Here is a 60,948-nt window from a genome sequence, read left to right on the forward strand (position 1 = left end):
ACAACTTCAATCCTTTCTGCAGTTATCTGAGCTTTACCATCTCTGCAATTAAGGCAGAATCTATCTCTTATGTTCTGCAGTAAGAAGATGCTTTTCAGCTTGTTTGGGGGTTATTTTACTTTTTGGAATGCCTGGCATCTTTCTCTTTCACTCCTACTCCAGCTGAAATTTGGATTTTTTTTCTCCTTTCTAGCAGGCAAACCTCTAGAGAGCAAGTAAAATGAGGATGAAAAATTCTTCTTGCTCAACTCTAATTTAAAGATTTTTGTGCTCTCATTTTCTCTTTTTCTTCTAATTCTTTGAAATCTTACGGTCAGTAGAAAATGCACCATTTAACTGCCTTTTTTTTCCTGAAACCATAGCAGAAACTCTTCATCCTTTTGGGACAAACAAGCCAAGATAAGTCTCTCCTTTGTTCCCTTTACCATGGCTGAAGAAAAATTGCTTGCACCACTGGATTATAACTTCATTTTAAAGGGATTTTCTTAATAAGTGGAAAGTAGGAGTCAGACTATAGAAAGACATAGAGGGGCCAAAACAGAGAAGAGATCCACAAGCAGAATAAACTTCAAAAGACTTTTTTCCTATTTTGCAGATATCATATTCTAAATCTGATGTATACCTCCTCCTTGTAGACTGCAAACTTGTTCATATCAGCTATGTTGAGTTTAGGGACGTTTTTGACATAATAGGTCATCTTGTGCATTCCATTGCCTTACAAGTGGCCCTACTGTTTTCTCAGGATGCATTCCTGTCATTTTATTAAACACCCTGAGGACAGTATTAGTTGCAACAAAGTTAGGTATGGAAGAGGATGTGAAATGGAGGCTTAATTCTGAATTCCCTGGCCAACCTTATTGTTCAAATAGAAATAAAGAGTGTGGAAGAAAACCAAACAGGAGAAAGAGAACGCAGTTTCCTTTGCTTATTCAAAGCATAACAATATCCTAAGGGAAGTAATATAAGAAAATGAAATTGTACACAGGACACCTCTAGTACATCTAGTAAATCTTGTACGAAAAACAACAACAAAAACCGGTAACAAAAAACTATTCACAAGGAAGATAAATAAGAATGCTAGGAATAAGTCAAGCTTGCTAAAAACAACACTTTTGAAATGCATATATCGTTTGCTGGGTTCTAAAACTTGAAAATTACTATTCATAATCCAGGTTAAATGCAATAAAGATGTTTACCCAGGGTTCACCTCTTCTTTTATATAACCTGATCTCATATAAATTACCAAGGAAAGAGAAAACATAGCAAATCTCTTCAGCATAGTACACAGCAGGTACAGATTCTGCCCAAAACAGGAGTTTTTGCATTTTGCCCAGAGCTGTATGCATGTTAAAAAAGCTAGTCCACATGTTATTCTGCTCCCTTTGCATAGGTGGTAACTTCTCTTAAAGTTACTTGATTTAAAGGTTGGCTGATTTTTGTGCAAGAGGAACAGCAAAACAAAAGCATGGGTTCGCATCAAAAAAGTAGCATGCTGCACCCACTTCACAAACATACTAGCAACTGCACAAGGTGTGAAAGAAAAAAAGTACTCCACCTTTCAGCAAGCCTGCCGGTTCTACAGAGCAGACGTAACACAATGTATGTAACAGCAATGAATAATGGCAGGGTTTTATAATCTGTTCATTTAAAAAGGGGTAGTCAAATCTGCTTCAAATCAGCCCCACAACTACCTCTTTCTGTTGCAACTATGCATAGTAAAAATAGAGTCCAAATGAGATCTGACTAACTTCTGAAACAGAAAAAATCCAGTCACCGAATGAATTCAAATGACATTCAGCTGGAATGACAGGAATTCATCTTCAGATATGCTATACAGTACATGTATATAAAATCAGAAACCACACATAATACCAGTCCAAAACTGATGCATATAAATTAACTTATATTTGTTACTGCTGACAATATGCCTCTAATTCTTATATTACATGTATTTAAGTCTGTTTTAAGGGACAAATTCCTATATACTTGACAAGTCCTTCAACCTTTGCAAAGCTTTTGAATTGGGAACGAGACCTGGATGCTTGAGCAGTACTTAAATTTGCAGGTTAGCCAATGTTCCAAGAGTCATCATACGTAAACAACTGGTATCTCAAGTGGCCATCTCTCAATTTGTCAAATGATGCATGTTAAAAATAACAGGAAAGTCTGTTTTTTGGTATATTTAAGGACTAGTCATGTATTCAAGTATATCAGCATCAGCAAAGCCTGGCAAACAGGAAGACTGTAGTTGAAATTCATATTAATACAGCACGAGATCCTCCAAAAGACTATCTCTCATTAAATGTTTCGTTAAAGATTTAAATAGAAAAAAGTTCACAATATCGCAAGGCTTCTCTGCACTAGGCCCACATTTACCCTAGAAGAGTTTCCTGCACATCGTCACATTTATTAAAAATACACAAAAACATAGAACATACATCAAAAACTCCTTTTTCAGTACTCCAATAAACACAACATCTATTTCTCGTGAACTGCTGAATGATGACTGTGCTAATTCTGAAATGATTTACTGCAGTCAAACTTCATGCCACTAGTACGTCCCTTTTATTTTAAAATATGCAACACTAAAGTAAAGAACAAGTCATGAGCAAGGGAAAAAGCACTAGGTACTGATTCTTATTACGTCATATTTTATAACTTAAAGACTTAGCTGTGTCAAAGTTTTAAAACATTTAATGCTTACACTTCCACCTTCTATTTTTCTGCTAAGGTGTACTTCATCAAACTGTTACACAACTAATAGAGACGGCCTGACTGACCTCTCCCTTCTCTCAGAAGTCCAAGATGAATTCCCACTTACGATAAATGACCAGTTTTATGGACTAATGATTGGTTAAAATACTCATTTTTTTCAGTTTTACTTCAATACTGTCATTAAGACTAACAATCTGAAGTAGCTAAGGGAATGAGTAAGCAAGATGATTTACACAGATGATAGCGCAATGGAAAGAAGTAGGGCAAGATTCTTTGAAATTTTTTGTTGCTAAACCATTACAAAGATTTACACCAAGGTCTTTAAGTTAAAAGAGAGCATTGCCAAAGAAGTCTGGCAAGCTCTCCTTATCAATAAAATACTCTGCCACATAAATTTAGCCAAACTCTCAGGTTAAAACCTGATTAAAAGCTAGAAGAAACTTGCTTTGTCACAAGAAATAGTCCACCAACCCAGTAAGCAAAGAGACTGCCTACAAAATCAGTCAGCGAAGTGGTACTTTTATAAAAATTTCCACCACCACTGCATCTTCTGCATTTTTCCATGAGGCAATACTGTGAAAATTTGGAAAGCACTTAGCATGAGAGAGGTAGAGCAAAGGTTTGAAACCAGGATAAGGCTATGCTGAAATTATTTAGGATTAGGCATAGCATTAAAACTATGTTTTTGTAATGGGTTAATCTATATTTTATATTACAAAAATAGGATCAAATCTGGATTCAGGTGTAAGACAAGTACAGTGGCAAGGTTTGATTTTATGACTGCAACAGAACATAAATTTGGAATGTGAAAGCAATCATATTTGACAAAGTTTTCAACAAAATTTCAAGACAAAACCACCGAAAGAAACCAGGAAGTTTTCTGCTGCTCAGTATACCAGAACACTGTTACTTGTTTAGTGCCAAAAACGGGCTTAAGGCTTCAAAACACAAGTGTTTTGACAGTCTTTGCTTCAGGATCAGCTGTTCATAACATTTCCATCAACTTGGACTGCAGCCGATCCATATCCAGAAAACAGGTGCCTTCTAGTTTTGGACTTCACTCAAATTCAAAACAGTAGGAATAGATACTCAGATGCCTTCACCCCCACCCTGAAAGCCTTAATAAAGACATTAGCTTTATACTGTACGACCCAACAGTCAACAAAATCTAGCACGAAGAGAAGTAAGGAGCCAAGGTGATGCCCTAACAAGGAAAAGGGCCTGTTGCCTGCTTGGTCCTTTTATGCAATAGGAGTTGAACCATCTGTGCTGTCTAAGCACCAACCCCAAAACCAACAAGCCCCTTGTCAAGTCATTGCTGCTGTTTGGCAGTCTATAGGCAGGCAGAAACATCAAGAGATTTTAACCACCCGGCAGTGGTTACAAACAGCTCCAACAGCACGTGCACGCATGCCCAAGGAACGAGGTAGACCCAGCTCCTCTTTCCTCTCAGGCTTTCTTCAATTGACCTTTCAGTAGTTCGGACTCCAGCTTCCAGTTCTCCAGCTTTGCCCAGATCTTAGGCTACATACTGAACAGCATTAACAGGCAGCTGTAACTTAGGTGTCACAAAATCCAGCTATCAGCGTAGTAAAATAATACAAAAATTCATAGGAAGCCAACACTGCATCAAAGGAAAGTCAGCCTACAAATTTCATTGTCTATCTCTTATCTATTTCAAGGAATAAATTCTTCTATCCAAACACAAATATTATCTACTGCTACCTTGAACATATTTAGCATTTCTGGTAGTAGGTAGTATTCTGAATGAGACAGGAAATAAACCCTGAAGATTGCTTTGATATTGAAAATGTCAATTTTTTCCCCTCACTTTTTGGTCAGAATATTTTAGCAAAAAAATCTTCATATTTTGAATACTAATAAAATCACTTGTCCCAACATTACATGTGTTCATTCAAAACCATGCATTCACATAGACAAAAGGAGTACTCTGTGGACAGAGATGTCCTATAAATAAGAAACAGGATAAAATGTGAGCCTAACAATGACAAAGCTTTAACTAAACACAGAGATTTTAAACAGTGTTTTAGAAAGGAGGAAAATGCTTGGCTCACAGTCATGAAAGAGGATCCTGAAAGAGACAAAGCTGGGAAATGTGAGAAGGTGACTGGGAACAAGAGGAAGAGGTGTTTGGGAAGACACGGTGGGAAAGAAGTGGAGGCACAGTTTGTACATTTTCAGCTAGATGTGCTCTCAGCAGTGGGAATAAGGGCTCATATAAGGGCTGCTTATGCTGTTTCACTCTGAGTGTCGCTACTTGTTTCAAAATCTAAGAGACTATAGACATTTCTGCAGTTTTGGGAGGAATGCCTCTTCTGCAAATGCAAATATGTTAGATCACTAATTGCAGAAGATAAGCTTGGTCATAAACAGAATAATTTTGCTCTCCAGTCAACTTCCAGACATATGATCAAGTTGTCAGGATTTTGATACAGGTTCCTTCTTCACATGGATGAAGAAAGAGCTGCATGTTATAGTCATTTATACTGAAATTTCACAAGTAACTCACAGAAAAACAATGTCTTTTTTTTTTTTTCCTTAGCATGTTGTATAGCAATCTGGGAAACCAAGCCAATCATGCATTCAAAAACTGTTTTCAAAGTGATTTATTAAAAGCACTGGAGAATGCTTTTTGCTTACATATTCTCCCCAGATGATGTGTTGACTGCATATATACAAAGCCCCCATTCCTTACAGACCTGGTTCTAGAGATTGTGCAAGAGAGTTAAAAGTGACAAGAAACATTACTCATCCAAGTATGTGAAGTTAGATAGGTTCAGAGGGGACTACAAATGTGATTTTTTCCACTGAATCTCCTTCATGCTAAGTACTGCTTACTGCTTATGTTCACACAATATTCCCCTTCGGCTGCAAAATCATTAGCTCCTAGATTTGCAGAACCGTTTCAATCTTGATTATCTTACTTGAGGAAAATACTGCATATTTCTCCTGTTTTCAGTGTGTTGACAAATAAATGAAACTGATTCATAAAGAAATGAATTATTTTATTCCACATTTCCTCTCTAATGTGAAATACAATTTTTATGTACTGCATATTGATGACTTGTATGCTATTGTGATTTATAGCACTCATTTCACTCATTTTCATTGCAGCTTTTGATTCTGCTCAAATATATATGCTTTTTTGATTGACTTTGTCTTTCAATCACTGAGCCGTCTTTTACAGTGCACCAACAGAAAAAAAATGAAACAAATTTTATAGTATTTGCTAATACTTGTTCAAGAGTACCTAGTATGCCTTTTACCAGGAGATGGCAGCATATTGCTGCTTAGCTCGCAAGGGCTATGAGCAAAGGGAAACAAACTTTCATACAGACACCATTGTTTTTCTAAACCTACATTCCTGTATATTCTCTCACAACAAAATATTGTAATCATGCCTCTTACAACACCTTCAGGGGCTGAATGAAAGAATGAAGTTTTTCTTCTTTCCTTTTTTTAAACTAATGTTTCACAGAAATTAAAAGATTTCTGGAAACCAGAGATAAGCTACACAAAGTCTCTTGGTTCAGATACTCTGAAAGGTTTGTAAATTTTAAATTCCAGTCCTATATGCAGTCCAAGACTTCATTACTTCATTTGTCTCAAAAAAAAAAAAAAAAAAAAAAAAAAACTCTTCAGAGTTCTTGACCACACAAATATTTTCCTGCTATAAAATAAATACACACAGGTAACATTTTTTCCCCATTCTTACCAGTGTAACTGGTAACAGTGGTGTATCCATAAATACAAACCAAACAAATGTAAAATAAAATAAACAACTCTGAAATTTTACTACTCCCTTGTTAAATGTTTTCCATATTATTGTCTTAAAACAAAATGCGAAACAGTAGGATACACAGATTTTAATCATTCTAAATTCCTAATTTGCTGAACTTTCAAAAGCAAAATAGGCTGTAAATGAAGTGAGCACTGCTATTTTCACTTGCAATCCACAGTTCATTCCAATATGTAAACTCTTAAAATAAATGTTGTGGCCAATATGACAAAAAATAAATTTTCCCTCCGGTGTGTGCAAGGGTTATTTCAACTCAAAGTTGTGGTTCTTTCAGGTTAGAGGTTTAGGGCGTACCTACACTAAGTTTTCATCTTGTAAAGGAGGCCTTCTCTTGCGTCTTCTTTTAATATTAATGAAGCCTTTCATTTGTGCTAATATAGCAACTGAAAAGTTGAGTGACTGGTAGGTAGTCTTACAACAGCAAAAATAAATGGGCCAGCTCACATATCTCACATGTCATGTTTGCTACGGCTGGAATGACTTGGCCATTTCAAAATACGTATTAAGGAACCAAAAATTTGGATTGTCAGGATTTTTTTCTTACCTGTCGTGATCTTGTTAACCTTTCTCTGTCTCTCAAAAGTGACTAAAATTCCATATTTTCCATGAAGCAAGTAGCAGCTCCTTGAAAGCCTCTATGAAACAATATAGTGCTTTTACGTTATAATATATCACACACTAGGTAACAATAAAGCAGGATCTCAGGAGGGCCTTCCCACATGTAAAAACTTAAAGCATTTTTAAGGGAGCAAGTCCATTGGTTTGGACTCAGAAGGGTAGTTTAGATGTTGGACGGCTCCAGCATCTAAAGCAGCCCCTTGGTGTGGAAAGCCCACTGCTGAAGCCACAGCTCTCACGTGCATGCTGCACCTCCAAGGTCTCAGCTCAGCACTGGGGCCTCACTGTGCAACGCGCTGACATCTCACCGCCTGGCAAAAGAAGCGTTCATTCCCTCAGGCTTCTCTTTGCAGCTCATCGGATTATTTCATCTCTAGAAGTCCATCTGTCAAGGAGCAGAAGTTGAAACCAGCTGCTCATTCATCGAGAGCAACAACAAACTACAACACAGAATCACCACGCAATTATTGGCATAGACTATCTCAAAGAGTCCAAATTGCAACATGCCTTTGAAATTCAGTATGCTTTGAGCTGAAATAAATGAACTGAAAAGGTCTGAAGATGTGAAAAGACTTTGTACTCCAAAGCAATATTAATGGAGTAAAATGATGATGGGATTTAAAGACTCCCAAGGTAATGACAGTTTAAACAGTAACAATTACAGTGATGAACAGCAGTAAAAGGTTTGCATCAAGCTAAGACTGTAAACAGAGGCAAACAGATTTCCAGTTCTCCAACTTCTTACTCGGCCCTAATATATCCTATTTTCAAGTACTGCTTCTCATTTTCCAAATAAACCTTATATTCAGCATGACAACTGATGACAGTTCTTTGTCTCTTTGATAAATACACCTCTCATCCTCTGACTCCTTTTTCAGATTCTCTTTATTTCCCCCTTTCTACTGTATTTTCTCCCTGACTTCTCTTTCACTATATCTCAGTGTTTCCTCTCCTATTTCTTCAGGTCTTAATAAATTTAATGTATCCTAATACTAAGAGGGGGAAAAGGAAATCTTCTTTAAAGCAGCATTTAAAAGGGAGAAGGTTAAAGGAGGGGCAACAGAATCTAATGTCATTATATATTTAAATACTACTAATAGTACAGGAGCAGACATGCCAGAAGCCACCAGCTGTTCCTGAAGGTACAAGCCAGCTTTCTGTCTCCTTGCATTATAGCCCTGTTTAACCTCTGTTAAACTGTTTCTCAGGACAAAAGTTGTAAATGCTGCTCCATTAAGAACTCTAATTTATCTAGGCTTTTCAAATATAAGATTTTTTCCCTGGAAACAGTTAGAAAAATAAAAATTACATTTAGTTTTGTACATAGCTAAAATTGCAGAAGTTTAATGGTATTTGTTACCGCAAAGTGTTTCAGTTTGCATAACAGGATAAGATTGTGCAGAACCACTATATATGTGTGTGTGTGTATATATAGTGTATATATAGTGTATGTGTATATATATATATGTGTATATATATTTATATGAATGTATGCATGTGTGTGTGTGCATATGTATATATATACACACACACACAACACACACATATATACATATATATGCAGGAACTATGATATCTCAAAAAAAAAAAAGATCAGCAGACTTTGGCTTAACTAAGTCATGTATGAGAAACAGTTCTGGACATAGAAAAATGCAAGAAATTAAACCACGGTTTAGCAAATGTAAGAAGATAATTGTTCTGTCTCCAGCTAATAGAACAGCCATTGAGCTGCAGCTAATAATATCTGATCTAGACAATTTCAAATGTTAGGTTAATTGGGGCCTAAATGCAGTTAGAAAACAAACAGACAGAAATTTATGAGGAGTCAACTCCTCCCACCCTGCCCCTACTATTAAGAAGCAAAAATAGGGCCTCCAAATTAGAAGCAGAATGAATTTCTAGAAGAATATGTAGATACAACAAATACGGATATTTAATTTTGGCTATCTTCATCCGGATGTGCAACTTCTAGTGTTTTGCCTACAGCTTCTCCAGGCCATGGCACACACCATTGCTCTTGATGTGATTCTGTATCTAAAAGGATTTAGACTGGCCAGGGACATCCACCTGGGACAGAAAGCTCCCTGGTAGCCGCTGGGTCTATGGCTACCAGCCTTGCTCCACACCTTCAGCAAAAGCAGTTCTATGAAACACCTTATATCTCCCCTGTTGTTATGCTTTGCTTAGGTAATAACATATACGTGTACAACACCTTCAGCAAGCTTCTCCACCCATGCCAAATGCCCTCAATGGAAGATTATGGCCATAAAGTAGGCTTCAATTCAGCAGTCCAACCAGCTTTGATGACTGAGGTTATGATGGAGCCTCTCTGTTACAAAAAAGTGTCCACAGCAAGTGTGGGAAGTTATTGGAAACTTTGTTTATGTGACAAGCTGCTGGAGGTAAATACATATTTCACACATTATGCAATATATAACCAACATCACCACAGCTAAAAATTTAGAACTGCTCCACATTAACAAAAAATTATTCATTCTGTTTAATCTTTCATACTTTACTGATAAATAAAAGGCCTTAGATTCCATCTAGTATTTCTCAGTATATTTTCCAGTATTACCTGCATTGTGACCCTTGTTCTTATGCTGTGTAGGTTCCTGCACCTCCAAAATAACTCCACTTAATTGTTTATAAAACTTTATTTTCCAGTTTTCCTGACACTGCCACGGATGTTTCAGATAAAGTATCTGTCTCTCTTATTCTTGCCTTCTATTCACCAAATGCTTTGGAAATGAGGCCAAGTCACAAAAATCAGATCTAGATTCCAGAGACAGTATAGCTACAAAAGCCACCTGTGATACATGAGTAAAGGTCTGACTGGTGAAATTACAGTCTAATTCCTTTAGTCTTTTGAAAGGTCTGAAGATGTTTTTAATAACTTGGCCTCATTCTGAAAGAGAATTAGGAATTTGAAAGCAGAAAGACATGCGCATGGAATCCAGGATTGTGGAATGATAACTGAGGATTTAAGTCATGCACAGGCATGATTTGATGCAGTTTCCTCCATCAAGTTCTTGGATATCTAATTCTCCCTTTCTGTATCTCTTTGGGCAACATTTTGCCAGGTGCAGAGACCCTGCAAGTAGGAAGTACACCACATAAAAGTACATAGCAATCATTTATTGCCAAATACACAAAACGAATTGCTGGGACAAACGAGCTTCCAGGCTAACCAGTAAGTAGCTCACCACTCCTGAGAAGACATCCAAAAACCCATACTTGGTTTGCCAGTCCAGCAAATCGTGTGTCCCATTTCTCCCTGGAACAGGCTGATCCTCAATTTTGCAGAGCTGCCACCTTGCAACTCCTTGGATCCCTGGCAGCCTAAGCCCTTATGAGGAGGGTTACAGATATAACAGGCTATTTTGAAAGATCCTATCAACATTACCTTGTGAAGAGCTGTGTCTTTCACTGACAAATCATGCTGCTATGGGGAAGCACAGAACAACAACACACACTTAATAAAATAAAAAGACCTTTACTTAATACAATAAACCTTTTTGTATCTCACTCAATCCTGACACAACAACGATAGCAGCGGACACCTCTTATAGTTTGAGGGCACTGATTGCACAAAAGCAGATAGAAGTATGTAACAGAGCTCTTCATTTGCCCAAAGTTAGGCAGTAATACATTTACTTATGCTAGCAGATGGCTCACTGCCTGTGCTTGGCTTGAATTTTAACACAGAAATACCAGAAGCTTTTAGTGGCCATACTGAATGACCTCCTGCCTACAGTCACTGGTTTTCTTTTAATGCTGAATACAGACCACAGGAAGCACCTGGAGAGACAGGTCATATGGCAAGTCTCAGTAGGCAGTCACAAACGGAAGGAAAGCAGGCACTAGATAACTACTTCTTCCCCAAGCAGTAATTGCAGGATAAACCACAGTCAATCCCAGGGAACGCATAAGACCCTGCATACTCTGGGAATGCATAAGGAGAGGAAGTGTCTGTGCACTTCCAGCCTAGGTAACATGTGGCCAGTGTGACACTGCAGGAAATACACACAAAGAAACAAAAAGACGTAACGGAGCAACACAGGTGACACTCTGTCCCTCTTCTGAGATGAACAAGCTTCTACACGCTATTGTGTAATCACATTAATTGTACAAAACTGACACTTTATTAAGCTGAATAGCTAAATCAGTGTTTTCTACCTTTTCTCAACTGGCCTGGAGCACTTAAAAGTGTTCTAGTGAAGAAACAGATTTTTATGCTGTAAATTTACATCTGCTGATAATTGGCATATTTTTTCCCCAGTTATTCCTCTTGACCCTTAAAAGAAATTCATTAACCTCAGGAAAACAGGTCAACAGCCACTCAATCATTTGGCGTAGGCACAGGTTTGCACTTATCACATGCAGCTGCTAAAACAAGCTTCCAGAAAAAGTAGTTAAGCCTTTTTCAAAGCCTCTCCAGCTGTTGTGAAGAGAAGCAAAATAATACATTAGACACAATCCACCTCACTATTATGCTTTTTTGTTTCTTCAAGGCCAAGCACTTTCCTATTCCTTACAGTAAGGTTAGTTTTGCCAAACATACTGTATTAAGCACTGAGAGCAACAGACTTCTGCTTGAATATTGGTTATCCCAGAAAATTAATTATGGTAGTTACCTGTAGGAAGCAAATAGTAGTTCTTCTAGGCTTCAATTTTTTTCTAGAAAGCAGTTACAAATGCCTTAAGATTGTGGAAATTGCAATTAGTCAACAAAACTCATGATAACTTAAAAGGTCTACAAGGTAACTGTGAGTCTACCAATGCCAGATTACACATGCCATTTAGGAAGGAATGTTCAAATACTTTTCTTTAATTCAGTAACTTGATAGCCTATACATTTTTCTTCTAATAACAGAAGACATTTCACTGTCTTCTGGTTTTTTTTATTCCAAATGTATTGTTAATACAGTATGAAAGGGTAAGGTTTACAGGTCTCTCTGGACCTCTGGACTGCAAGATCTGCAAAATACATCCTAAATTTATGTCCAGTATTGCTTTGAAATGATGGGATTTATCACTGTACTGATGACAGGGCATGAAGCAGTGTTTGTTTATACCTATGTTTCTGACTTGAAAAATAATTTTGAGCAGTACTAAAAATAGTGAACACTTTGGATCATTATTGAAGATTTGTACTTGCCATGCTTACTATTCATGATTAGTCTACAATATGGCCTTGGTGGCCTGGTTAGTAAGGATGTATTCGCATGATTGCACAGCATGCCAGGCTCTCTCTTATGATTTATTTAGGCCTACAAAAAGTATTTCCGTTGATTCATTGAAGATTTCATTGTAGATATTTGCTGATTCAACAATCACAGTACAGCTTGCCTCCACTAAACATCAGATCAAATAAATCTGTTAAGATTTTAATCTTCAAAACACTTTTTGAAGACTTGCACTTGCTTTTGATTTGAGAAGTCTACCTTTCCTAGGTAATCCACTCAGGGAAGCCCTTGCTTTTCTTCCTCTCATCTGACTCCTCTCCTAAAAGAAAAGTTTATCTGCCAAATCTTTTCTTCTCTAATTCTTAGATTTTTAAATATGGCAGTCTTTCATATGTCTTTTCAATTACAACTGTAAAAAAATTCACAGAACTTTTCAAATAGGAAAAATGAGAGGTATCTTAAAGACTCAGTGTATAAAATAAAGGCAAGAGGACATGTATATGCTTCTTTCCACTGCAAGCAAAAGGACACTGCTTGGACACTCTGTTCTCCATCTTCCAGTCACACTAGGTTTGTGACTGTGTCTCCCCATGAGTAGAGGGGGTTAGGTTGATCTCTGCCATTTACTCCAGCAATATCAGAGTTGGAGACTAATTGCTACCATACGCTTTCAAAAACCAAGGAATCTTAGTCCGTGCCAGATCTCTCAAAGGTAGTATTACATCACTGATATATTTCAATTTACAGAGTCATACCTATCTCTCCCAAGCTGGATGGAAGAGTACGATTTGAGACCAGCACAGAACAAGCTCTAGAATGACCTTACACAGGAAATGTTAAGAGGTCACTCATGTATTATTGCTGCCACCCTTGAATAAGCCACCTAGTCTCAATATACCATTATTTTTGGCAGCTGATACGGTTTGCTCTTGTTAGACCAAGTATCCTAAAGCAAGAGTTAAAGCTACATCCTGTTGATTGCAAGATGTGGCAAACTTAATCATAGATCAGTGCCAGTACTCCTGGGCTTCTTGTCTAACAAACATTTTCCCACAGCCAAGCTACTCCTTCTGCATTTGTTCAGAATTTCAAGCACCCAGTTTCCAGAGGGTCATTTTTTTTTCAGACAAATTCTAGCAAATACAAAATAAAAAGCAATAAAAATATCCTACCTCTTTTAGGGAAGGCTTATTAGTCCTGCTGATTAATTCCAAAGCTCCTCCTGCTCTGAAGGAACCAAACCCCTTGGCAGCGTTTTTGCCAGTTCTCTGAAATGTCTGTCCTGGAAATGCCTCTTTGTCCATAGAAGGAAGCTCCATCTGCAGGGCCAAAGCACAGCTCCATCCACACTTGCTTGATATGTTTGGTCTGAATTCTAAATACAGGTAAGAGACTTGTGTTTGTTTCCCACCCCCACAGTACCCTTCAGGAGGGATTTCCCTCTTCCCTCTGCAGCTATGTAGCCAGCAGGGCTGGAATTTAAAAGTGAAGGTAGCAAGCTGATGCTTCCTCCAGGGCCTTCTACACCTGGTGTTAAAGGGTCAACAATCACAAAACAGAGAAAGCACACGAAAAGGAGTAGACACTCAAAACAACACATGCAAAAGGGGCTATGAGGGAAGTTCAAAAGAGGGAGACTGTTTTCACTGCCGAAAATAAAATGTCAGACGTCCACAATCAGCCTTACAGTGAAAAATAATTTCCTTTTTAATCATCTGAAGTTAAGAATGTTAAATGTTTTATTTTTCTCCTGATCACTTACATTGCAAAATTTGATACACAATGTCAAAGAAAACTTTTGATTTGTGAAGCAGAAAAAAATATATTTAAAATTTCAACTCGTGGTTGAATGAGTAACTAACTGCAAGCTGCAATAGTCTACAACAGCTAGACCAAATTTAGCAGCAGCAAGGCTGTATTACTGACATTAATTCTTTGATCTTGTAACTGTAGCATAGAGTATAGGAAATCAGTAGAATGTATTACACTTGCTCTTCACCTCAGCTGCCTAATGACAAGCTGGCAGACTGTGAAACACAGCCTCTTTCACAGTGCACAGTGAATTGCCATTAACAGCTAAGAACATAAGGAGCAAACCTAGAACAATTCCAGGTTTCCCTTGGATAGAAAAATGTCTTATGAATGACAGCTTTGGCATTGCACAAGATGATGAAGAAAATCAATTTTGAAGGATTTTGTTCTATTTTCAGAAATGATCAATTACGTACATAGCCTAGCAGGCTATCTTATTTGTCAATCTGCTATAATTGTTCTGATAACATAATGAGTGTTTGCGAAGTTTCATGAAGATTTTTATTTCATAAGGTACCAAAGGCCACTGTGCTATATGTTTTGGTCTAGCTTGGGTACAATTTACCAAAGAATCATGTGGAGGGAATGAATAGAGTAGTAAAATCTGACAATTACTGATAAATAATAAAGTAGAAATAGATTATAATGTCTTCATCAGTACTTCAAGTCATTGCTTATGTTGAAAAGCAGATGTAAATTAAAAAAATCTATTTTGGGTAAATCTGGCTGGAAAAAGTATCTTTTAGAAAACCACATATTATCTCCTTACAAAGACAAAAGATACTTCTTTTTTTCTATCGGTGGAAAAAGTTTGCTTGGGCATGTTATTATATCTTTGAGTTCTTTATATCCCTGACTAATTAAACCCTAAAAATATTAAAAATATTTGGGGTGCCTTTCAGAACTATCCAAAGTTAACCTTGATGCATAGTAATCATACATGTCATATGAAGATTTTTATCAGTCCTCACATCAAAGATGATGTAAAAAAATTGTATGTGTTTTACATAAGAGATTATGACTTAGAACTGTAATAAGACTGAAAGGGAAGTGGATTTGGAACAATGCACTGAACGATGCACTGATCGTATTATTTTTTCAATACTAGATGAATGCAACAGCAAATTCTAATCTCTCAAATCATAGTTAAGGATCATTTTAGCACAGCTCAGTGGATTTAATTTCTAATATTAAAAGATTTTTTTTTTAGCAGAATTACACAGTAAAGAGTTTATTCATAATGCTGATTTTCTTGTTTTGTCTGCTGGTTCAAACATAAACCATGATATAGCTTCTTCATATTCTATGGAAAAAATAGTTGAAATATTTAAAATCCTCATACCCTAAAAAAAACCATCAAAAATAAAACAACTTTAGAACTTCTTCTCAACTCTCTCTTCATTTTCTCTCCTGTTTCTCATTTCGTTTTTCACAAATTACCCAATTCCACTAACATTCCTATTCAGAAGTTGAGGCATGTGGCTCTTTAAGCAGTATACGCAGCAATAGAGACTATACTATTTTAGAAGTGGATTCCATCAGCAAGACACTAATTTGCCTTTAGCATTTGTTTCAAGCTACATATTGCTTCCAGAAACTGTCAGTCATTTGACACACTTTGCATTTTCCAGTAGTCTGTGCTCTCTGTTGTCATTTATATCCATAGCAACTCAGAATGGCAGATTTTACACCTAGTATATACCCATAAGGTAGAAAGTCATGATAAAACTGACTTTTCCCCCCCATTTTTTAAATAACAATCACAGGAATTTGTAAAGGAATTTCATTTTTAAATCACTAAAGTAATCACTCAGTCACTCAGATCTCTCTATTTGCTAAAACTGAAGAATTCTAAAACCTATGTAAGCCTAAAACTGCCTGAATATTAACTTTTTATGCATCTGTGATGTTAGTCTACCAAATGGAAACGATCAAGATATATGCCACAAACATTCATAGACCTCAAAACACACCAAACAGGTACAGCTACGAGACCTCATTCAAGCGAGCTCTTCAGAATAAAGCAATACTCAAATACATTGCATCACACTACTGCTGTAGCTGTATGGAAGCATGTGCTCACATAAAGCAAGGACAAATACGTAATCACGCAGACAAATGTAACTCAGTGTGAATATGTGTAACGTGCTTAGAATCCAGACAAGAACTCTTTTAGATCCACAGGGGATAACAAAAGAGCAGGAAAAAAACTTCCAAATATATCTGAGAGACAAGAAGTTCACTAAGGGAATATGAAACTGAGTTAAACGAAGGTATATTATTTTATTTATGTGATAAATTATTTTATTTAAAGTTAGAAAAATGGGGCAGTATTTTATATGCAGCATGGAGCAGCAGTTAGTAAGGCAGTACATTAGTGTCATAAGAGTCCTAATTTGTTGCCACCACTGCTATTTCTTTGTTTTCCTATTCCCTGTCTATGAGTTTGTAAGCCATGGAAGAGCAAAAAGATTGTGAAACATAAGAAAAAAGCTTTTTTATTGGGAGACCAGTCAAACACCAGAACAGAGTCAGAGAGGCTGCGGAGCCTCCACTCTTGGAGATACTCAGACCCTGACTGGACGTGGCCCTGGACACCTGCTCTAGCTGACCCTGCCTGAGCAAGGGCTGGACCAGACAGTCTCCAGAGGGGCCTGCCAATCCCAATTCGGCAATTCTGTGACCGTATGACAGGAGACTACAGGCATATCCTCCTCCTCTACCACATAAAACCCTGCTACATGGAGTCTTGTCACGGTAATTTTGGAATAATATTTTTTTGAGTGAGTCCCTAACAGCCCTAGTCCTCTTTGTTCTCAGCAACTTGAAGGGGACCGGATTGAGAAAGAAAACCACACTGGATTTGATCTTTAACTTTTATAGCTTTAGACTGTACACAGTGAGCTTAATGCTGCAGCATTTTATGGCTAACATCCCTTTGGCAGCTATGTGAATATAAGCAAGTTCTGCACTCAGTTGCACTCTTATTAATGTGATATATTTAACTGACTTCTCAATTTACAATGCTGTTGCTGAGATTAGAGCTGTGTTACCTCATTAGGCTATTCCAGTGAGCAAATTTTAAAGATAAATGCCCAAAACATGCATGTGACACTCTGGTCTCTAAGAGCACACAGATTTCAAGTGCACAATACATTTTACTTAAGTAATGCATGGTTCTAGGGCAGCGATTCATAACACGCCAGCAACGTTCTTCTCTTCTGTTACAAGCAGACAATTTACCTTTTTCTCCCTACACATGTGAATTAGTGAATTAGCAGCAGGGTGACAGCCAGCCTTTTTCCTTACTTTGTCAGTTTGTGTCTCAACTTTCATATTATTTCAATATATTTTTCCCACATCTAATACATCAAAGTATTTAGCATTGGTTTTGATAAACTGTAAAGATGTATGATACCACAAAAGTGTAGGCCCAGCAGGAATCAGTAAAGAATAATTCAGTTTAAGATATCTTCTTGATTTTCATAATCAAATCTAGCACGTAATTTTTACGTTCCCTGCTAGTAAAATACTTCTTACGAGTTTGCATGCTTCTAGGGTAAATAAAAGCTTAACTGGCTTCCCATACTACAGCTATAGAAAGAACAAGGTGAAGACTTCTGTCTGCTATGCTAAGAAATGAGTATCTGACCTCACTATGCACAGCAAGGACACACAGATGGACTGGAAATAGGAGTGGAAGAAACAGGGTAAGTGACTTAACAGAGCCACAAACTCTCCCACAGAGATGTATCAGCTGGTGGCACGCTGCCTGTGATGTAAATCGGAGGAAAGGGGAAGACAATTTGGAACCAATAGTTTCCTCAAACAAAATGAGAATACAAAAGAATGAAAAAGCCTACCAGTAAATAGGGTAGCCGCAGCACAAGTTAGTCTCACAAAAGGGATCTACTAAATTGTAAAATACTCTCTGCAAACAATTTACTAATAAAAGAATATATCCTTTATGATTTATGATAAGGAAAACATGAACTATTCTGAAGGTGGGAAATACCTAAGAGTATTACCTAGCAATGCAGGTACACTGCCCTCAGATGCTATGATACCTCTGTGTGTATATTTAGTACTACAATGGCTCTAGTTAGTATAACTTCTAAATGCAATTTAATTTAATAGCTCCAGTACAGATAACTCCTTTTCTTTTAAATTGGAATTTTCATTATTATTATTATTATTATTATTATCATCATCATCTTATTAAACCTTTTCTATGTTTCTGTTTTATACATACCTATCCATACTTTATGAAGTTTAAATAGTCCAGTAAATTACAGTGTATCTAGCAGATTTTAGAACAAAAAATATTCAGAACTTGAGCATTCTTAATTAAATTAATCAGCTCTTTACCAGCTGTAAAATAATGTATTAAATTTGAATTAAACTGTCTATAGTATCCCCTGGACTTTGACACAACTATTGTGGGCAATACACCAGTTTCAACAGATTACTTGTTTCACCTGACAAAGTTACTTACATGGCTCCAGTTCAGGGAAGCTTCTCTGTTCAAGATGCTTCCATCAGACTGAAGTCAATAAAATCGGGCAGCTGCTGAAATGCTTTCTCGAACAGGCCTTCAATATTGGCTGCAGCACTTTCCTGAACTGGAACTACTCAAATCTGAATACATTGAATTCACAAAGCTAAATACCTAAATATAAATTTAAAACATAAAATACATAAAATACAAATAACATAATAGTATTTTCTGTGCTCACTACACTGCAAATCCTTCCTCATACAATGAAACAGTATTATTAATGTGAATAAAGATGTAATCAGAAAAAATGCTGGACTGTTAAGTTTGATCTAGTCTTTATAAAAGTAGGAAGATTAGTCATCAATTTGTCTTTTGTATTTTCCTTTAATATTCACTCAGGTATTTTTCTCGGCATTAGACTTTGACCAACAATTACTAATTTCCTGGATGCCCCTTTTTATTCATTCTTTTATGCTCATAAAAAAGGTTTAAAATGTATTGATTACTTTTACTGCTTACCTCTCAGTTTTAATTAGTGACCTGCTCTCGCCAGTCTTCTTAAAGTAGCATCAGCATATCTTCTGCAAGTTTTGTTTCATCAAAAGGTTTTATTTGTCCACAGAACTTGATCTGGAAGTGTCTTTTTATTCACTCGTAGACCTGTGAGAATAGGTAAATTGTATTATTCCTCACTTGCTTGATTTTTGAACTCCGTTGAATATATGCAAACTGTAGCAATTAAAAAAAAAAGTTTAAAATTACTAGTGATTTACAATTTATTTCAAATGGTTTTCAAGCTCAAAAAATACGTAAAAGACTGAAGGGGAAAAACAGCTTCATATAGTGGTTATTCACTACCTTCTAATACCACACTTTTAAATTTAATGTGTAATGAACTCCTGTGAGGATCTGAACTAGAATTTGAGAGTGTTACAGTGCAGACTGAGTTACCTGAGTTAAAGGAGCTGTGGTAAATAGCAGTTACAGCCTCTTATTCTCTATTTAGGCTAGTCACTACAGAGAAACACAGTACATGAGCTCCACCGGAACAATAAATAAATAAATAAATAAATAAATAAATGGTGTAACCCAAATAAACTTGATATAAAATCACAATAGAAAGGCAATCTCTGTTTCAAGCCAAGTTACTAGATAACTTCAAGACAACCGAGCACCTTAGATAAATGGGAACAATCAATAAAAACAAAAAATTGAAGGATGAACAGCTAAGAGACAGGAAGTACTACTGCTGATACAGCAGTAGAGAAATAAATGATAAAATTGAAATTTAAAAATGGTATGAAAGACCTTGCATATAGTCAGAGAACAAACTCAAATATTCTGATGGCAATGCGTGAAATCATGGGGAACAGGAGGACTGATGCAAAAAATGTCAACTTGCCAACTCCTGCTTGGGGAAAAAGTGCTGCTAATATTCCTGCATGGAACTGGATGAAACGAAAGAGATACTGAAGCACAAAAAATTGAGAAGCTGATGCAAGCTCTGTTTAATGTGTAGCTAGGATAACTAGAGAAGCCAAACATAGGAAATCAACTTCTAATGATTTAGAAAAAGCTTTATACAGTTCAGACTAAATGGATGGATAAATAAAAACAGGCTTGCAGCTAAAATTCTCAGTGCCTCAGTGTCAAGTGTTCCAGGCCTAACTGGATAAAAAAATTAACCTATTATTAAAGATAAGCACAGACCATAGAAAATGTCAGAAAGGATTGATAATCAAAGCTAATGTGTTTCTTAGACATCAGAAAGTATAATAAAGTGAGAATCATAAAAATTCAAACAGAAAAAGTACACAAGATTCTTCAGCCTCATAAAATAATATATAACCCCAAACAAGCAAAAAAAGCCCAAACCCCAGGACACTATCTCTTTAGAATGAAGAGAAGAAGTAAAGATAGTCTTGATGTGCCCCAAAATGAATTTCTGCTGTAGTTTGATATGAATGAAGCTTCTGAATATTATGGCAAGGCTAATACAAATGGCAGGAGAAAATGGAAATGGAAGTTATAACATCCATGGTAAAAGCAAAACTCCCACAATTGATACGTTCAGACAAGCTTAGATGAGAAAGCAGTGGCAGGCAATCTTCATCCCGGAATTCTTGAATAACTAACATGTGAAATTGCAAGTCAGGTAAAAAAGATTTGTAATAAATCTGTAATATCAGGAATGGTATATATGGTAGAACAGCAAATGCAATCCTTATCCTTAAGAATGTAGAAAGGAGGAGAAACACAGTATCAGCAAACATGAGCTTCACCAATATACAAAGCTGCTGAAAGCAATCTGAAAGGAAAAATAAAGGCCTGGAAACAAAAGGAAAATAGAAAATGGGATAAAATTTAGGGTTATTTGGAAACACAGATTATTCAAAGACGTTGAATATTTCATTACCTGTCTTTGATTAGTTTACTAATTTTCCGGATAAATGAATTAGAGTCATCTATCAGGACTTCAGTCAAAATGTGATTGGATGTCGCATTGGAAATAATTAGATATGCTAGAGAGGGTGATTAGGAAAAAAAGTTGCAAAGAGGATAAAGTATGTAATAGGTTGTATTCAAGGTTAAAATATGGGTTTGGAAGATTACAAATAGAGTTTGTCAAGGATTGATCTTGGGCCCACTATTAGCCAAATGGCTCGTCATGTACTTCTGAGACCACAAGATTTCTGCTAGGAGTGGAAGTTACTAGTTACAGCAAAGAAAATGAGACAGACCTGAGTCATAGATGTAATGTATTCTTGAAAAGGAAAATAAAATAACAACATGTATCAGAAAACATATTTCCAGTAGAGACAGATGAAGCATTAATAATGTTCCAGAAGGCTTTCCTAAGACCTAAATTTCAATGCTTACCTGTGTTCAAGAAAGATTAATTCCAGCGATTATAGACAAAAGAAAAGCTTTATTAGAATGACAGTGGAAACTGAATCTTATTGTCCAAGAGATCTACATTGCCTAGCTCGCATAATCAATAAAGTTTGAGAGAGAATCTGTCTGCACCTTACAAATTCATCAGGGTAAACATTGTCAGAAAGAGGAAAAAAGAGTCAGTTAAGATAAAGCACAGTGTCACCAAAGGACAAATGTTTGTAAAACTGGATATCAAATATAGTGAATTTGGAAATTAGAAGCTAGAAGAAGGTTCTCAAACCAGATGAGTGCATTTTTGGAACAGCTTCGTAACGCAGCACTGGAACTCCCACACTTCTCAACTCACTAATTTTAAGATGGAGCTTGAAAAGTTTCTAAAATGTCCTCTCCTCCCTGCAATCAAGGGAGATGGACCGAGTGACACAAACAGCTCTTTCCAGTCCCTTGTTCCTAACATTTGGAAGCAGTGAGGAAGAAACTGGGAACTGAGGACTGGGAAGAGCAAAGGTTGAAATCAGCGTTTTAACTTAACCCAGAGAAGTGAGATTTGAGAATTAAATTGGCGTTGGATGACAGACTGGTTCAAGGTAAATAAAATGCATGTTTCACTTGTTTGTACTTGTAAGTTACTCGATAAAGGCATAAAAGTTACTATTGACTTTGCGCTTTATAAGTCACATTTTAATCATGTATTTTTCACTGTATTGTAACAGCCAAGATGGTTTAGTAGACTCTTAGATCTTACTGTAGTTACCCAACCACTGGATCATCTATCCATTTCTAGAGAGAGATGGATTATGCACTGCAGCATGCAACTGTTATTTCCTGAGATGAATCAACTATTTATTAATGTGCCTTAAAATCAGGCCAGAAAATTTTCACTTTCTCATTTAAATAAGATTTGAAGATTATGCTAAGACACCAAAGCATGCCCAGGCCTTACATTCTATTCTTATCCAACGCTACTGTGAATTTTCTGGGAAGTAATACAAATAACAATAATACTTATCACTTACTGTGCATAGTGCTTTCCATCTTCAAAGCGCTTTACAAACATTTACTGCTAGCTAATCTGGAAAAAGTATGATTTAAGGCCAGCTTCTGATAGCTTGTGTGACTAAGTCAATGTCATTTAAATTGAGTCTGTTTGTATTTAATAGGATAGAACTATAGTACTTTAGTTTAAACACTATTGTTCCATTAAAAGCCAATTACAGGAATTCAGCTTTCCTTGAATTTATAGAGCACAGCTTTTCATTTTAAGAAAAGATCTATCTAAATACTTCATCCGAATTTAGTCTACATAATTCTAACTAATTGCATAACATTCTTTTCACTCTACTGCGTAATGTAATTCGCCATGAGGAAATAAAATCTTTGCACTGTCTTTGCACGTAGTACTGCTTTTAAGCAGTAGATAGCGCTCAAGATGTTTCCATTTATTACAGGGAAGTGAGATGGGATCACTACTCCTGTGCTAGATTACCATAGGGTAAACTTGTACCTACCCTCATTGCATAGGATGTTTGATATAAGAGTCTTGCTGAACAAAACAGAGCACTTTCTCATGGTTAAGTCAAGTTAATATTTGACTCATTTGCATAAATATAATTTCAATGCCATTAAAAATATCATTTTTAGATCTTTAACACTTGCATAGAGCCTATTATTTATTTTACATTCCGGCTGTGAAAACAACTTTGGGATTTAAACTCTGATAGGTAAGTTTTAACATCGTTTACACTAACTAGGCTGTATTAAAAATTTAAAAAGAATCAAATTGTGGCACAGCACATTGAAGACTACTAAAATAAACATTTAAAAATAATTTTTAAACACTCCTATAAAAATTATCTGCGTGAAATAGGTTATAATATATTGGCTCAGTGGGCATGACTGCTGGGGGTATTTCTCTGACTCTTCTTTTGAGGCTGATTCAAGTAAGCCTATTTCAGAGTTGTTTAGTTTACATGTACCTTCCTTTGTTATAAATCAAGCATATTTTCTGAACCCAAACGAAAGAATGTGCTTTGCGGCTGGGGGGGGGGGAAGGGAGGGGAAAAAAAAGATAGAAAAGGTCAAAAACGGGATTTATCCACCAGCCCCACTGAAGAGGCCCCTCTTCGTGGCGCCCTCGGCTCGCCCCGCTCCTGAAGGCCCCTCCGAGGCGGCCCCTGTCCCCCGGGAACGGGGAGGGAAAGGCGGCAAGGCCCGCGCCGGGCCGGGCCGGGCCGGGCCGGGCCGGGCCGCATCGCGCCATGTTCCCCCACCCCGTCCCCGCGCCGCCCGCTCCCGCCGCCCGGCGGCGCCATTTTGCGCGGAGCGGCGGCGGCGGCGGCGGCGGCGGCGGGGCGGGCGCCGGAGGAGGAGGGGCCGCCGCTCCGCCGCGCCTTTAAACTTGCCGCGAAGGGCGGCAGGCGGCTCCTCAGCGCCCCGCCGGCCCAGCCCGGCCCGGCCGCCTCGGGCTCCCCCCAGCGGCGCTGCCCTCCGCTCCGCTCCCCGGCGCAGCGCCATGCGGGGCCGCGGGCCGGCGGCGCCCGGCGGGCAGTGAGGGGCCGGGCGGGGGGGGCGGGGGGGCGCCGCCGCCCTCGCGCCTCCCGCCGCGGCAGCCGAGCGGGGCCGGGGCGGCGGCGGCGGCGCTGCTGCGTCCTGCCGCCCGCGGCGGCGATGCGCGGGAGCCGCGCCGGGGCAGCCGCGGCGTGGAGCGCCGGCAGGATGGGGCCGCTGCCGCTCGTGGTGCTGCAGAGCCTCCTGCGCCTGGTGAGTGGCCGCGCCGGGAGCGAGCGAGCCGGGACGGGCCGGAGCGCCGCGCAGCCGCCTCCTCGGGGCGGCTCTGGCCCGAAGCAGCCGCGGCGGCGGAGCGGGGAGCGCGGGCTTGGGCAGCCCCGTCCGCGCCCGGACTTTCCTTACTGTTACCGCTCAGCTGTGTGTTTCCTCCGCGTTTGCTGCTAGCGCGCTCGCTCGGGCTGACAAAGCTCCCTGTTACTACTATTACTGTTTTTTTTTTTTTTTAATTATTATTTTAACAGCCGCCCGCGGGGCGCGCAGATTCCCGTGTCCGCGGGGGATGCGCCCGCGGGGGGACAGGCGGGCTTCGCCCTCGCTGCGACGTGCCGGGAGGGGTTAAATCCTGGAGGGGAGGAAAAAAATACGAAGAGTTTGGCAATCCGCACTTCAAGAACCGATATTACCACGTTATTTCAAATTTTATTATTATTATTATTGGTTCCCCCCCCCCCCCCCGGAGCTTGTTAACCGCTCGCACGGTCGCCCCGGGTCGCGCTGCCCGAGTTGCGCCGCCGGCCCCTAGCTGCGCGGCAGCTCAAAGTTTGTCGCTGCAGCCGATAGGAAGCGTGCAATAAACCTTGAAGGGATTAAACCCCTCCGTAAGAGCTGCGCTCTGATATTACAGCGCGAGCTGATTGATTAGTTTTTGAGGAAGCTTATGTCAAATTCTAATCCCTTTTTGGATTGTACTTGTCTTGTAATTTTTTTTTTCCTTCGTTTTTCGAGCACTTTATCATCGCGGTGAAGTAGCGAGCTGCAGCCCTGCGATAAGGCGCGCGCTTCTTTTCACGCGGCTCCGCTTTTGGGCAGTAAAAGGCTGTTTATGCTCTTCCCTTTCTTACAGCACGGTTTCCAGCTGAACTGGGGTTAGGAATGCCAGTGGGAAGCTGTAACCGGGTTACAAAGTTGCCGAGCGAAAAGGCAGTAAATAAAAACACCCCTTCCTCCCACCTGCCAGCGCTTGCACACCCGTGCTGTCTCATCTTTGTAAGCTGCTGTCGAAGAGATTGATTAAAACTTGTCCCAACAGGGATGGATTTCCCTGCATAAAGCTTTATGGATGCTGTTTTGAACTTACTTTTTATGGTCTTAGATATGTTTTGAGTGCATGCTGATTAAGGAAGCAAAGTTGCTATCTAGAATAGGATGAAAATCCATTACAGTTAGTGCAGGTTGTGGGTGGGTGCGGTGTTCAACTTGCAAGGGAGTCTTTGATTTTCTTCATTCTGTGTACAAAAAGCATCAAACTTTTGGAGCTAATTGGTATCATAGCTTAGTTAAATAATAAAACATTCTCATTATGCTTTAATTTAGGTTTTAGTGATATTTTAGCTCTACTTTGTAATGCTAATCTATTACTAAAAAGTTGTGTAAGTACATTTTGCCATACTGTTAGCAGAATATCTGGTTAACTGTAGGTAAGTTGCGATTTATTATAAATTGAGTTTACAGGTACTTGGGCTGGTGGCGATGTGCAGAATACAAGTCTCTGTGCTATCCTTTGTTCTCTGGCCAATATTTTGAATGACTGGTGTCTTTCTGGAATCTAATTAGTAGTTCTAGAAGGTAGGCATTGGTGATACTAATTCCTGACTCTTTTTTAACCAAAGATCAGCATAGTTAATGTCAATACAATGGGAAAGGCTCAGCATTTCAGCCAACAAAGAAAAAAAATTACGGCTTTCACAGTTGCAATACAGCAACAGTATTTTAACCCAGAAATTCCATCATCAAGCCCTCCTATTGACTGTGCATTCTTCATTTTTAATGAAAACAGATGTTAACTCAAATTTTTTTTGGTAACTGCGTGCTATGTTTTAATGAAGTTAGAAGTACTTTTTCATTAGACTTAAATTCAAAGTCTTGCTTGGTTTTCAAATACAGAAGTGTGTTATACATACGTGTTCTTTAACAATGCACAGATGTAAGGTAAATACAAGTAAAACTTCATCAATTTGAGGAGATGCTAAAGATTGTGCAAATAATCTCACTGGATTTCTGAAAGGAGTATTAGGTGATTGTTTATATGCTAGATTCAATGTAACTCAATCAGAAGTTAATGTTTACTGCTTCCTATATTATAAAGCATTTGTAATGCTTTACTGGTTACTATTTTTAATTGATAGATGGGGATACCACTGTGCATGCAGTGTAAGCACATATATTTTTAAACTACTATGTATACTTGGGCATATTAAACAGTCAGGTTTCGTGCTGTTGCATCAGGCTAATGTGTTAAGTTGCCTCTGTGTAAATATCTTCAGGTTAGAAGTCACTTTATCCTATACTGTCAATATATATCAAAACAGTAATTTGCAACACAGTTAGTATGTTGGGCTTTATTGATAGCAAAGCAGAAAATTGTATTATTGTTAGTAGATACTCTTGCTTTAAATTAACTGTTAGATTTTCAGTAAGCCTTTTAGTTGTCATATAATTGCTCAATGCCTTATTAATTAACTCTTTATAAATAGTGGAGTTCTACTTAATGGAAATTGAAAAGACTAAGATACTAGGTTATATATCCTATAGTATGCCCTCTGGTGTTTTATTAAATCTACCTTTGAATACCTTAAGAGAGAGGATTTTGTCACTTCCCTGGGAAAATTATTTGTCATTTTAAAGATTTTTTTAAAAAAAAAGGTGGTCAGTTTTCAGTATTTGTTTTAATTTCAGTAACTTGCCAGTGGCCAGTGCTTACTCTTTGCCTTGGCAAAGTGTGATCACAGGCAAAAATACTCACATCCTGTGTCTGTAGTCATGTAGATTAACCAGGCACCTCAACTACTTGCTCACTTCTACATCTTCGCAGTACAAAATTAAAGAAGGATTACAGTAGCATTTTCTATTGCCTATAGCTAAAGTTTTGTCAGCATTTCTATTAACTAACTCATTTCTAACATTATGAATGTGCAGAATTGTCACCACGGTATAAACCTAAAAATCAGTTATTTTACAGCTACTTAAAAGCAGTTGTATTGTTTTCCAAAGAGTTTGTGTAGATGAGAAGTAATTAGGAGGAAAAAAAAGACAAAGTATATTATTTTCAGGATTTTCGGTGCCAAGATTGAGCTATAGCATCTGATAGAAGTAAAATTCAATGAAAAGTAACAGGCTTTAAGGGCTGAAATTTTACCTGTAATAGAAATTAATTTGTCAGACACCTCAATTTTTAGAATTTGTTAAAATGGAGTTTAAGGTTCTTAAACTTTAGTGGAAAAGAACATTTCTAGAATGCTGTCGTGCAAGACGATGCTTCATGAGCGCGAACAGCTTGAACACCGAGATAAAGTTACATTTCCATTTAAAATATGTATACTCTCCAAGGCATGGAAACACAGAGGTGTGTTATTCGTAACTGCTTTAATTTTCTCTCCGCAGCCTTGCAAAATTCCTCTGTTTACTATGCCTTTGTAGTGAGAATCAGAAATAGCTACCATGTAAAACTCAATGCTTCAAAAAGGTAAATGCGACCCTCTGGTCGTCTTTGAGTGTATAGATGAAAATCTAGCTCTAAATTCAGTGAGGTCTGTGTTGTGAAGGACATTGGGCCCAACATCTCATTTGGTTAATTTTGGTGCTTTTCTTGATGCTTTAGGCATTGTGAACCTATGACTTACTCTGGATGTAATACAATAATGTAAGTCACCTAAGGAGACAAAAGCAGATTGAAGGCAGCTCAACAAATGTTGGTTTCAACATAGTCAGAGACGTTTATTGTCCCAAATTAGAGGTATATATAAAGATGGGTGGGAGCTAGATTAGTTTACATTGGATGATAAAATGCAACTAAACTCAACTTGTAGTTATGTAGCATCTTGCCACCTACTCCTGTGAGGAGGGTGACTGATATTTTTCAGTTTATTGGTAAGATGATTAGGACACAAACATTATAGATCCTGTTTTAAAAACTGCACGACAGTCTGTCTGATTGATGTCTGCTAGATTGCAAGGTACCCCAAACCTTCCCTCGCACAGTGCAGGCAAAATCCAAGTCTCTCAGTCTGGAAGCATGGAAACTATTTGTCTCATATTGTGAAGCACTTTGAGATTTACGTATCAAAGAGGTACTTTTAGTTATCAGTAAACTGATAACGAAGTGAATCAAAGGTCAATGGAGCCTAAAGGCTAATGTGGTAAAATTAATAATTGATGCATTGATCAGTCCCCCCACTCTTCCTTCCTCAGCTTTGGCTTTTGCTAGGAGGGAGCTAAGACGTGTGGGTCAAAAGGGAGAGACGGTAGAAATCGCACGCTGATCCGGATGTTTAGGGCCTCAAGATCCAGAGGGTTGCCACAGTGCCTGCCGCAACTCATCTCTAGGTGCAACCAACAACTTCCTCCGAAGTTCCAAGTACTTGGGAGAATTTTACCTTTCATCAGGGCTTCACAACCAAAAATGTTCGTTCCTCCTAGGAGCAGCAAGAACCGCTTGGTGCAGCGTGAGAAACGACATGGGGCACTTGTCCTCGTCGTGGTGTCAGTGAGACTTAGCCTATGATCTGTGGTGACCATGTGTGTGACTCAGGTCATCAAACATGGCCATTCTTGGGAAGTTCTGGTGAAGTGCTGCAATAAGGAGAAGATATCTGCTGGTTTATGTTGAATGGTTTTAAAACAAAGGACTCCCTCAGAGCAGGAAAGCAAGACACAGCTCTGTATGGGTCGGAAACTAAGGGAGAAGTTGTGGTGCTCAGGGAAGAATGTCAGGCTGATTCTTTCACACATGCATGTCCATGTACTGGAAGCAAATGCAGTGAGGAAAAAGGAAGGTTTTTGTTTGTTTGTTTTCTTTTTTAAACCTTTATTGCAAAATTGCTGTGATGAATGACTACGTAAAAGCGTGTGTACCTTGTAGGACAACAGAATGTAGGCCAATACATTTGCCATGCTAATCTGCCTCATAGTCCTGATTTTTGCCAACCTCTTAAATTTACCATGTTGCCATACCCTGTTATAAAGCAGAAATAGTGATCTTGGAATTTTTGCTAGATCAAAACTTGCAGACCCCAAAAAGAGGAATGTGACCGTTCCCATTTATATGGCTATTATAAATTCATCCTGAATTTGATTTTCACACACCCTATTTTGGGACAGTTCATGCTTTCCACTAGAATAACTTAAGTGTTAAGTTGTTATGTATATTTTCCCCAATCCCATTCATTTTTTCTGTTTCATTCTCTCCATTTCCTACTGTATTTTATAGGTATTGTTTCTAGAGTCTCTTTAGATAGTTAAAGAATCTTAAGTAGAAAAAGATGGTTGGACCAGCTAGATAGTAAGTATTGTTACCAGTTTACACTTGCTTCTGACAGAGTATTTTTTATCACTAGGCTTAAGTCCATGACAGTCACTTTCAGTGCTCTTAGAATCCCTTTTCCCCAATTTAATACTTCACACTTGCAGGTTTTCTCTGATACTGGTTGAATTCATCCCATTGAACTGTCACTTCTCTGTTTCATACTTCGGTAGCTATTCCCATACAACTGTAGCACTGAAGATGCACCAGTGTCCCTGCAGGCTCGTGCAACACAGCTGTGAGTGTGTTGAGTCATGTAACTGGGGTACAGCCTTGCGTTAAGTGAGGAGATGGGGCACCTCAGGGTGAGGCTGTGGCCCAGGAACCTGCCTCTTGCAGCCTGGAGCGCAGTCAGGAACCCAGAGGTTCACCTGCTCCAAAGCTGCACGTGTCTGGTGCAGCCTCTCAGCTGTGATGGGCGCCAGGGTGCTGGAAGAGCGGTGGGTGCAAGGATACAGGAGCTGCAGGTCAGGGTGTGGAAAGCAGCATTGCTCTCTTCCCATAAGGAATCCCTCTGTGGGCTGTTGCTCTGTGCGAGTTATAAGCTCAGCTGCAGTTAACAAAGAGGTTGTTTCAGGATTGCAAAGACAAGGAAACAAATTAAGAGTGGAAGAAGAAATAAAGTGCTATGAAGATGGATCCACAATTAAAGACTAAGTAGTTCTGTCCTTAAAGCAGAGACTGTTGATGCTGGTACAATGCTCTGTTCTCCCTGAAATAACAGCACTTACTCTAAATACAGAATTTGAACAACTTAACAATAAGGTAAAAAATGTTTCTAAAGAGCCTTTAGAAATATAGTTACTGAGATCAGATTTTCTCTTTGATTCAAATGGTTCTTAGTAATAGAAGTTATTAATAGCAGGGAAGAGAAAAAGTAAGAATGGGGAAAAGTAAAAAATAAAAATCTAATGTCTCTAAAATCAATCTTTATTTGTGCTGGGACCAATGATAGTTATTGTGTCATTGTAATGCAGAGTTAAGGTTATCTAGGATGCCCTGATTCTGCATCTCCATATCCAGCGTATTTGGCCATTATCTAGGAATATAAAACAATGGATAGATGTGCTTCCATATTTGTTTTATTATTATGTGGATTGAAGGATTTTTATGGTTTTGATGGAGAAGGAACATGCGTTGAGGCTGACCTGAAGAAAAGGAGCACTGAGATTTGCCTTTTGGGTGTCAGAGATGATTATGAGAGAGGGGAAGCTGACAAATACATATTAATAACAGAAGAACAGAGGGCAGGGCAGGTGGAGCAAATCTGAGTGGTCGTGGGGTTACTGCAAGGGAGTGAGAGGTCACAGATCTCATTCTACAGAAATAGTTCTGTGCATGAGTGGTGGAGGTGGGACCTTCCTGCTGCTCTTCCTCCCACTGTAGAGAATTTGGAACGGATTTTTCCAACCAGCAAGGGGAAAAGCAAAGAAGGAAGACTTGAGGTCTCTGACTGTCTATATTTGTGGCTGTATGAGTGCAAGAATCTGGAGATGTACGTTAGCTGTTCTGGGTACTGTTGCTGTTTTCATCCCTTGGAAGAGGTGAGGATCCCAGACTGGTAAAATATTAGATCTCTAATGGTCATTAATGTGACTTACTGCTTATGGTTTTTGGCACATTACTTTTTAGGTGACACTGCACATGTTTTCCAAGTTGAATTTTAGTACCACGTGCTTTCCTCAGATCAGATTCTCATTTATCTACCTTTTTAATGCAATAACATGATAATTTGACATTTAGTCTCCAAAAGGCAAGAAAATCTGAAAGTGAGAGTAGTATTTAAAGTAAAATATACTGTGTGAAGGTTGTAATTATCTCAGAGCCATCTATTTAGAAACTGAGGAAATTTGTCATTCACATATCATCTTTAGTATAAAGAAACAGCTTTATTCCTACCCTCTAATGACACTTTGAGGAGGAAAATAATAATAAAAAAAATCCTGAATATCTTTACAGCATAATTTAATACAATCTCAGGTCATAAATATCATTCTAGTATATTTATTTCATATAGTATGGGACATGGTGCATTATGAGGCTGTGGTCTACATGAGCATGTGCTAACTCCACTGTACTCCTTGTTTCACAAAGTTCAACCCAAGTCCAGTCTGGAAGTCAAATACGGTAGCACAAGGCGGTGGGTTGTAAAGGGTTGTTTTCTGAGAGACACCATGCAAAGGAAGCGGCGAGAGGAGCCCACCTCCTGAGCAAACAGTGTACCAAAGGGACAGCCAAAGCCGGTGCCGTTTTCCACTCATTAAACTAACAACATGCTAATCAGCTCTGCAGAAAGATTCATGGTAGATAATGTTACCTCTGGCGCAGCAGCACTGATGAAGAGTTGTGTGGTGTTAGCCTCATCTTTAGTAGGGGACGGAAACACTTGCGTGCAACAATTTCTAATTAAATTGCAACATGTTTTCCTTTAAAATAGATGGAATTTCATCCATAGGCTGTTTTCCTTTCTAAGCTCATTCAAGGCAAGGAAAAGGCTGGCATTAAGCTTCTTCCCCGGGTAGAACAGATCCTGTGGCATACGGGTCATACAGGGATGGTGTGCCAGACTCGGCTTGATCCACCAGCTGGGCTGCTGTGACTTACAGCCCTTGCATGAGCGCTCCTGTGTTCTGCTTCCCAGCTGACACCTCTCCCTGGAAAAACCGTCTTGCCATGGCAGTGAGTCTTGTGTGGCAAACGTAGATCAGGACCAAGGGATGCAGCAAAGCGCACCACCGCTGCAATACACGTGTTAGCGTTTTGGGGGCACAGAAGGTTTGTTGTTTGTGCTTTCTCTCCTTCCCTATAAGACCCCAAGCCCTTTTTTTTTTCTATAGCCATTCTGGTGAAATTGCTGTTGATGTTTTTCCTCCAAATACTAAACAGTGAGAAATCCATTCTCACCCATATCACTCTTCTATCCTCTTATTTTTCTCTCATTAAAACTTGGAATCCAGTTCATGGTACCTGACTGAATCAGCTTGAAATAATACTAAGATATTTGATTATATGTTGTTATCTTGGCTTTTAAAACTAAAATCTATTTCGCATGTCAAAACAGGAAAATAAATTCATCATTGAATTTGGACCTATTTCATTCAAAACTAATGAAATGTCTCTAGATGTAAAAGGAACATGGCATTGCTAATACTATCCATTTTATGGTATTTATCCTGTAATCCTTTTATGCAGATATGCATGACCTAAATGTTAGCAATGGACAACCTAATACTGCTTGCTAGGGAATTTAAACTTCAACATTTTGTTCAGCAAAAATTTGTGGATATCTGAAGGAATCTGTTACTCTGCTTAGACTCCAAATTTGGTGTTACTGTTATTAATGTACTGTTACTTAGTGTAGAGCAGTGAGGAAGAAGAGAGCCTAATACAGCTAACTTAGTATTTGTGAAGATCAAGAATACTGTTCTACTGTTTAGATTGCCTTCTGTTGAGTTTGCAATATGATTTCAATGAACAACATAGTCATAGTTTTGGTGGAGTAACAAGATTAATATGATAACAAACACTAAAATAATAGGTTTCCTATCTTTCTTTGATTTTGACAGATTGGTTTGTCTTGTCTAGTTCAGATTAATTACTAGATTTTTTAAAAAATTGATGTTAATAAAGCTTATAACAGTGAAGAGGTTCAAGTTTATATCCTATTCAAATACTAAATTTGTAGTCCTTGTAATGCAAAGAGGTAGTTGCTTTAACTGACATTTCCTTTACCAGTGAGAAGAACATTCTTCAGCATAGTCAGGCAGTATAAACTCTTTTGTGAGCAGGCAATACTAAAGTCCACTCTGCTATGAATATCAGCCCTGTGTCCCTGTTCCTCTCTCTCCTGTGACAGTTAATAGGAAACTATTTATCTTTGAGGTTACCAGCTCTGTCAGATATGGTCGAATTTCACAGACTGGAAGAACAGTTATTAAGCAGAGGCTGACGTATAGCTAACAGGCAACAGACTCATAGATGCCCTTATTTTCTTAGGGAATGGACCAAGATAATGATGGAAACAGAAATGAGTCTGAAAATCAAAACAAGCCTGCATTCTGATCAGCAGTTCACCAGAATTTCCTGGAGTAGCTACACTTTTTGTTCGTTCTTCACAGTCATACAGAGGCTGCAAAAAATGCTTCAGTCTTGGCTCTAATGAAAATCTGGGCTGCTGTATCGTTTGTTTAGTTCATGCTCCTCTTTGGAGTACTCAACCAGAAAAGAAGAAATAATCAATCTTACTGGTAAACAAATCTTTTTTTTTTTTTTCGCTCTTATCTTCAGTTTGAGAATAGCTTCCTAACTAGATGTGATCAGGAATTTTTGTACAGTTCTGGAAAAGTCAGATTCATTCAAATAAATTTTCAGACACCTACATACTGTGTTATTACTTTAACTTTCAGTTTTGCATATTAGGTATATGCATGTGTGGGGAGGATCACTTTTTAAAAATATAATTAAAATCTTGGAAAGATGTTAATGCAGAGTAGTAATATACATATGTATTTAATCTCCAGGTTGGAGGGGTGGCATGATTTAGGAACTCCTTTTTGTGCAAAACTTCTCGCTGTGTTACACAGAATGATATATTCAAAATCCCTTCCACTCAGGAATAGCTAGTAGCATGATAAGTCATTTGACTCAGTACCTAGAGGTTTATAGATTTTGGAGTGGACAGGCACTAAGTGATATAAAAGGTATTTTAAGGCTCTACAGAAGCATATGTGCCACAGCTTTGAATTAAGGGTCTGGAGTTTGCATATAGGGTCTGAGAACAGGATTCATAAAACTCCCCACACAGAACAGAGTGAAATACTTACAATGTCCTGAAAATGGGGAAGCAGTAACTTAAAATCTGTCCCATTTAGAAACATCAGAACTGTACTGGAGTTGGCAAGAAATGCCTTCTGGGGGTTGAGGCTAGCAGGCAGTGGAGGGTAAGGAAGGTGTTTATCCTAAGGTAAAACAGCTTTCAAGGACTAATGAATAAACAGATGATGATCTCTCCATTCTCTCTTTGCAAATAAGTCAGTGGTGATCCTCGATTAGAATACCGTAAGGGAACGTGAGCCCTCGTGTGTCTCACCGGGGCAGTATCCTGTTTATCAAGGCATACGTTATGCTACGGGAGAGTATTTGGTCCCTGCTCTTGAAGCTGTTTGGATTCACATTTCAGAAGAGAGAGAATAACTACAAATTTAGTCAGTTTTGGAAGCGGGATGGGTGTGCTCAAATTCGGTGAGAGAAGGAAATTGCCTTCCCTCTCACATCTCTCAGAGGAGTGCTCCTGCAAGAGGGCACAAGATAAAGAAAAAAAAATGTAGGGAAGGAATCATTATCACTGTGTTTTCCTCCGTTTCGTCCTAAGTCATTGGTATGTGAAAACCACATGTTAGATTAGAACCTGCAGGCAAAATAGGTGATGGAGTATCTAGTCTGGTATCCCGACAGAGCTTGTACACGGATTAGGAGCTTTGCTGTTCAATGATCAGAACAAGGCATGCTCTAAAGCAAAATGTAGGGAATTTGTATCCTTAAAGCCATGTGGGCCACGTGCCTTGCAGTGTGGTTTTGGAGGTTGTAGGTTTAGGACGTAGGCATGCAATATGAATCTGTGAAAAACTGGGCTTGCTGTCTCTCAAGCTCCCCCTGCCCTTTGCTGTTTGCTGTAGAAGGAAGACACCAGGAAAAGCTGTCGAATACCTTCCTGTGCGGTAGGACTGCTCCTACTGCACGTCCTGGTGCTTTTCCTTAGCTTGTTTTAAAAGGCTGCAGTGACAGTGTTTGGAAGTTTCACGGATGATAGTATCTTACTATTTAGCAAGTTTTCCCTAATATTATGCACAAAATCCTCTTAATTCCTTCCTGTTATGATTAGCTGTCTTTTTTTTTCTTTTCTTTTTTTTCCCTCAATCTTGAGACATTTTACTTTAGGCTTGATTTAGACCAGTTCCTAAAGAATCACAGTGTTAGCACTGTGAGCTGCATCAAGGTTTGCCTCTCTTCTTTGCTAATTTTTTTTCCTATGGATCACACATGTTTGGAGTGACTTCTTTCTTTTTCATTCTTCTTTCCTGTTTATTTTCAGAGAATGTCTTAATGTAAACATCTCTGAAATGCTGACTGTATTTGCACAACTTGTTAGTATTAAAAGATACCATCTAAGCATATAGGATTGTTAGAGAATTTGGCAATTTTACAGAGCAAGAAAATAGGTTAGACTCAGAAGAAAGACATTATATTGTGAATAATTCTGTTGACAAACTCTTCTTTTGAAGAAAATAAATCTCACATCTGAAGCCATTGAAATTAAGTATCTTCTACTTTCATTGCAGTGTCTTCTTTCATGTTTTATTGATAAAATATCTTCTACTTCAAACTGCAATTCATTCACTATCATCTCTGAACACTTTAGGTTGTTGATGTTTTTCAGGACATCAGTAGTCAATGTTTCTATGCAGCCCATGAGAATAGGACACTATGTATACTATGTGTATTATCCTAAAGATGTGAATCATGATTAGATTAGCACTGTATGAAAGTTAATAAGCATAACACCAGAAGGCAGGATGAGTACAGTTTTGCAGTTAGATCAGAGAATGGGGAAAGCAGACTTTCTCTAGTGACTTATGCTGTTACAAATCTTCCTAACGTTTTACTTCATTGTAGGTGCTTCAGGAGTGTCTTCTAGCTCGTGCTCTGGAAGTGAGTAAATAGAATAGTAGCTGAAAGAAAAATGACAGCAAGAATTAAAAATAAACACATTGTTTGCCTAAATAAGCGCACTCCTTAATTTCTGATTAAAGCAATGTTGCATACATTCCTGAGGGACACATTTTGCAAGCAGTGGCAACCTTGGTAGGTTTCAATGTATATGAAAAGGCCTTCTTGAAAGATGCTATTGAAAAGCATCAGGTGTTCTGTTGATGTAAACCTGATATCACTTCAAATTTCCTGTTCCTGAAAGAAATACATTTGGAGTAGTCTGTAAAACAGTCTTACTTGGCACTCCAACCTGTTTTTCATACAAGTCATCTTTAATAGATAAACTTTCCATTAAGAGCTAGACAAAGCTGCTAGTTTTTCCTCCGGTAGTCAGAAATAAGAACAATAAATGAGTGGGAGAAATTCATCAATTTGGCTATAAACATCAAGGTGCGTGCTTATCTGAAGTATAAACTGTATGGAAACAAATCCTTTCAGAGAAAACTTCAAGTATAGAATTATTGACCCTGGAGGATAAGATAGAGAAGAGCCTTGCTGGGCTGTACTTTGTCAGTTTGAAGCACTGTTTGCAAGGGGAGTAGTTTAATAGTCTTATCCTTCTCAGCAAAGATTTAATAGCAGAAGCGTTAGAGGTATTTCTAAAATTGTTTTTTTCACGTGCTGTAATGTGCTGTTGTACTCTGTGCATTTATGTATGTTCTATAAGAAAGCATAAATAAGTACAACTAATTGATGTAAGTTAAAGTCCATAAATACAGATCTGTATCAAATAATTTTCTGATGGCAGTCTGAATTCTGGGACCACCTCACTAAGCCCTCTGCAGTATGTCGCAGTCCTGGAAGCCATGAGATGTGCAATGTGATGTCCGTGTGTAGGACGATGGATTAAGTCGGTTGATCACAAATAATCCGTTTCCATCTTCGTGAAATATTAGCACAGTACCCTGCGAAGGGTTGTTCCTTACCTGATGCGCGAGGGCATTTGACCTTGTTGAATTTCATGAAGTTGCTTTGACCCATTTCTCTAGCTTGCCTTTTAATGGTGGTGCTGCCCTTGTGCATATTGACTGCACGGCCTTGTTTGCTGTTGCCAACAAACTCCTTCGTCTTGGTCATTGATAAAGGTATTAAACAGAATGTGTCCTGTTTGTTACCAGCCCCAGTTAAAGTATTAACCTCCTGAGCTTGGCAGTCAAGCCAGTTTTTTTGCCCAAACAGTCATCTAGACTGCAATGTCCCAACTTAGAGACAAAGATACTTGGGAGATGGTGTCAAAAACCTTACTAAAGTCAAGGTAGATTGCATCTACTGCTCTCTTGCCATCTACAGATCTAGCCTTTCAATCATAGAAAGCAATCAGTTTGGTCAAGCACAATTCTGTGGTAAAGCATATGCTGGCTGTTCCCAACCACGATCATCATGTGCCCAGAAATGACTTCGAAGAGGTCTTGCCCCATGATTTCCCTGGGGACTGCAGTGATGTTAAACAGCCTGTAATCTACTAGATTGTTCTTAACACTTTCTGAAAATGACTGCAACATTTGCTTTTTGCTTTGATATCCCCCAATCTCCAAAAGCTTTCAAATATGATAAGGAATGGTCTCGTAATGACATCATCCAGCTTTCTCAGCACCCTTGGATGCAGCCCATCTGAGGCTGTGAGCTATGTATGGGTTGAGATTGCGTAGGGCATCCCTGATGCAATTCTCTTACGCTACTTGTAGCTACTTGTATGTATTAGGAAATAGAATCAGAGTTTTAGGGGGGTTTGAATTAGTTGCACTTAGTCATCCCACCACAGGTTTGTTTAGCCATGAATGCTAAATAATCATCTAGCCAAAATTTAAATAATCTGTAAAGGATTAATTTTCATTCACAAGGCTTCTAACTAAATAGGCTAGAAGGGCATAGCTATCCATTTCCAGTGTCCTTAGAGAGCTAAGTTTTACTTGCAAGGATAGGTCTTAAATTTGGCCTTCCAATATTGTTGCAGAGATTAGCTTTACAGAGCCGGAAAGAATTATCTTGCTTCTAGGGCATCAGGAATGTTCCCTGAGGATGAGGAAGCTCCAGGGGGAAGTAATAGTATACTGTCACTTGGTGACTGAGTTGACCAGCAACTTCTCTTCCTGCAAAAATGATTTGCATTTTTAATCATCTGTTAGTTTGTGTCCTACGTATCAAAGGCTTGTAGATAATTATTAAAATCAGAAGTTCTAGATAAACAAATGAATGTCAAAATAATTCTAATACCTGAAAATTGATCAAGTGTAGTGATATTTTTCAACTTTGGAAACCAATGATGGTAAACCATTGTCAAGCACTTTAAGTTTTCTACCATACGGGAACTTCAGTCTACTCTGTTTGTTAGCTGATACAGTGACAAGCTGCTGAGAGGTGACAGATTTAGCAAAGGATCTGGAGTCTGAACACCTGTGCAGTGTCATGCATTTAAAACAGAATGTGACAACAAAACACGTCAACCCTTTAATGTCCAAATTTAAACCACAGGGGGTTTCCTGCAACTTTTATCCAGAAAAATAGCTCTCAATCATTGTTGCCCAGGTAAACATATAGAGCAAAAGCTTTTTTGTTGAGATCCAAACTAAACAGGGGAAAGTTTGGTTGTTTAATTGTAGTTACAGTAAAGCCACGCAGTAATCTGCGCTGCTTTCCTCTAACTTCTGTTCCGGACTTTGTCTTTGAGCGGTGAAGGCTATTAATGTTTAGTGGCAATTTCTTCAGGAAATGCATGTTTTTACCCATCCGTGCTGTCACAGCATTATAGAGGTGACTGTATTTTTGAGGAAAATTTAAACTCCCTCCTTTCCAAGCTTTGCACAGCCCTTCTTTGTAGATCCAGTAACTGGATTTGTAAGTCCTGACCTTTGTGCCAGGTTCTGTACCCATACATATTAGTGAAGAACCCTTTTCATTATTTAGCCAACGGGTTTTTTCGTCTGTGCAATGCAACAGAGCAGTATAGAGATCCCTTTGCAAGCTCCATGAGAATTGCTACCAAAAGAGGCAGCAGGGTTATTTTAGCATGGCAATACAGTGGTGTGAAATAGGGCTGATAAACCTGAGAATAGCCTGAAAGTGGCACAGCCAGGTTGCCTCCAGGACACAAAGTGGTATTGCTGTGTGGCCGATTACTTAGTGCTAGTACACTAAAGATAGCTCGTGTATCTTGACTTGTGTGCTTCATTCAGCCCTCCAGTGAAACTAACAAAAACAACCAAATCTGCTTCCATTTTGTGTATTGAAAATAGCAGAAACAGGGGCTGTGAAAGATAAGAGCATAATCTTGTTGGATTCCTGGGTTAGACTTGTGCGTTATGTTTTCCTCTGGAGGAACATGTGTCACTGGCAGTATTTGAAGGGAACACCTCTGCGGCCCATCTCCTCTAATAGTATCTTAGAAACTTTTATCAAAACTTAAGCACATAATCTGTTTTCACAGAGGATAGTGGCTTTCCCGGTCTGGTCCGAGGTGCTTAGTGCATCCGTTGCTAATTCGGCCAGAGTGGTCCGCTGGCGCCCGGCACGCTCCACGTTGCTCTTGGGCTGAGCGTGACCACGCACGGGAGCATCCTCGGGCTGGCAGCAGGGCTAGGAAGGGAGCTGTTTTGCTGTTAGAGTGCTACCCTGCCAGCGTATGTTCTGTCTTCAGTAAGTATTTTGTTTTCAAAGGTCGTATGTTGTTTCTTTGTACTGGGTGCTGTTATTCTGATGGGATTTTTTTGCCTCTTTTTCTGCTACAATTTTGTTAGTTGTGTTAAATAGCCAATCTCGGCAAAGCCATTTCTTCAGCATTCAGTCATCAGTTTTATGTGGCTTTGTGATGAGGAATTAAGCAAGGTTCATATTTCATTTTCTTAGTATATTCTCATTTGAAAGACAGAAATCTACTTTAAACTGAGATAAGAATTAACGTTTTGAATGATAAGTTATCACACATGAATGGGTTGTTTCTTGAAATCAATGAAATTAGACCCCTTGTTTAGGAGCATCTGGCACCCTTAAAACGTAGTTCATATAATGACATCTCGGTTTATTAAAAAAAATTATGTAACAATATGGTTGATTTATTTCAATGTGATTGGCTGAGCGATTTAATTGGATATACCAGAGTAAAAAAAAGAAAAAAATTAAATTAGTGGATTCATTTGTGGATGACTGGAAGCACTGTACATCATGCTCAGCTTCTTTAAAGGTATGCAGCCATTTGCTCCTGCAAGGAACTGAACCTTTTCAGCTCTCACAGAAACCCTCCTTGCCTCTCGAAGGGCTGCTCAGCACCACGCTGGTGTTGAAACACTGGGCTCCAGTCAAGGCCCACAGTAACCAGCAAGGACTTTCCTTTGATTACAGAGCACCCTTGGTGCCTCCTTGCAGCCAAAGGAGCCTTCCTTGAGAAAGAGCAAGACGAAATGTGCCTTGAAGATTAAAGCCAAATTTTCCACACTCTGGTCTCTTTTCCCTTGAGCTGAAACTCTGTCATTTATTTCCCATTTTCCAAGTCCCAAGTACTATTATCTGGGAACTGGCCTGCTGCATCCAAGTTTTCTAGTTATCTTGCTCCAAAATTTTATTTCCTCAATTTCCAGGGTGACTGCTTAAACCTGAAAAGCATGCTCTTGCAATGTCATTTGACTGCTTTAAGAGGATACCACATCTCAGCTGAGAGAGAACAGTAACATTTTTAGTTAGTGGACCTGCTGGTAACACAAAAATGTCTGCATTGGTTATTTAAATGTATTCAGATTCCTTAATGTGCAATAATATTTTCAGAATAGTATTTGACAGTATTTGCAAGATCTCTCCCCTTTATTTTGGTTCCAAATGCTGCTCATTGTGTCAGCCTGGAGACTGTCGTCTCTGGGGCAGATTGCACTTAAGTGGAGTTAATCACATCAACGTAAGTTGTTTCTGTTCTCTGATTTTTACAACAATTTTGGATGTGGATAAAATTACAATTTTGGATGTGGATTTCCCTTGTGGTGTTAACTTGAGATACTCTGAGTCCCAGATGATTTCTGCTAGTTCTTTCTCCATTCCTATAATTGAGTGCCAAACTCCCCACTTCTCTCCCACTCCCTAAAACACACCAAAACAACACAAAGACCTAAAAATAAAATCAGAGTGAGGTTTGACTTAAAACATAAACGAGTAAGTCTGAAATTCCATACTTATCGCACCCTGTTGTACCTAGAAACTGCTGCACATCTGGTATGTGAGATAATGCACTGCTTGGAGACCATGTTGCAAGCACAGAAAATTGGAAATGAGTTTCAAGTCTTAATGCTGCATTTCTTTACTACTGGGAACAAGTAAGGCCCTGGTTTTTACTTCTTCGTAGGTTGTATGATTCGATTCCCTCAGTTTGCTCTATAAATAATATAAATATGCAGGAAATCAGAAAAGGGATGGTTCTGTGAGAAGAATTTGTGTAGCACAGCTGAGAAGTCTTTTTATAAATTCTTAAAATATATACAATGGTCTAATTATAGTATTAACCACATAGTGAAAAGGGAAGGTGGAAGCCGAGGATAGAGCAATAAAAAACATACGTATTTTGTTCAATCAATTATCACACAATGTGATTATTTAGAAACAAAGCCAGTCTTAGTCATTCTTGACCTTTTGCAACAGAATATATTCAGTCAGTACTACCTGGTGTTCTAATTTGCTTTTGTTGTGATCACACGTTATCTGTTCCTTGCATGATTCTAGCCTGTAGCAAACAGACATGAGAAGTTCACTTTGCAGCCAGCATGTGTTAAAGCCACTTATTGAAACCTGTGGATGACTGCATGGGTCTTAACTTCTGATATGGAATATTTTCCATGTGCAGTGACTGCAAAATGAAAGCTTTTTGTTACAGAAAATGAGCAAGGAGTAGTACATTTAGTTTTGAACTTGAAGTTATGTATAGGAAATGAAATGCTTCTCTAAAAGCAGAACATTGAGCCTTCTTTGTTTGGCTTTTTAGCACTTAGTCTTCTGAATTTAGTGGCTGTCTTGGTTCTGTGTGGACGTGCCTGAATGTGTCGTGTCCCCCCCTCCAGGGTGTGGGATGCGAGAGGGCCAGTGACAAGCTGGATCTCCAAGCAGGAGATGCTTTCTCTTTAATGCAGAGCCTGGTATTAGCGATGTGCTAACAACATATTGCTTGCATCAGGGAAGAGGAGTTAAACAAGCAGGGAAGCCACTGGCGCATGGTAAACCTGAATTCAGACCTAAGCTGCAGGACCTCTGATACCTCTGGAGGAGTCCAGAGAGGAACAGCAGTGGGAGAATCCTAGTCCAGCTACGAGGCCAGGAAAGCAGCAGCCAAATCCAGAGAGGAGCATGCAGGCAGCCCAGGGACCTGTCCTCCTCCCTCCAATCTGTGCTAAGGCATCATGTGTAGTGACCATGAACACAAGGGGCGAAAAAGCAGCTAAGTCGAGCGTGCTCTTGGCACCCTGGAGAAAACCTCTCCTCCCAAGTGTTGAGCAGCAATGAAGTGTGCTTCGGAATTGTTTGGACATTTGGATACGTTTTCAGCTATCAGAATTGTGGCTGAAATTCAGCTGAGCCCTAAGCAAAGTCAGACACAAACCACATACATCTTATCTGCACTAAGGAGGTGTTGCCCTTTGCTGACTGGAAGATGTGCCAAGATTTTCTTTTCAGGAGCATGATTTGGAAATATCAAGTAAAATGTTTTCTCTATTCAGTCAAATAATCTATTCAAGCTCTTATTTTCTGAATGTAGGTGATTGATAACAGTCCATGTATCCCCACGAGTCCAGAAGGTCTTCTCTCCATGGTGCATGGCCAGTGGAAGGCAGGGAGCTGCTGCTGAGACCAGAGCTAGTAGGCTCTCATCTTCAACTCCAGTCAAGATTGACAGGGAAACCAGATGTATTTGTTTACCCGTTTTCTGACCCAAAATACCTAGCACTCTACTATATGTATGTTCTGGCTAATTTGATGCTCGTGCCTGTTACAGGTTCTGTTTGTACCAGTGGATGATCCGGTCAGCAGATGCTAGGGAATATGAAACCACAGTGTCGTTCTCACCTTAAAAACCTCACTTTTGTTGGAAAAAACTTAAAAAGTCGAGGTTAGGAAACAGTTTATCAGGGATAGGGAGGTGGAGAGGCAGGAGGGCTTTCTCAATCCTGCAGTGTCTTGCTGTCTCAAATTACTGGGATAGCTTATGACCCTGACAGTGCACCTTTTCCACCACATGGCTTTTCTAGGGGTTTGATCCTGCTTTGCTGCACTATTTTGAATGTAGGTGACAAGCGCAGTGGCACTCCAGAGCCTTGAGCTCTCATTGCCTTTATTTAAAGCCCTGTGCAATCAGAACATCTAGTTATTGGAGATGGGGCAGAGGAAAGAGGAAGCAAAGGCCTTCCTAGTACCTACCTGGTTAACCCAGTAACACAGCAGTAGAGCAAGTAGCTGAGCTAATTTATGGATTTGTAGCACTTCATGCTGCTGGTCGCAAAGGCTCCCTCTGCTCTGGTGCCGGTGCCGCACCGTGCCGGGGCTATGCTCCCTCCATCCTTCCTCTGCCGGGAGGGCAGGTAGGGGAGATGAACAGACAAGACGGCCCTGAAATGGTTCATTGCAAGCAACTGGCGTTTCACAGATACCAGAATTCGTAATGTTCTTGATGTAACGTAGTTTATCGACCTCATCAGGGAGTTGCGGAGATTTATGAAATCGCATTTTTGTTATTGACTCAGTCCTGCACATAGATATCTATAGACTTTAAAAAAATCTTTGTAATTGATCAGGTCGTGTAGCACATTCAATTTTAGTATAAGGGATTATGTGCAGTTCCTCTAGAGCCACCTTCTGTATGCGCAGGAGGCCGTTTAAAATGTTCACAGTGGAGCTGCTTCTCTGGCTGTCTAATGCTTATTACCAGCTTTGCTCTAGGTAATAGTTACATTTAGATGTTTTTCCTTCTTGGATCTCCCCAATCTGTATGAAAAAAACACAGAAGAACAAGAAGTGTGTGTATGTATTTAAGCATGTACCAGTTCTTCTACCTTCTGCTCATCAGCTCACATCTCATATCTGTTTCTAAAAAAAAAAAAAAAAAAAAAAAAGCTCCTCTTTGTAACCTCTTTGTTAAGTTTTGAGATAACTCATGTCATTTGTTAACATTCAGTCCCAAACCCATTCATAAGTTTTGGGTTTGTGTGCAGACTCAGAATTTGGCTACTTAATGAGAAAGTCCTTATTTTGCATTAAACCATTTTAGACAGTAATGTGAATTCAGCAGTGACCTGTAAATCTTATTTGCTCTAATGGATTCTTCTGAACTTGTTCAATCTGCTTTTTAAAAAGTAATGAGAACTAATTATGCACAGTGGCTATTTTCAGATTAACTCTTCAATTTAGCAATTTCCATTTTGGAAGCAAATTCAGTTTAGAGCTCTGTGGCAGATACTATGGTTAACCAAAAAAATAAAAATCCGAAAGAAATTTGAACACCAAGCTGTGAAAGGGCCACTTGGTTTTTGATAGTATGCATGGTCAAGACCAGGATCTGTGAGGAGTCACAGGGACTCGTAGCAGAGGACTGTGGATAACGTAGGCATTTTCCAAATTTTTGAGGAAAAAGTATCTGCTGGGAGTGATGTCAGCAAAACCAGCAGAGCCAAGATTTCACACTAAATGCTTATTCAAAGTGACTTCATATTTAAACCTTTGGAGGTTTTGCAGTCAGAGGTTTTGGGTACAGAGTATGCAGAAACGTTGGCTGTTACAATACCCAGGTGTCCACTGAACTCTGCGTTCCAATTTGCGTTATTCTTGGTAGCCTGGGGAAGACTTTTTAAGGTGTTATGCCTTTTTATAGCCTTTCCTCTAAAACAGCTTTACTGTGCATAAGAAATACTGTGCTGTGTTTCTAGGATTGTGCCTTTTTGAGGGAAGACACTTTAGATATGTGTCTTAAAAGCAGTGTGCTAGGGTCCTGCTTCCCCCAGCCCCAGTCCCAGAGCTGGTGATTTATCTAGCAACTGCAAGCACCCTGCTAGTGTAGTCCATTTATACCCACAATTTGGTTTCCAGGTTGTATGCCAATTGAAATATCAAACATATCCTGTAATGAGACCAAATTAATACTTGGGGTTATGTGCACAGTCATTCGCAGTGCAAAAAAAATTGAAAGATGTAAAGATGCACTGGATGTGTTGCCTTTTTGTTTAACACAGCATATGTAGAGCAAGTAGATCTGAAATTATATTTTTATATGCAAATGACAGCAATTTGTATTAAATCCTATTGTGCTAGAATGTAACATTTACATCTGATGTAAGTCAGTATCTGTATTTGTTCAGAGCCTTTCTGTTCTTGCAGTGTATACTCAAGGATCCTCAGTATTAAACATCTTTGTGAATTGCTGAAAGGGAAGAAACCAGGCATGTATTATGGCACTCTTCCGACTGAACCGCGTATCAAACTCGTCTCTTCTCCTGCCTTTCTTAAACCCATGTTATGAATTTATTGCCTCTGTGTACAGGACAGATGACTCAGCAACATCTGATTCAAACCTTGTTAAAAATTAGATTGGACTGGATGTCAACCTTGGACCTCATCATTTTCAAGTGTCTCAAAACCATCACTTTAGAATGAACACTGCATGTACCTCGTGCTAGTCTTGAAATGGAGTAATTGTGTGGTTTTTGTGTTTTGGTTTTTTGCAAAGCACTGAATTTTTAGATTGATAAGCTGGGAGGAAAAAAAAAAAAAAAAAAAAAGCTAAGGAAAATGTTCCTGTTCTAGTTTAGAAAGGATTTGACCATCTGATCTCAAAGTGTTCCCCAAATGTTCAAAGCACAAACAAATTCAGTCTGAAAGGAATTCTGGTTTTCTTCTTCTGGAGGACACAGAAGATGGCTGAATAAATTAAAAGGAATTAAAATTGGCTTTAAATAGGACCTTACAGTACAAAGCCACTGTCACTATGCCATTATTCAGATAAGAAGGCAGTGCTGAAGGGCTGCAGGTGTGGCCAACTGCTGCTAGTCAAAGGGTAACATCATTTTGCCCTAAAAGTTAATAATAAGCAGCTCCACTCAGTGATTTTTTTTTCTCCTTCAAGAGAGTAATTCATTTAGGAAAGCAGCATGCATGCATGTGTATAGGCAGCAGTAAAATAGCTAGAAGTGCTCCAGCATGTTACCTCATGCTAAGTGGTTTGGAAAGGAAACAAAAAGATTTAATTTAGAGAACTGCCATGGTCTTTCAGACATAAGCTGGGGAGGCACGAGCAGTGCGCGTGGGCAGCAGGATCTCCAGAAACATCGCGCTTACTTACTTACTTCCACAGTGAAACGTGTTTTCTGGAAGAAAGCTTTGACTTTGAGGTGATGAGGCCGAGGGCCTCTTGCTCAGGCGGCGGCGGGGGGGAGCGGGTTGGCAGCCCGTCCTCGAGCTCTGCTGGCTGTGCCTCCTCAGCAGGTTCGCGGCGGATGGGCACAGCCCGCGCGCTTGGGGCCACCGTGGCTTTCGCAAGCCTTCGATGCGGGAGGCACTTGGCGGCTCTTTTCGGGCTGGAGATTTGCGTGCTGAGCTCTTAGCGTCCCCACGCGCGTGGTTAAACCGCTGTAGGAAAGCGGCGCGGGTCGAGCAGTGAGTTCTGCCGGGGTCCCGGCGAGCCGCAGCGGGGATCGCCGCCACCCCCTGCGCCAGCTGCCTTCGCGCGCGGGGCACCGGCGTGTTGCGCGCTCGCCTCCCTGCCATCCCGCCGCCGGGGGGAAGGTCCGAGTCCGGAGCGAGACCGTGAAAAATAGCTGCGTTTTTAACACGACTTTTCCTCCCTAACGTGACAGCAGGGTGTGCAGCCGCCAGCGAGACGTGCTTGACAGTGAGCGCCGGAATAAAGTTCGGAGCTTGGAGATCGTTCTGGCTACCTCTCCCCCGCTACGGTTGTCTCCTGTTAAAGCCAGCAACTCCGTGTTTGCGAGCACGGAGTACCTTCCGGCGGCGGACTCTCGCAATTACCTCTATCACTTCAGTGACAGGTTGTTAGGAAATTCAGCCTGCAGTGAAGCAACAGAAAAATCTTATGCCTTATTTAAATCATGGTGTTCATTGCCTATTAAAATGTAACTTCTTGCTTCAAAATAGGATTAATTAAAATGTACAGGAATGCAATTCAGTTACGTTTTATGCTTCGGCCCAGTGCATACTTTTCATAACTCATTCCCAGAAGTAATATTCGGGGCCGCATGGCCTCCTCGATTCGCCCGTTAAAAGCGCAAATGAATACCAAACCTGTCCTTTTCAGAAACTTGGCTCAAGTGCTGCCATTGTTAGATTTTTTCATAACATATTGCTTTGGTCATTACTGTTTTGCAAGATAATTGTACCAGGGATCTAACTTGTGACAGTATCCAAAGAGGCTGAAAGTTTGCTGCAGCACCTTTGTCTTTTAAAGGCCGTTTGGGGCTTGTTATTTTAATCCTTGCGCAGCCCGATTTATCACTTCAAACATCTGTCAGCTGGGCTTTGTCTTGAAATTGATAGTGATGGTGTTACTGATTTTTCAACAGCAGCTGTTAGAGGTTCATTAGTTAGACTCTCAAAGGGGGTAGATAGCTGTAATATTTTTCTTCGTTAATCATCTCTTATGCGTTGTAATAACGCAGAGTTTGGACTCTGCTAGAAATGCACAGCTTCTCTCTGCTTCTTGCTTGTCAAAAGCATTCTTTTATTCATTCAGTCTGGCTAGATTATTGAAACTCTCCCCCTCGTAATACAGTAAAAGATGTGAATAGCAGCATGGGTGTAATGAAATAATAGAAAATCATTATTTGCTATTTCGTAGTTATTGTGCAGGGAGGTCAGTCGTGGTCGCGGAGTTCCGATCCAAACATGACTTGGTTCCAACGATGAGATTGAGGGCTCTTCTATAATTCAGTTTTAATTTAAATTTTACAAGGCATACAAAGCCTAGATGACAGCTTCAGTAAAATCAGGTTTATTTCTAACAGATACAGCAGTTTTCCGTTACTATATTTTCCCCACCACATCATAAAATATTCTTAATGGTTAACTACCATTCTTAAAACGCTTCTCCTGAAAATCCCTCCAAGTCTGCTTCTGCCTGAGAGCCACCGTGACTCCTGCAAGGCACTGCTGGGGGCTGGAGTATCTGGGACCTCTCCTGCAGTTAAGAGCATGTCCATGCTACTGCTGGTTCAACCAGCACTGTTACCCAACAGATAATTACAGTTTGAAATTAGTATTTTAATGAACTGATCTTAGCAAATGTAAAGTGAAGTCTCCCAGGCAATGAAGAAATAATCAGGAGGGAGAATTATTAACTGTAAGACTCAACAGACATGGCCAGCATGTGCCGTCTCGGCACAGGAGTTAAGTGTTCTGGTTTCTGCACGCAGTACGAGAAGGCATGTTGAAGTTTTGGTCCTACGGGCAGCTGAGTAGGTTTTGCAAGTGGCATGGTGGCTTCAGCGGGAATCAAAAGCACCTGGGACATTTCACAAGCTTACCAGGCTTGAAATGTCCTCTAAAAGTAACTGAGCATGGATTTAGATGCAAGATTCTTCCTAAAGCACAAATCTCAGTCCCATTAGCCAATACACGTGTAGCCATAGCACCAAAGATGTTCAATGCAAAATGGATTGCAATAGCATAGCCTGAATTTCAAGCAAACATACATAGTGATTCAAACATGTGTGATAATTGGTTCCTCTTTACACATCCTTACAGTTCCCTGTCCATCTTTCTCTCCTGACCTGAACAGTAATGACAATAAGTGGTGTTCATGGAGCTACTTCTGAGTCTGCAAAAGGTCACTAGGAAAAGCAATCCAAAACCAGGCTTAAATTCATCTTGCTAGGGTCTGCATCAGTATTGGAAAATTTTTATAGCTCAGCAAATCAAACAAACCAAAAGGCTGCAAACTAATTTGGAGTAATGGGAAAAAAATCTGCTGTCCAAATCATATTAGTTATTGGTGTATCCACTATCTAGGCAATACAGAGCAGCAAATCTGAAAGCTTTGATTTAAGAGGAAGGATGACAGAGACCAGGAGGGCTGATGAGAGCTCTCTACCCCATCCCTGCTCCACACGCAGCTGAGCTGCAACAAATTATGGTGTAAGTTTCACAGACAAGCTAAAAATTATGCAAGTTTTCAGTAAACATTGCTTTCTACACGCTGGTGGATCATAGTCCACGCATGGGCTACCAGAGGGAGGATACCATAACTCCAACAATCGGTTCATTCCTGTGAATCAGAGCCAATAATCTGGATGATAAATTGACTTTAATCAGGTCCCTTCTGAAATGTATGAGCATAGTATTTGAAGGTTATTTGGATGTGCTGCTCAAGGTTCCTTTCTGACCCATCAGAAAAGATTAGACGTTATGCCACGGGGCATTATGGCAGTACGACCACAGGGCAGAGAATGCTAGCGTGGAATAAACTATTTTTTTCTTGAATTTGTCCAAAACTTGCGATGGGTTAGGCACGATCGCAGGTCAGGATGGCAGCATGTCGTACTCGAGGAGGTGCTGCCTGTTCCCTGGCTGGCAGCCCGCAGCGGGGAGCTGCGGCTTAGCCAGTCGAGGTGCCATCCAGCATCCTGCGACCGTGGGAGTGTGTTTATAAGGACCATTTTTCTACAACTAAACCAAGAGGATATGTATTTTCTATTTTAAAAGAGTTATTTTAGATTTAAGGGAAGAAAAGGAGAAATAGGTAAAGTCTTCAAGAGTAGCATTTGTGCACATTTTTTGGCAAGAAGCAGTTGTAAGAATAGGTTTTCCGTTGTCTCAGCAAATGGCAGATAATTCAATACACGGATATCATTTAAAAACTGTCTATGCTATGAGGAATTTATCCAATTAAGGCTGGAGGGAACATTTAAGATAAGCAAAAAATACTAGTCAGGGTTGTGTGAGAAATGGCAAATACTTTCCACAAATACCTTTATAGAAAAAGAAAAGCCTTTTTTAAAAAAGAACTTTCACTTCTTTTCTTCTGCTTCCTTCTCCTCCAAAATTTGTTTATCAAAGTGCCTGTCTTGGAAAAATACTTTCTCGCAGTTTTGTTTTGCTTTCTCACAGAAAATAGGAGAATTTCAACATGATTTTTGTCTTGTAAAATATGATACAGGGTTTGCACTATCTGCTTTGTTTAAGGATAAGCAATGAGCTCATAGCCTGAATTTGAGTGTCTCCCAACGTACTAGTTTGTTTTGGATTGATGTGTCTGTCCGTGGGATATTTGAATGTTATTAAATATTCTCATTAAAGTAAAATTTTCTCCCTGTTACATTCCCTAGCCTTTAGGAATATATAGATGCAGAGAGAGACTTTTCTCTCTCAGATCTTTTCAGAAAAAACAGCAAAGTACCTTTCAGCAGCACGCGGTGAAGCACACTTCATTAGATTCTCCTATTCCTGGCACGAGCGTAAAAGAGGAGCTTGCCACATTATACTACGGAAAAATAGCGCTGAGTCTGTATATTTGCTTTTATGTCTCTGGTTTATGTTTCCTGACTTAGCTTCTTCAACAGTTTGGAAATCTTGAAAGGTAGAAGGCTAAAAAGTTAAAACTTCAAGCAGCTTGAGCAGCATTTACTGTTGTTTTCAGGTTTCCTGCAGGTATTTAAGTTTGTATTTCTGTTTATATCTGTATTAGTTGACTTTAAGGCAATGAAATGTTAGGCCATCATTAATATTCACAATCTATTGGTACATAGTTTGAGTCTGTCCTTCCTCATTTTCTCTCTGTCGCTTTGCTGTTACGCTGCTCTGACATTTCCCCAGCGATCCTGAAGAGAGGCGGCTTTGGAGGAAGTCACATCACTAACGGTGACAGCAGCGCGCTGTACCACAGCCATCGGCCTCAGTGCTGTCAGCAGGGACGGCTGTACAGCATCCCTCAACGGGGGGGAATTTCTTTGTGAGATTCATCTACAAGCAGAAAATTTAATGGGCTGCAAAGCTCGATCATGAAGGGCTTTTTTTCCTGCTGAAGCAGCTTGTCATTTTGGTTTTAACTACGGGAGACAGGACAAAATTGTTAAAGCAATCCAATTACATAAGCTATTGAACAGGGGATTTCTGGCCACTTTTCATTAGTGAAAGAAAGTAGCACTACCTGTGTGATCCTTTAAAACTTCCAGAAGTGCAAACCGTAACGTGCCCAGGGCGATGCGGAGCAGTGCGGGCAGCCCGCGCTCTGCCACGGCCCAGCTCCGGGGTGGAGGCTCAGCGCTTCTGCATATCCACACCCTGCTCTGCCGTGGTCTCCCCCGATACGGGATATCTGCTGAAATCAGCGTGGCACACTCTGCGGTCCCTCCCGATGAGCCATTTTGATGTGAGACAACTAATCAGGCAGATGAACTCTGCATTTCTGACTTGATTTTAACTTTGCAAGAGAGTATCTCAAATCTTTGGTCACCTCCCAAAGGAGAGGAGGCAGTCACAACAGCCAGCTAGTATCTGTTTATTTACAGTTTAGCGGGGGAACAGGAAAGACGGGGGAAAGTTGTCTTAGCTCGGGAAAGCGCGTTGGGTGCCCTTCACAGTCTGGAGAGCAAGGGCATCCCAAGTTACGAGTTTCAGTCTCTCTTGGACGTTCACCACCCCCGTGTTAGTGCGGGTAGATGTGACAGCAATTTCTGTACAGTCTCTAGCTTTATGTGGAAAAAATGAATTCCGAGCTTTTGACAAATGTGGAACAAAATTGTTACTCAGCTAATCAAGCTAAGCAGACAGGCTCTTTCTTCATTCAGACTGTACTTTCGCCGGTATATTACTTGCAGTTTTTTGCTCTTTATGGTTGCAAATTCCAAGCACTGCTTCCAGAGCCACGTAGGACCTAAGGGGAAACGAAGGCGAGGCAGGAGCCGTGGACCCACGCAAGCGGCTTCCCCAGCGGCAGAGGCTCTCCCTCCTCCAGCAGCTCAGCACTTGGGTCCCAGAGCTTGGGCCAGGCAGCAGCTGGAGGTCCATGTTGGTGAGGGAAGTGCACGGTCAGAGATGGCGACACATTGGCACCTTCGCTTTTATCCCCAAAACGCAACCGTATGTTATTTCCTTTATAAGGGGGCACTGCCTTTGCTGTCCGCCTGGCCGCCCACCGTCTCGCGCGTTCAGCACCGTGAATCAGCCCTGTGGTCTCCAGCCTGCCCTTCCCTGACACTCCAGCATTGCCGCAGCCCCTCTACAGAATACAGAACGAGCCAAAAAGATCTTTGGCACGTCTTTACTTCTGGATGTGCTGAGGAGGTGGAGAGAAGGGCTGCCCCGGGGCGCTCTGCTTTCCGTGCCTGTCGGACGCGGCAGGGAGTTTGCTCTCCCTTAAGCACGACCGTCAGGGGAACAGGCCACGGGATCCCTGACGGGGAAGGATGGAGAAAGCGTGGGAAGCTGCCGTAGCTTCATCGTTCCGCTGCGAGCAGTTGCAGTACAAAGCATCCCTAGCAGGGTGCTCTGGTAAGGAGGACGCTAGCAGGAGCTGCGGGGATGTTGAGATGTGGGTTTTTTTGAAGTTCGGACAGCAGTACCTCCCCGTTCACTGTTTCTTTCCGCCAGCCCAGTATTCAAAGGCTGCGGAGGGGCCAGGGGCTCGCTGCAGGCTGGATTTGGCTGCCCTGCGGACAGTCAACGTGCCAGGGAGCCGGAGCACCCCGCAGGCAGCCAGCCGCCTGCAAGGGGCGAGCGCCCGGAGCACCTCGGGTCACGCAGCGACTCCTCCAAAACCACGACAGAAGCTTTCAGCTCGGACGGTCAAGCAAGCGTTCAGCTGCCCTCTCATCTCCAATATACTTAGTCATTTTTTATACTTTCTTCACAACCAAGATAAGCTACACAATTTAGCTCTACTTCTTCGGAGCTCTCTTGTTGTTCTCCAAGTAAGACAGCGACATAAACCTCAGATATTCACACAGAGTTTTGAACTTACAAAAACAATTTCTAATAAGTAGCTTATATTTACTGCACATTTAATCCAATTTAAAATACCTTTAGAGGAAGGCCTCAAATCCTTGCAGGCTGTTGTGTTTCCTGCGAAGCTGTATACATCCTCGGCTTCGGCTTACTCTAGCTCAAGTTGGCTAATTCACACTTGCACATTGGATAGTTGACTGGGAACTGCTGTAGACCACAAATTCAGAACGAAAGGGACCGACACAGAATCTTAGGACCTGTCTGGAAAAGAAACATTTTAGATTCAGTGCAAACAACTCTTTTTATTTTTTTTTAATGCAGGCTGACCTGCACAATATTTAATTTTGCTTTCTCAATGGAAAGCAAAGTCTCCCAGAAGAATTTTTGGGAGGAGGGATCAAAACAAAATTTTCCCAGTGAACACATGAGCATGAGCTGCCATCCTCAAGAGTATTTCTGCCTTGGTAACTTAAGTTGTTAATTCAAAGCTTTCATTCCTAACAAAAGCAGCAGTGGTAAATGAGGGTTAAATGAACTTTATAATTATGAAAGCACACGGGTTTATAACATTCTGAAAAATAAGGCTGTGACTGGATGGAACAAATGTGGCTCTTTTATATAACCCTGCTGAAAGAAGATGTTGCTTAATTCCTAAATTCCTTGAAGCATTCCTGACAGCACATCTGCTACCATAAAACCCATCACAGCCTCTGCCTTTGGGAAAAACGTATTTAATAATCAGTAAAGTTCAAGCTCAGCTTGTTGTGATGAATTATTAGAACCTGTCATCATTTTCTTGCAAGAAAAGGCTATAATGGAACACAATTTTATGTTTTTTTCCATTTAATTGATGACAGTCTGAGTTTTTATTAATCTTTCTGGGCTCCAGTGTAAGCTGCTGAAAAAGCTAATATAGTATCATTGTATCTAGTTAATGTGTGTGTTTGCAAAATTGATAAGGCTTGTCAAGACATAAATTATTTAAAATTTGATAAATGTGTTGAAATCATTGAATTTTCAAACAGAGAAAGCAGAGCTATTTCTCTTGCCTCCTTCCCCCCACTTCAAACTCAGGTTTTTGTGCAGCAGCTCAATGATCCTGCATTATTATAGCGACACATGGCATAAAAGATGCTGAAATTAGCATGAGGAAGCCGGAGACGTGGCGTATGCAGCTACGGTAGCGACAAGAATATGAACCTACGAGATAAAGTCTCTCGGATATTGTCACCAGATGACGGAGCTAGCAGAGAGTCCGCTGGAAGCTTCCCCAAGTACCAGCTTTTCGTGTTGGCGAATGTTGGGGTGGAAGGAGGTCCCCAAGTGCTTCATTTGTGGGATAAAAAGATCCCAGTAGCACCAGTGAGTGACCAAATGGTAGTTCAGAAGTATTGATTGCCATAGACCTATTTCAGCTGTTTGCTGAGAGGTTTAAAATGACTCCTGGCAGGGACGAACCTATAGAAATGATTGCAGGTGATTGATTAATAACCTGGAAACAATTCCCAAAGCATCAGGATGATTAACCCGTGCATGGGTTCACCTGATTTTCTTTAGTGCCTAGAGAAGGGTTTGGGAGCAAGTTCCACATTAATCAAGTGTAAGCTTAAACGGGCAAATAAGGAAAATACAGCGTTATATCACTTTCTCATCAATACAGGCTAATTTTTCCCTAATAGTTCACAGGGAACATGATTTAATTCTGTGCCTCTTTACCGCAATCAAAATCACTCGTGGAGGAGAAAGATTTTGATGGGTAATCATGATCTATCAGATCAGAGAAGCACACAGGAAGAACCGATGGATTGAAAATGCACACATATACGCCACATAGTACTTCTGGTTTTAACTGTTCTTGTGATTAACCTATGATAAGAAATAAGCAAAGGATATAGTAAATTCTTATATCTTGATGATCCAAGATTATGTCCATTACTGGAAAATACCTATACAGTCTAATGGAAATATTTAGGCTCAGTACAGAGGTAACTGGGTGACATTTTACAGCCTCAGTAATCCAGAAAAAGATTAGGTGATTTCTTCCATTTGGAAATTGATGGTTTGGAGGGAATGGGAAAATGCAGGTGCAGCAGAGGAGAACTACAGCAATAGCCATCTATTTAAATATATACACGAACTTTAGTAAGCAAGTATTTTTCAGACACCCTACTAGCAATATTTTCAACTACAGAAAAGCATTACAGTAGAATAGGGAGATGCTGAGGAAATCATTTTTCTAGCATGTGCTACATTCTTTTAATGCAGATTTTTTTATTTCTTGGAAATTGCTAACCAAATGAATAAACAGTTGAACAAAAAGCATAGTCCATCCTTGCTAATAACAAAAAGCTGTCAAGCGAAGGGCCTTTGCAATGGGTAAAGGAAAATGATCCCTTAGAGAGTTCGGTTCTCTCATATCACAAAAAACTTGTTATTTAAAATAGAAAAAATCTGCACACCGAGAAAATTTTACATTAGAAAAGCATAAAAATTATTCACATTTCTAAACAATCCAGCATCGTACCTGCTCCTGCACTGCATGGAGCAGGACCAAGCTCTTTGTTAGCCACCTTTTTGTTATTGAACATTTACAAAACATAACAAATTTACATTCCAGAGCTTGTAAAGACTTCCCTGCAGCTGATTCAGCTCACAACTTTTTCAACCTCTAGTTCCTGTAATGAAGTCAGTGAAACAAAACAGCAGTAGGATGAAGTACAGTCAAGAATTAAAACTGCACAAGTCTTTCTGCACACTATTTCAGTCCCAGAGTCTGCAAATCATTTCAAAGAGGGGGAGAAAAAACCTTACCCAGTTTAAATGAAAGATATAGCTGGTTGATTACTGGTTGCTATCATGCCTTTAACAGGAATATTATATCTTCATAATTCAACAACTTGTGTTCCCATACTATGAAAGCTGTTTCATTGCCACATGAAGCAGTCCATGTGGCTCAAGCTCCAGGACATACTCTGTTGTTGTACGAGCGTACCAGCTGCTCAGGGTAACACATACATAGTTAAAAGTAGTAGTATTTTAGCATGATACAACTCTGCAATTCCACTACCACAGTTTTGAAATGATTGTGCCCTAATACCTTATAGATGCGACAAGCCCGATGGGCTTTAGCATGTGTTAGTTTTCCACACTTCAGCCATGCTGAACCTTATGCCTACGTATTTTTTCTTTTGTAACAGAGTTTTCTGAAAAAGCAGTTCAGAAAGTAATGCTGTGCTGTCTCATTTGGAGTGAGAGCCCCCTGAAGAGACATACACCGAGTATTACCAGGAACACATGACTCAATGTCGTCTAGATTTCTTCAAAAAAGAAAGGGGAGAAAATCCAAACAGTTATTGCACAGATTTCAATAAACATTGCAAAAGAAAAGTAGCCCAGAAAGACAACTGTGTAGGTTCCTCCGCCCTTGTCAAGGACAGGCGTAGCTGAGTGCGGGTACAAGCAAAGTTAGAACCACCTATGTACCAAATGGCTTTGAAATTTTAAGGAAAAAATACTTAGAAACAATTTGTAATTCCCTCAAACTTAACAGTACTTGAGCCATATGAACCCCTTTTCATTCCATTTACACACTTTATAACATACAAGTGGATTAAGAACAATTGCAGCTCAACAGCTGAACAGTTTTTCTTCATAATGTGAAAGATGGCATAAAATCGCCTGAAGAGGAGAACGAGCATGAAAGCATGTTTTACAGAACTTATGCTCAAGACTTTAGGGAATGAAAAATAAAAAGGAAAAAAGATGGTAACTTCTGGTGTGTTGAAACAATAATCCTACTTCTTTCCTCTTTATGAATATGCTTGAGTTCTGTATTTTCAACAGGACTTCTCTTCTTCATGTTATAAGAGAAGGATGTACATGGGCAATACATCTCTACATTTAATTGGAAATTGGTATTTACTAAGTTTTGAGCTTTTAACTTTGAAATCTAATAACACTCTGTTGATACTAAAAGCAACTATTTGCTTTCCGATTGCAAACAGTTTTGCACGAGACTTAGCATTTATCATAAATTTGATGTGGCCAAGCTTAGAGGAACTCTGTGCCTAATATTGCTCAGCATTTCTGGAAAGTCAGGCCTCGGTAAATATGGGCAGCTTTGCACCTGAAGCTGGAACTCCAAAAATTAGTTATTTTCATTACCTCTCTCACATGAAGAACACAAATTGATATACAAGATTCAGAAAATTGAAAAAGGCAAGACCAGAAAGAGCATAAAGATCTAGCAGACATTTTAACGTGTGAATTTTATAGGAAAAGCACAACACTCAAAGCGTTTGAATAAGAGGATTTTAAGCTTTAAAAAGTTGGGAGGGTAAGTGGGGGGAGAGAACACAGAATGGAGAGTTCTGCTTTTCTGTTTCACCCCTTGTTTCACCCCTTGTTTCACCAATAGCAGGATCACCAAAGAATCTCGGAGGCACACAACTGTTGCTAAGTGATCCACGAAGATGTCATTTTGCTGCTCAAGCTTTCCGATGTCCTTAGGCATGTTTTATTCTAAAGGATCCGTAAGCAAAGGGTGTCTGCCTGCTCATGCACATCGCAGCCCTTAACCTTTCCAGATTTGTTCTGCTGGGTGGCTCCCTGATTTATAGGGATCACAGACTTTTTTGCATCTTCTGGATAAAATGCTCAAGCCTTCATTAGGCAGCAGACATTACTCATTGCAATAGTCCACATAACTTGACCTACCTGTTCAAAAACCAGTCTTGTAACTAATGTGTTGGATCCTGTTGATCTAAAACTTAATGGCTGCTTTTGTATATTGACGTTATTACTTTCACACTTTATAATTCTTTCTTTCTGTTTTGAAACAGGTATTTTGTGACACTAATCAAGTAGTACAAGCCACAGATGTGCTGGATTGGGAAGACAAGGATGCTGCAGAGACATTGGTTGACAACGTGGTCCACTCCAGGATCATCAATCCTTTACGTCTATTTGTTAAGCCATCTCCAGTGTTGAAACATGGCCAGGTGTCCTACTCGGACAGCATTGAAAACTTTTGGGAGTGGTTGTCCAACATCACGGAGGTTCAGGAATCTCTTGCACGAACTAAACGCAGGCCAATAGTAAAAACTGGGAAATTCAAGAAAATGTTTGGATGGGGTGACTTCCACTCTAACATCAAAACTGTTAAACTGAACCTCCTGATCACAGGGAAAATCGTTGATCATGGCAACGGAACCTTCAGTGTTTATTTCCGACATAACTCGACAGGTCTCGGAAATGTTTCTGTAAGCCTGGTGCCACCTTCCAAAGTGGTTGAATTTGAATCATCTCCACAGTCGACTCTGGAGACCAAGGAATCCAAGTCCTTCAATTGTCGAATTGAGTATGAAAAAACAGACCGCGCTAAAAAAACTGCGCTGTGCAATTTTGACCCTTCAAAGATCTGCTATCAAGAGCAGACTCAAAGCCATGTCTCCTGGTTATGTTCTAAACCATTTAAAGTTATCTGCATTTACATTGCTTTTTACAGCATAGATTACAAACTGGTGCAAAAGGTCTGTCCTGATTATAATTACCATAGTGAGACTCCATACTTATCCTCTGGCTGATATAATGGATATTCTGAATAACTGTAGAAATACAGCATCAGTCATAAAAATAAGTATTTCCCTTAACCTTTTGGAGAGGAATATCTTTTCCTATCAGGTTAAAAAGTCTTTAAAAAATGTAGCTGTATTTGTGCTGTATCGTAAATAATCAAACTGTTTATGTAACAAACATTTTCATTTGAGATCATTGCATTTTCACTCTCTCATCGTTAATAAGGGAACTGCCAGGCAGACAGGTGAGCAAAATCCAAAAAAAAAAAAATGCACGTAATGAACATTGATCTTGAAAAGGAGCTTCTTGTTAAAGTAGACTTGATGGCAGGGAGGTTTTTGTCTTTTACTGATTTGGACAACACTTTGCAGGAGGTGATCCCGTTTCTTACTGGAAGCTATAGAAGCTGATGATATACAGAACAAATAATAAATTAAGACTACCACCAGCTGCTTATATACAAAATCCAAATAAACAACTCTCCCACTAATTTCATATCACACATACAGGGCTCAGAAAATCTAATCCAAATATTAAAAGCAAGTGCTGTTTCTATGAAAGAGAGGAAAGGAAGGTGCATTTCTGTGAGTTGTGGTAGTTGTATGTATTCATTGGAGTGGAAGAGTGAGTAGTTCTTCCTTCAGAATTCTTACCTGTGGATATGCAATGATGTAATTAGACATTGATGTGCTTTAGTTTATAGGGACAAGCGTACAGGTTTGGTGTACATTTCTTTCTTCTGTGGTCACCATTCTTTTTGGTTATTCTCAAATATTTACATATACACCAGTACTAGTCTTACAGTGATAGAGAGTTTGTGTACCTTGGAGAAGGATGATCTCTGCTTAAGCCTGAAAATGATACAACAGAGGCCAGCTTCCATTCAAAGAAAGCAATTATCTTATCTTGCTATTTAGCCCTCTTAGCATTATGCTGTAGCAAGGAAAATACATCGCAGCATAAGGATAATACCTGAATAAAACAAGCTTTCTGCGTAGTGATACCCAGTTGTCTTCCTTAGTACGGTATTGCATATTTAAAGCCAGTATATGAGCACTGAAAAATAAAGAGGATAACAAAAAAAAAAAAAAAAGAAAAGAAAAGAAAAGAAAAAAGAAAAAGAAAATCTATGCATCTTCACCTCCTAAAGCAGATTTCAATCCACTGCTGTCAATCTAAAAATATTCACCCAGACTTTCAACCAGTACCAAATAGCGTCGCATCGTTGTAGTTGATCGTAGCAACTCGGAGTCTGGCCATGGTCTTGCTTCCGTAAGACAAATATTTCTCCGAGCGCAGGCAGTGGCAGCGCCAGTGATGCAGATTCAAGCGCAAAGCCCCTGCGCTTCCATTCGGTATTGATTTTACGGCTGATGCCAGATACTGAAAAAAAACTTGTTTAAAAAAAAAATTAAAAAGGGACAACAAAATAAGAGCTCTTTCTTTTGGCTTTTGCTGTCATTGTCCTTTTTGACAGTCTGATGTCACAGATCCTTTGGAAAAGATAACTGGCTGAGAAAGTGCTTTTTATTACCCGTAAGCAAACTAACACACAAGGCCTGGGAAAGAAGTTACACAGAGCTTAAATGAAGTTCTGTTGGAATATGCTGTTCAAGTGCTGCACACCTGGACAGATGACTATGGCAGCTCAGGAGCACTCATGAGATGAAATTTCCTTGGTAAAGGCCTATATAGTGAATTCTTCTGTTATAAACATACAAATACCCGGTTAACTTATTTTTCTTTTTAAGAGACAGATGTAGCGTGTGGTTTAGTTTGATCAAGAATCTGAATGTTTTCCTTGATCTTATTCCATACGTAGTCTCTCCTGGTCTAAGTGATGTTTTTTAGTTTGTCTGTTACTGTTGATTCCTACAAGGTGTTCTACTTTGTATTCTGTATAATGTGCCCTAGTTTTAGCTGTATATAAGCTCAGATTTATTCCTATATTCTATGAGTTCAGTGTTTGGTGCTTTTGTAACTTAGCTGTAAGCCATGATTTTATTGCCATGTATTTTTACTCAGCACTGTAGGCAATTAAAAGAAAACCCTACATGCT

General features: G+C 39.7%; 1 protein-coding gene across 1 annotated transcript; it reads left to right on the forward strand.

Annotated features, from left to right (window-relative positions):
* Positions 1-24,265: 24,265 nt before the first annotated feature.
* NXPH2 (neurexophilin 2) lies at positions 24,266-59,955 on the forward strand. The gene is made up of 2 exons (XM_062578893.1): positions 24,266-24,310; positions 58,154-59,955. Exons 1-2 carry the CDS (start codon positions 24,266-24,268, stop codon positions 58,895-58,897), a joined length of 789 nt encoding a protein of 262 aa, XP_062434877.1. The 3' UTR covers positions 58,898-59,955.
* Positions 59,956-60,948: the final 993 nt, after the last annotated feature.

Source organism: Rhea pennata, chromosome 6, assembly GCF_028389875.1.
Source record: "Rhea pennata isolate bPtePen1 chromosome 6, bPtePen1.pri, whole genome shotgun sequence".
Lineage (NCBI taxonomy): Eukaryota > Metazoa > Chordata > Aves > Rheiformes > Rheidae > Rhea > Rhea pennata.

Excerpts from the sequence above, each read along its gene's own strand:
- NXPH2 (XM_062578893.1), top strand. The coding sequence starts at position 24,266 with ATGGGGCCGCTGCCGCTCGTGGTGCTGCAGAGCCTCCTGCGCCTG. Across the intron at positions 24,311-58,153 it reads TGCAGAGCCTCCTGCGCCTG|GTATTTTGTGACACTAATCA; the intron begins GTGAGTGGCCGC and ends GTTTTGAAACAG.